The 72089-nt window shown below is 42.2% G+C and overlaps 1 protein-coding gene and 1 long non-coding RNA gene across 4 annotated transcripts; both read right to left on the bottom strand.

Annotated features, from left to right (window-relative positions):
* Positions 1–1144: 1144 nt before the first annotated feature.
* LOC146890339 (uncharacterized) lies at positions 1145–6335 on the bottom strand. Of its 2 annotated transcripts, none has more exons than XR_014998997.2 (3): positions 6247–6335; positions 4210–4346; positions 1145–1447 (listed from the first exon to the last, which is right to left on the bottom strand). It is a non-coding gene; the product is annotated as an uncharacterized LOC146890339 (long non-coding RNA). The 2 variants fall into 2 exon arrangements; XR_014998996.2 differs by lacking the exon at positions 6247–6335 and adding an exon at positions 6099–6240.
* Positions 6336–40028: 33693 nt separating this feature from the next.
* On the bottom strand, positions 40029–58387 carry Gypa (glycophorin A (MNS blood group)). 2 transcript variants are annotated; one of them, XM_048440108.3, is made up of 8 exons: positions 58246–58322; positions 56518–56598; positions 56122–56202; positions 50191–50265; positions 47235–47267; positions 45764–45849; positions 43844–43912; positions 40029–41332 (listed from the first exon to the last, which is right to left on the bottom strand). In XM_048440108.3, exons 1-8 carry the CDS (start codon positions 58280–58282, stop codon positions 41300–41302), a joined length of 495 nt encoding a protein of 164 aa, XP_048296065.3. In that variant the 5' UTR covers positions 58283–58322; the 3' UTR covers positions 40029–41299. The 2 variants fall into 2 exon arrangements, with proteins under 2 accessions (XP_048296065.3, XP_048296068.3); XM_048440111.3 differs by lacking the exon at positions 56518–56598 and having other exon boundaries at positions 58246–58387.
* Between the last annotated feature and the right edge of the window lie 13702 nt (positions 58388–72089).

Raw genomic sequence — 72089 nt, 5'->3', positions numbered from 1 at the left:
AATATATCCTCCTTGTGGGGGCTGTTCTCATTCAAACCAACACAATGTCCACGCCTCTCAGTGGCTCCACACAGATGGATCCACAGCAGAAGACGTTCATGGAAGCAGCTGAAACTGGCCAGCTCCCATTGCGCAGAAGCCTGGCAAGCATGAGCAGTATCATGTGGGTTAAATGAAAAGTTCAGGATGTATGGGTTTCTGTAAACTTTGACTACAAATTTATGGACACTTTATTTTTGACATTTCAAATTAGTTCCTCTTTGTGTGTATTTTCAAAATTGGTGTTGTTAGACCTGAGAAAGTGAGAAAACTGAAGGCTCCCGAAGGACTTATGCTTGCCTTGTAGGTCATCGCTAAAGTCCTGACTGCCTTGCCTCTAAGATCCATTGTTTATCCCACCATCATCTCTTCATGGATTTGTACATATGTATATATACATGCACATATATCAAATATATTAATTTTATACATTTCAATGCACATTATGTTTCTTTAAATGACAGTTATTAGCACATATACATCATAACTTGATCTGAAAATAAGAACATTTCGCAAGGGATCAGGCAAATATTTGAGATACCTATTATATCTTTAGTTAATATATTTTCTTTCTGAATGAGAAAAATAAAAATGTTTATTAATTTACGTCTTCCTCAAAGACAATGAACAAAAATCTGCTTCTATAAATATGGTGACTTACCCCCCTTTCGATAGATACATAATAATTGTTGTTTCAAATCTGTGTTTAAATTACTCGGCCATGTCATTAATACAGGTCAGTTCTTTACTTAAGGACATTGCTTATGAACACTGAAGCCTGGTAGACTGCTTTTAAAAAATCTACACTCCAGTTTCCTCCCCAGTAGTGGCCTCTCCATTTAGCCTCCTCCCTCCCTCCCTCTTTCCTTCTTTCTTTCCTAAGATTTATTTATGGGGCACGGTGGCACACACCTTTAATTTCAGCGCTGGGGAGGCAGAGATAGGCAGATATCTGAGTCTATAGAGTGAGTTCTAGGAAAATATAGTGCAACACAGAGAAATCTTGTTTTGAAAACCAAATCAAACCAAACCAAGCCAAGCCAAGCCAAACCAAACAACAACAAAACCCTATCTCCTCAAACAATAAACAAACAAACAAAAAAACCCATTTTTGTATTTTTATTTCATGGGTCTTTTGCCTGCATGTGGGTCTATGGACCACGTGCCTGAGGTACAGTGGAAGCCAGAAGAGAGCATCATATCTAACTTACAGATGGTTGTAAGTCATGTGTGTGCTGGGAACCAAACCTCTGGTAGCACAGCCAGTTCTCTTAATGGTTGAGCCATTTCTTCAGTCCTCTGAGGTTTAACTACACAATTGCTTTAGACAGGGAAAATTGCTGTATTCACTGAGGGAAGCAGTTCAGGAAGCCGCACAGATAGATGCCTTAGTCCTTCAGTAATTCTCCTTTAAAAAAAAAAAACAGACAGCAGTGTTGGCCCCTGGAGAGGTTCTCTCTGAGGGCCCTGATTACTCATCATTTGCTAAAGCCACCGCACACTTGAGCATTTAGTGTTTGACCCCTCAGCATCATTTGCCATATCCCACACTCCTTTTCTGGAAGCCTTTCATTCCAGTCATTCCTGCTCTGTCCTTTCCTTTCAAGTTGCTGGAGCCAGATTGTCTGGCTTTGAGTCTCGGTACTGTCATTACAATCTGTGTGACCTTGAGTAAATCACCAAACTTTCTTGGGATCTAGTTTATTTATATTAAAATGGAGATAAAATAGAACCTGAACCACAGAGCAGGGGTGAGGAGCCACCGAAGGCACATGCGTGAACAGTTTGACATTTCTGCACCCCAGCCAGGGAAAACTGGCTGAGTGAAGAACAAAAGTCCTATTTTTGTTGTCTGTCAATTTCATTAAGATGATCACTGAACATTTCTGTGAGCGTTTAAAAAACCTTGAATGTGTGAGGTTGATATAATTGGCCTTTCTACAGTTCAGCACTCAGGGTTACTTAGGCTTCGCATAGTTACACATCTCTGCATGAACCTACCTTCTCTGGCCAGAGATGAGAGCAACACAAACCTCTGCCCTACAATATACTCACTTGCTTTGTGTAATTCAATGTTTTTATATGTTCATAGAATGGTTCAATGGTTACCATAATGAGTTTTACAATGTTCTGCTGTGGGCTAATGCTTTTGTACACAGTAAAGATTTGTTACTCATGTTAGTTTAATAAAATGTTGATTGGCCAGTAGCCAGGTAGGAAGTATAGGTGGGTGTAACATGGAAGGCTGGGTTGTTGGGATATCTGTCTCACCCAGTACCCCACAACCGGCAAACCCCAAAGAAAATCACACAGAGGACTCAATAAAATTATAAACTGATTGGCCCTTAGCTCAGGCTACTTATTAGCTCTTATAACTTATGTTAGCCCATTATTCTTATTGGCCACATGGCTCAATACCTTTCTCAGCGGGGCAGCTTACACCTTACCTCTCCGGTGGGCTTACATCTTGCCTCTCTGGTGGTCTGGGCAAAACTGTGGAGGGAGCTTCCTACTTCCCAGAATACTCCTGTTCTCTTTAATCCACCTTTACTTCCTGTTTGGTTTTCCTGCCTATACTTCCTGCCTGGCCAATCAGCATTTATTTAAAATATAATTGACAGAATACAGACAATTCTCCCACACGAGGCAGGGCAACCAGACTAAGAGAATTCTGGGCAAAAGAAAGGCAGAGATGCAGTCACAACCCAGACACAGAGGAAAGAAGATGAAAATGTCTTACTGAGAAAAGGTACCAAGATACATGGCTAAACACAGATAAGAATTATGGGTTAATTTAAGATGTAAGAGTGAGTTCATAATAAGCTTGAGCTAATAGGCCAAACTGTTTATAATTTAATATTAGCCTCTTTTGTTTCTTTGGAACTGAACGGCTGTAGGACCAGGTGGGACAGAAGCTTCCAACTACAATGTTCTCATTATTTACAAGGAAACTATATACTCAGCTGTAGCCATTTCCGTTTCCTTCCCTTCCTTTCCCAGACCCAGCTGTCATTCTTTCTGTCTCTCTATAGTTGCAAATACTGGGCATTTTGTATCAGTGAATCAGATAACCTGTATTTTTTTTATATACCTTTATTTACTTTGTAAAAATGTTTCCAATGTCAACTCATGAAATAACATGTAGTCGTATTTCATTCTTCTTTAAAACCAAATTTTATTTTACTGGCTATTTCATTCACACACACGAACACAGGCCATGTGTGTGTGAGCTCAGAGGACAGCTGTGGTGCCCGTCATCTCCTTCTGCTTTGAGACGGCATCTCTTTGTTCCTGTCCACTGTGCACCAGGATGGCTGGGTGTCTTCCAGCCTCTGCTTGCTGTCTCCCTGCAACAGCACTGGGGGTCACAGGTGCGCCAACGACCGAGTTGCTCTTCTACATAAGGATTTGAACTTGTGCCCTCAGGCTTACCCAGCAAGTGCTCTTGCTCACTGAGCCATTGCCCCGCCTCTTTCTACTTTTTATTTAGGACTAATATTTCATTGTGTTGATTTACTACAGCTGGTAACTTTGTCATCAATTAATGGAGCAAAGGTTAGTTATGATGACGAACACTTTCATATGGCTATATTGTTTTGAGTTTCTCTTGAGTATGTATCTAAGGGTTTCTAGGTAACATGCCAACTCAATCATTTCCAAACTGATTTTCCAAAAGAAAGCAAGATTCTGCATTCTTGCTCCCACTTCTGAAGCATTTGTCTTAAAAATATTTTTGCCAATGCTTTTTCTCTGTCTTGATTATAGTTATTCTAGTGAGCACGTTATGTTATTTCTCTGCTGTTTTGATTTGCATTTCCCTGATGGTTGACAATATTGAATTCCTTTCTACATCCTTTCTGATAATTTGCACTTCGTCTTCGGAGAAATGTCTCTGAGTTTATCTAGTTTTTAGTGGGGTTATTCACCTTTTTATTTAATTATAATGGCTTCAGTTACATTTTTATTCTTAAGCCCAAAGACAAATATTTTGAGTCCATATTTCTTGTTTCAGCTTCATGGTTGCCCCAAAGCTTCCACAGATTCAGAAGACTCCTCCACGCCTGCTTGTCTTTCTGAGTTATTGCTTTGAAAGTTCCCACCATCTACTCTGGAACCCAAGTGTCATCTTTATATATAGATTTGTTTTATCTTTTACATTTAACTACTCACCATTGGCCATCTGTTGCTGATTCCACCTCTGAAAGCATTAAATTCCATCTCTGCTGCCAATGTGGTCCAGGCCATCATCAATAGGTTCCTGCAGTTTCTGAAACTTCCTCTTCAGAGGCCTATAAGAGCTATTCACTCTGTATTTGAGGATAGATGTTTTAAAACATAAATTTGGTCACATTGTTCACCGTTCAGTACTTTCCTTTTTCTTTGAGGATAGAATTCAGAGTCATGAATCCTACAGAGGTTAATTCCTAAAAATTATAATGATCAAGGATGAATTAGGTCAACTCAGTGTTCAGACCTTGTCACAGGAACCACCCTGAGAGAGTCTCCATCTCCAAACATCTCTGCAGGGTGATGGGCACAGCCATGCTTTACGTAGATGGGAGACACTGAAGACTCCTCAATATGGTAACCAGCTAAGACGACAGCATCTCACATGCAGCAACAGCCAAAGATTTGATGTCTGAAAAGATCTCATTGACATACAACTATTTATTAACATATAGCTTTGAATACGTAGAGTCACAAAGCACTGTTATAGCTTCTAAGATGCTCACATACACAGGGAAGTGCTGAGTGCATGGTAAATTTGTCGTCATATTAAGGATAAAAGAAAGGGATCAGGAGATTATAGAACCAGTCAAAAATTAAGGTTCTAAAGAATGAGAGGAATTTTAGTTTTAAATAAATTGAAATAAAGTTAACTTCTTTTGCTAAAAACATCATTATCCTCATGTACATAGTACACCAGTAATTTTAAAATCCAATAATCACCAAGGACTCTCTCTGTCAAAAGTTAGGCCTTCAGCTCCAAATTTTCAGAGCATTTATGAGGCTTCAAAGGTCCTTCCATGAATACACATGGATAGAGCCCAGATCTACAGAGAGGAGAGGGCTGTGATCAGAAATGACATAAAACAGTGATGTGTACATCTCATTAGCTGTTTAGCCTCACCTGCTGGCAAAAGGGTTATTTAAAAAATTAAAGTTTATGCAGCATATAAATTAAATAATACGTCCAGTAATGCAATTATGAATTGAACATACATATAATCTCAGAATTCAAGAGGATGAGAAAGGAGGATAACATGTTCAAAACCCTCAGGGGTCATACAGCAAGACATTGTTACAAAGCTAAACAAACTGAAGCACCATACAAATATTCGGTGTTCTGCACAGCTGTGTGCTGATCCATCACACACACACATTCATTGTCATGCACAGCTATGTGCTGACACAGCTTACACACACTCAGTGCCCTGCACAGCTGTGTGCTGATCCAGCATGCACACATTCATTGTCATGTACAGCTGTGTGTTTATCCATCATACACACACTCAGTGTCCTGCACAGCTGTGTGCTGATCCACCATACACACACTCAGTGTCCTGCACAGCTGTGTGCTGATCCACCATACACACACTCAGTGTCCTGCACAGCTGTGTGCTGATCCACCATACACACATTCAGTTCCCTGCACAGATGTGTGTTGATCCAGCATACATGTATTCAGTACCCTGCACAGCTGTGTGCTGATCCAGGACACACTCATTCAGTGCCCTGGACAGCCGTGTGCTGATCCAGCACACACACATTGCCTTGCACAGCTGTGTGCTGATTCACCATACACACTCTGTGCCATATACAGCCATGTTTGCTTGTTTCAGAAAGATTCACTACAATGAAAAAGAAAGTAGTCTAATGACAAAAGCATTAAGAATGTAAATTATAATTATTTGGGTTATGAGGAATATTTAAAATGTAATAAATCCCACACACCTCCAAGAGTCTATTGAGAATTTCAGATGGAAGATTATTTTGAACATCTTTTATTTACTCTGACAATTTCATCCGTGCATACAGTTTGTCATGATTATGCTTACCTGTAACTTCCTCTCTGCCGTGAGCACCTGACACATCCCTCTCTCCCCTATGACTTCACTTTCTCTCTGCCCTGAGCACCCGACAAATCCCCTTCACCTGTTAGCTTCACATTCTCACCGCCCTGAGCACCGATACACCCCCTCTCACCTTCATTTACTTTCTATTTTGTTTTCACAGCCCACTTCTTCCAGCTAGAGCTGCCTGGAATGTTGACGGATCTCTGCCTGGAATGCTGATCTTGTAGCCATGGCTGCTGAGGTCATGAGTGTGACAACCGTGTTGTCTGGAGGAAAGCCCTTCATAGCACTTCTCATATTCTAGCTCCGTGTTCTTTCTGTCTTCTCTTCCTTGGTGTTTCCTGAACCTTGGATGGTGGCAGCAGCTAGGAGACGTAGATGTAGGTGTCCCATTTAGGGATGAGCTCAACAGTCACTTGCTCTCAGCACGTTGACAAGTTATGAGTCTCTGCATTAGCTCTTGTCCATTGCAGAAAGCAGTTTCTCTAGCCAAGACTGAGACAGCACTAATCTACGGTGTAAACAGAAATATTTAGAAGGTGGTTTCACGACGTGAGCATTTAGTAAAACATTCGTAGGTTCCCCGCTAGGCCTAAGACCTCCCCATCCATGGACTTCTGACCAGCTTCATAGTGCTAGCTATGGATTCCCTCCCATGAAAGATTTTTAAAGATGTTTCAATTGATATACATAGAGAGAGCTAGGTATGCATTGAGATTTGATTTCAAATTTTGAAAGCACTGTAGCCTAATTAGTACACTTGTTTCTTAAATATTATTCTAAAATTAGAAATAATCATGACTAAAAAGACCAGATGGGCTTTTTTTGTTTTTGTTTTACAGATTTTCAAAATTGAACAATAGGCTGATTTGCTTACAGAAGAGAAAGGCCCGGTTCATGGTCCGCCCTGGCCGACTAAGTTTTTTTCTTGGATAAAAGATGTAACTGGGAACCAGCAAGACATCATTCATTAGCTTTGCCACGGTGGATTTAAATTACATCCTCAAGTGCTGCCAACTGCACTAAATTTGATGTCATTAAGGACACAGCATTAATTTGTCAAACTGCTTGGTCTGAGGGTAGTGAAAAATGGTGACAGCATTTTCCTGGCTTGAAGGGGAAACAGGAGGAGTTAAGGAACAAATGTCTCCCGCTAAACTCAGATAAAGATGAATTTGAAGGAATGTAGAATAGTAAACCTTGAATCACAGAGACAAAATCTGTGAAGTGAAATTTGGATATATTTGTAGACATGTTTGCTAGTTGGATTTCTATTATTATAGTACCTCAGAGACTTGATGGATTTGTGTACACATTAGTTGACTTTCTGTTAGTATAATATACCAGGAAGAAAATTACAAAGAGAACAGCTCATTTGGCTGATAATTTTGGAGTTTTCAATCCATGATTTTGACTGTGGTTTGGGACATCATTTGGGGTACATGTGTCAAGAAACTGAAGACTGAGGAACAGACCAAGAGCCTACTCAAGGGTGTGGCTCCAGTGACCCGAAGACTTCTCATAGATTCCATCATATCCTTCCCAGAATAAGATGGTAAAGCCCACTGCTATCTGAACAGTGGTTGCTCTACCCCCTTGTTCCTAAATTCCTGTGCTGAAGTCCAATCTCCTGAGGTGATGGTACTTAGAGGTGGGGTGTTTGGAAAATGATTAAATCATGAGGGCTTTGTCTCTATCAATGAGATGACTGGGAGCGCTTCCTTCCCACAGTGTGAGGCTGTACTAAGAAGGTATCATTTATAAATTAGGAAATGGATTCTCATTAGGTCCTAGATTTGCAGGACTTCGTGACCTGGTACTTCTCTTCCCCAGACTCGTGAAACTTCAGTTTTTGCTGTATATATGCCACACAATCTCTGGTATCTTGCTATAATATCTCTGCACTATTTATATTATTTTTATTGCTGTGACAAAATGCTCTTCAAAGACACTAAAGAAAAGGAGCGTTTATTTGGGCACACAGTCAGAGATACAGTCCACATGGTGCAGAAGGCCGGGTAGGGACAGTGTGATGTGGCAGGCTACATTCTGTCTGTCATCAAGAAACAAAGATGTATGCTTATTTATTTCTTTTTGTCCACTCTGGGTCCTCAGTGCATGGCATGGTGCCACCCAAGTTCAAGTTAGTCCTTCTTTCCTCAGTTAAACTTCTCTGTAAATGCTTTTTCCCCACCAAGACTTATCCAGTGGTGTGTTATCTGGGTGATAACAATGGATTGACACTGGATTGACTTTGGAAATCAACCACTGCAAGCCCAAGCAGACTAGACATTCATATTTTGCCCTGAAGGATTTACCTTTGGCCATCAACAGGATGTCTGTAAAACTACAACACATTTTCAGTCTATGAGTAAATTCAATAGGTACGTGTGTTACAAGTGTTTTGCTTTAAAAACTGATACATGCACATTTCTGTGTGTTCCAAGTGCTCCTGTAAGATCAGACATGTCAATCTTTAGCACTTCTACTTTAGTGAATGTGAAAAATAAAAACGCAAATTGTACACTCACTTCTTACTTCAATGCTTTGGGTAAATAGTGTTTATAATTATAAAATATCTTAAATTATACAAACCAAATCTTTCATGATAAATATTTAAAATATAATGAGATAAACTGAAAAGCTTTCCTCCAATGAACTGCATTGTATCTCTGTAAAAAGTCATCGACAGATATACATGCATGCATATATGCATATATATATATATATTCGTGACTATTGTGATGTTATGATATGTCAATCATAAATGTGTGTGTATGTTATAGAGTGTCATTTATTGCATTAGCAATATCCATGTGATCTTATGCCTATATTGCATTGTCTTGATTAAAGTAAATTAGTAGTAAATTAGGTTAGTGTACGGTCCTTGTATAACAAAATTATTCTGAAGGGTGTGCCTCTAACGACCTAAGATCTCCAACTAGTCCAAGCTTCTTAAAGTTTCATGGAAGCAGCTATATATCCATTATCAAAAACAACAGATAGCAACTTTAGCCTCCCTTGTATGTGTTTCGATGTGTGAACTAAACTTGAATGCAAAAATTATAATGGCTAAACTTCTAAAACAAAACTTTTGCTCTTTGCTCTCAAACAAGTTTAACCAATCAGGACTGCTTTTTGAGAAGAATTCGTGAATGAGGTGGGGTGGGGAGAACCAGTAGGGACTTTTCAGTAGGGACCAAGCAATGGGAGTCTGGGTAAGAAGCTGGGGGGGGATGGCTGGTGCATGGGAAGAGAACCCAATATATGCTGAGACATAGGAGGAGAGCATAGGAGCTGGGACGTGGACTCCTGAAGGCATCCAAATTAATGTGGCCAGTTCCTTTCCACACAGTGTTAGCATTCTGTGGAGCAATTTCTTTTCTGCCCTTTGTGTGTGTGTGTGGTTTCAAGATAGGGTTTCTCTACGTATCTTTGAAGCCTGTCCTCTGTAGACCAGAGTGGCCTTGAACTCATAGATGTCACCTGTCTCTGCCTCCTGAGTGCTGGGATTAAAGGCATATGCTACCACTGCCTGGCTGTGTAGCAATATCTTAAAACAATTATTTTGGCTCACAGTTTTCAAAGTCTTAGCTCATAATCAGTTGGTTGTTTAACATTTGTGCCTGTGGTGAGGCGGCACAGCATGGTGGGGAGTCCATGACAGAGCGAAACCATCAACTTCATGTCCAGGAAACAAAAGGGAGGAGGGGAAAGTGGTACTGGTCCCTTGTCTCCTTTAGAGATGCCTGAAATGACCTAAAGGCTCCTCACTAGGTCCCACCTCAAAGGACATCACCATCCCTCAGAGATCAAGCTTCCTGTGGAGCCCATGGGAATTTCTCACAAGCCTACACTGGCCAGGAAGAAGATTTTAACTACCAGGCCTGCTGACAGTTGTCAGTATTTCAAATGCAATGCAGAGAATAAATATCATGTGTTCTATAATAGTCAAAGCAAGTTTCCTAAAATCTTAGTAATTAGTGGAAACCAGAGCACTCAGTGTCACAACTCACCAGTCCTCTGTGAGTTTATTTCACTGTTCTCAGGACGTCACTGCTCAGAATCATGCTCAGAGGGTAAGCCATTATGCTATTCTTGGGAGACCTGCTGTCTTTTCACAGTTTCTTTCTTTTTTTTTTAAATATTTATTTATTTATTATGTATACAATATTCTGTCTATGTGTATGCCTGCAGGCCAGAAGAGGGCACCAGACTCCATTACAGTTGATTGTGAGCCACCATGTGGTTGCTGGGAATTGAACTCAGGACCTTTGGAAGAGCAGGCAATGCTCTTAACCTCTGAGCCATCTCTCCAGCCCCCTTCACAGTTTCTTAAAGTGTGGGTCTTAACTCTGTGGCTCGCATAACTGAATGTGGGGGTTATGAGAAACTAGACAGCACCGAAAGGCTTCTGAATGTATAACAAGCAAACTTTAATTAAAATAAAATGGGTGGGGGCTGGAGAGATGGCTCAGAGGTTAAGAGCACTGCCTGCTCTTCCAAATTCCAAAGGTCCTGAGTTCAATTCCCAGCAACCACATGGTGGCTCACAACCATCTGTAATGAGGGTCTGGCCTTAGGCATACATGCAGACAGAATATTGTATACTTAATAAATAAATAAACATGAAAAAATAAAATAAAATAAAATGGGTAATGAGCCCGGGCCCCCGACAGCTCTTGCTCGTATGGCCTTGCCCACCATCACCGTAGCTTGGTTTGAAGACACAGGCACCTTGTACTGCGCACGACCTCACGCCTTCTCGTCCATTGACAAGGGTAATGACCCTTTGACTTAATTGCTTCTTCAAGGTTTTCCTCTTATTAACTCCATAATGATGGTTAATTTCAGCATGAGTTTTGAAGGGGGCATTCAAATCATGGCAAAGAATCAATCTGGAAATACAGTGACCAGGGACATACTTCCTACCCACAGAGCCTATAGCCTCGTCAGGGGGACATGAGATAAACCTTCTGTCTGTTTGGAGTCGCCATCTCTGTTCTCTTTATTTTTTTAGTTTATTTATTGAGATAGGGCTTGCTATGTGTAGGCTGACTTTGAACTTGTGGTCTTCTGGCCCAGCCTCCTGAGTGTTGACAGTGTGAGCATTTGACACCATATCTGCTCTGACATTAAAGGAATTGAATGATAGACCAAACTCTATGAGATCTGCCCGACATTACAGCAGTTATCACAACTGTTGCCCCTCTCCCTGTTTCCATGGTTGGCTAGCGGGTGACATCCCATTTTCTGAAAGTCATTGTAGCACCCCTCAGTCACTGTTCTGTTAGAGTCCCTGTCACAGCTACGGCCAAACCATTGCCCTACTTCATGCTTTGGTGGCAGGTCTCTCTCTCTCTCTCTCTCTCTCTCTCTCTCTCTCTCTCTCTCTCTCTCTCTTTTCTCTTTTCCAGGACTCCAAACTCCTAGTTGTTTTTCCAAAGAAAAGCTAAGGATTGAAGAAGCTAAGTCTTCAAACTGAAGAACAATGACAACAGTAACAAGCTTTCTGTCTCAGGAGGTGAGCTCGTCTGTGGAGCAGGGGAACCACTCTACTTATGGATGAGCTTCCCTACAAAAGACCTCTTTTCCTTAAATGAAAACTCAATCCTCTCTCATGTCCAGATTAATATACAGCTCCATCAAGTGGTTTTAAAAGTACAGCATTTTCCTGTCTGCTCAGATAATGGCCAGTCAGGAAGGTGCCCAGTGGACGCCGTATGAGCGGGAATGGGGAGGAAGCTCCTGGGTGTGGTGGGGACAGAGGGATGGTGGCCTGGAGGACTTTCTGGATGCTGTGGAATGGATATCTGGTGGACAGACGAATGTGAGGTCTGACGAGGGTGCCTTGAGGGGACTGGGGAAGGAATACACGCTACCAGACTTGGGTACACCATACTCGAGAGATGCTGAGTGACAATCGAAATACTGATGCTAAGAAGCCAGCAGGCAGAAACCTCATTCAGAGGGAGAGGAAACTCAGACTGAAGTCTTCATTTGAAAACTGGACATAGTGGAAGAAGACAGGCCATAGAGAGAATGAAGGATCAGGGCAGGAGGTAGGAGAAGGTCACAGGAGGAAGGAGGGCTTCAGGAATCACAAGGGCAGACTGGCACCATAGCAGGAAGAAGATGGGAGAATCAGACTTCATTCACAGGATCTCCCACCCATGATGCCTGATATACGTCTCTGAAGTCGGTCACCTGTCTGTAGACCAGCCTTGTTTTTCTCTGCGGAGTTTGTAGCCATATGCCTACTGTGTTTCCTCTCTCTCCATCTGGAGAGGATTTCTCCACTGAAGAACTCTCCCAGCCAGCTTAGTCCCCTGTCCTTTTTTCTTGTTGCCCACCCTCCCCTCCCTGTGAGGAACTTAATGAGAAAAGACCAGTCGGAAATTAAAAAAAAAAAAAAAACAAAACCAAGTGTGTACTGGAGACCTGTTAAAAGCACGTTGCTAGGCATGGGCACATCATCTAAGCCCCAGCACTTGGGAGACTGACAGGTGAGTCACAAGTTGAAGTCAACCTGGGCTATCCAATGAAATCCTGACTTAATGAGGGAACCAAACATCACATGGCAGTGACTGTTTGCTCTAGAGTGTGCCCATCTTATGAAGGGAAGCAGCCACTCAGAGGCCATTTGGTCACTCTTGACCTTTGATCTTACCTTCAAATCCTCTCTGCACTCATTTTAACTTGTTTGCACCCCTAATGCCAGACCTCTGGACAGCCATGCTTCTCCGCTCCTTCTGCCCCAATGCCCCTTCCCTGTACCAGGCAGCTGCCTCTTTAAACACTTACATTCAAATGTTGCTCTTCAGAGAGGTTTTGTCAGACCCGCCTGGCTTTAATGTCAGCCAAGCCCTAGGAGTCCTTTCTTATTTCTCACCTTTATGCTTTTTTCTTGAATTTGTGAAGATCTAACATACTGTATGTCAGGGTAGTCTCACTATGTTCAGAACTAACACACTCGATGTCACGGTAGTCTCACTATGTGCAGAACTAACACACTGTATGTTGGGGTAGTCTCACTATGTGCAGATCTAACACACTGTATGTCAGGGTAGTCTCACTATGTGCAAATCTAACACACTCTATGTCGCTGTGGTCTCACTATGTGCAGCTCTAACACACTATGTCGCTGTGGTCTCACTATGTACAGATCTAGCACACTGTATGTCACCGTCTCACTAGAGACATGCGTTCGGTGTGCCCTTTCATTTCTACCCATTTCATTTCTGGCTCCCTGGAATCTATCAGAGTCCTTCAAACAAAACAGTATTAAAGTAAATATTTGTAGATAAGCAAGTGAATATATTGGCTACTGCTTGTCACCTCAAGAGAGACCTCCCTGCTGCTGGGTTTACAGATTCACTTTTTTAAAGACTATCTGATGAGCAGGGGGTTGGAGAGGGGGGCATGAGGAGTGTGGAAGATGGAGGTTCAGGAAGAATCAAGAGCGATTTAGGAGTTGGGGGCAGGTGGGAGGGTTTCTAAGCTGTGTTCCAGGGAGGTCAAAGTCCAGGGGATTGAATGGCAGGTGCTATGGGCTGTGAGACGGGACCGCATGCCCTCCGGTCAATGTGTATGCAATGATGCCTTTGTTTCCCCGAGATGCTGCAGTTTGAAGGGGTTGAGGGCATGGGCCCAGGAAAGTCCCTGCTGCAGCCTCCTTTCCACTCCTTTGGTTCTGTCGTTCCCTCTTATTTATGTTATTTTCCGGCAAATCCCAGACTTCTCTTTAAAATGTACCTGGCTCTGTCACTGCTTTCTGTTGGCTGCCAGGTGTATCAAGCAGGCCAAGTAGATAGTTGAGAGCAGACTGGAGCAAGCCAGATGCTGGGGTGGGTTCCTCACACACTGCCTGTGACTGGGCTGCAGCCGGCTTACCATCAGGGAGCCAAGGCAGGCATTTGGGTGGGAGGTGATCTTTGCAACTGTGGTGTAGGAAAAGCTTCCCTAAATTAGCATTCTAACCCACTTTAGCTGTTCCCACTCCTTTCTCTCCCTTCTCTGCAAACAGACTCAGTGCCCAGTCTTCCAGAAGTGTACCCGGAGACAAGCAAGCTGTTAAAATGAAAGTGAAAATTCTTCAGGCAGGCATTCCAAGGCTGTGTATTGGTTTAAAGACAAAACAGACAGAATTTGAGATGTCTGGGTGTAAGTGATGAAGTAACCAGTGCCCTTGGGTTCCCTTTCTCCAGGCATATATGAAGCAGGGCTTGATGGGTTTGCTTCCTTCTGCCTCAGTGATGGCCATGGAGTCCTGTGAAGTGATCCCTGGACCACTTATAAGACAAAAGTGGTACTTTACCAACCTAAGTTCCCCCACAGGACGTGCTTAGCTCTTTCACTTCCTAGAAGATGAGAAAAATGATGTGGCATTACTGCTCGAAGCTTGAGCTTCATTTTTCCTTAACAAAGGAATGAAAAGCCAATTCCTTCCAGAGCCACGAAAGAGGAAGCCGAGTTCACGTTCTCACAAAAACTGTAAGGCGCATTTGTTTCAGAATTCGATAGAAGATATGGGAAGACTCGCGGGGGAGAGGCAAGGAGGATGACTGTCCTGCAGTGGAAGGGGAGACCCGCGGCTTCATAGTGAGCAGAGGACGATTGCAAAGCATTTTAAGGAATGTTAAAAGCATGGTCAGACTCCTCTCTGCATTTACGTCATTCTCAGACTGTGATTTAGGACTTCGGGTCGTAGCCAGACAAACACCATTGACGGTAGTTGTGACACACATGGGAAGAACAAAGCCCTGAGTGAAAACCGTTCTGTGTGTGTGTGTGTATAAACGACCAATAAATCCAATAATTAATTGTATGTGTTCAAATTTTAGCTAAAACTTTGCAAAGAGTCAGTCTTTCACGTTTGTGGTTTAACAAGCCTCACAATCTACTTATGAGCAGGGCATTTATGATTCGTCCTTGGAGACCAGGGAGCTGAGCTCTGAGACGCTGAGTGCCCCAGACTAGTGGGTGGGGCCAAGTCATTGGACAGCGGTCATCTTCTCATTGGCCCTCACATCCCGTTCACCCACCCTCGGTTCAGCTTTTCTCATGTTGTGAATCATTTAAAGTCCTGGCTACTAAGCATAACTAAAATTAACCATCTTGGTGGCTTGTAAGCGCTAACTGTCCTCTCAGGTTGGTGCCGCCCTTCTCTAGACTGCCTTCCAATCTGAAACTGCATCTTCATTAAACACCTTCCGCCTCCCTTTCCTCCTCAGCTGCCAGCAGCCACTATTCCACTTCCTTGGAATACACCGTCTGTTCACTCATTTGCTGGCACCCTTCGGCTGTGTCTATGGTTTGACTATGGGTGTGTATTTCTCCTTGAGACCCTACTTCGAGCTCTTTCAGATAACTCAGAAATGAAACCAGTGGGTGGTTTGGCAACCCTGTATATAATATTTAAGATCCACCCTAGTGTTCTACAAGGACTGCCTCATTTTGAATCCCACCAGCAACATCCAGGATTTTCCAGTTCCTCTCTTGTTCCTATTTGCTGGTAGTTGTTATTTTTGTTTTTATGTGTTATTAGAATGTAGTTTCCCCACGTGTTTATTTTTGGTTCCCTACCATTTTTTATGCTGATCACCACCAGTCCAGCATCTCATTGCACACCTTTTTTGTTTGTTTGTTTGTCTTTTAGATGGGATTTCTCTGTAGTCCTAGTTTTCCTGGAACTCTCTATGTAGACCAGGCTGGCCTTGAACTCACAGCTTTCAGGAAGAAGAGTCAGGCAGGGATTAAAGGAGTGTCCCATGACATGGGCTGATCCCAGTATTCTGTGCATACTTTAAAACAAGTTAAAATTGGACTTCCGTGTTTAAAAACTATGCAAGCATTTCACACATGATATTCTTGGCAGTAGAACACCTCAGTGTTTTTAAACATGATAAAGAAAGTTTACACTCTGTATTATAAGAGAGACAGCCAGGCCTGCATTTCTGCTATCCTATCTCCCACAGGATGAAATCCTTTTGTTGTCTTGATTGGTTTTCCCTGTTTGATGAATGAAGGACTCCTGATTTTTTCTGTCTTGATGTTGTTCACTCTGAATCTCTTCCCTTCTTGTCTGAGTTTCCTAGTGTTTTGGGTGCAGTGTCTCCTCTACATTTCTTCTTTTGAAGCCATTCTCTAGTTTCTTCCTCACCCTCATCATGGTTCTCCCCCTCCTTCTTCTGCATGGTCTTCTCCTTCAGCGGCCCCATAATCATACTCATCTTTACCACCAGCAAGCGCACCTTCTTTCCTATGGATCTCTGCTGGCATTTCCGAGGCCGTCTCTCACGAGTCTCTTAGCATTTCTGAGGTGGCCTCTCATGAGTTTTCTGTTCTTTCTCTTCTTCCTCTACCCCATCCACAGCTGTTATGTGTTTCTCCCCATTCAGCATGGACCCTGAACCACGCTTCAGTCTTTTGGTCACAGATGATAGTACTATGAAGTCTCTCAGGGAAATTGTTACCTGCACAAACATTTTCAAAGTTGCCAGTGTTGCTTCAGCTGGACCGCGTCCCTAACCATTGCTCTGCTCTGCCATGCACAGTTCATTTTTTGCATCAGTCCCCAGCCCGACCATCTTAAAGATAACTGTGCTCATTACCCATTGCCATAGTCAACTTCAGCTGTCAACGCGACACACACTCAAAGTGACACGGGAAGAGGAAGCATCAGCTGAAGAAGTACCTTGAGAAGATTGGCCTGTGACCATGCCTGTAAGGCACTTTCTTAATTACTAATTAATGTGGGAGCGTCCAGCCTACTGTGGTCATGGTACCCCTAGGCAGGTGGGCCTGGGCTATCTAAGGAAGGTAGCTGAGCAAGCCAGAAGGAGCAAACCAGTGAGAAGTGTTCTGTGGCCTCTGCTTCAGTTTCGGGTTCCTTTAATGATGGCCTATAATCCATGAGCCAAATAAACCCTTCCCTCCCCACAAATTGTTTTTTTTTTTTGTCAGTGTTTTATTGTAATCACTGAAAAAAAAAAGCTATTATACCCCATGTTAACATGACAATCTTTATTGACCTTTCGTTCCCAACTGAAAATACAGTTCTGGAAACCCAAGGGGCTCATGCAAATTTCTATCAAGTCTTTCAGTCAATGGGGGCATTTGCTGAGGTAGGTGAGAAGAAAGACAAACATACAGTTCCCAGTGTAGCGAACAGCTATGTAGGATGACACTGCTTCATGGTGTGCTGGTTGACACTGGCGTAGGTATATATGCTTTACAAGTATGATGTCCCTTACCAATTCAGTATTAAACCATATACAATTGCATGAACTCACTTTCCGTTATAGTAGTATCGCGAGGAAAAGTCTTTTGGGAAGTGATGAAGTCATGAGCCGCACCCTTCCCATTGTGTGGGTTTCTGCATGTGAGTACATGCCTTCCCATGCCATAGCATGTATGTAGAGAGAAGAGGATGACCTTGGGTGTTTTCTTTTGTGTGTGTTTCTGCATGTGAGTGCATGCCTTCCCATGATGCAGCATGCATGTAGAGGCTAGAGGATGACCTTGGGTGTTTTGTGTGTGTGTTTTTGTGTGTACATATATGCCTTCCCATGACGCAGCATACATGTAGAGGGCAGAGGGTGACCTTGGGTATAGCTTGTTGCTCCTTGCCATTTGCTGCTGCACACACCAGGCTGGCTGACCCTAAGCTTTCAGGACTCTCCTGCCTTCACCTCCCATCTTACCACGGGAACACTGAAATTATAGACATGAGCTTTTATTTGGGCTCTGGGGATTTGAACTAAGTATAGCAAGCGTTTTACCCACCTATTTTCTAAACTGAAATTCTTTTTCATTTTATTATATTTATTTTATGTGTAGGAGGGCTTGTCTGTGCATGTACCTGGCACCTGGCAGAGGTCAGAAGAGCACACTGGACCCCTAGAACTGGAGTTATGGATGGTTGTGATCACCATGTGGGTGCTGGGAACTGAACCCAGGTCCTCTGCAAGAGCTGCTGACCAAACTCTCCAGACCCCCAAGTCAAACTCTTAACCTCAGTTATGATTCATTACCACAAACAAAAATATAGCAATATAATTCTAATGCAGATGCTTCCTTTTGCCGTCTTCTTCCTTCCCAGGTGCTTACCCCATTTGTGTGTCCCATATGACGTCCAGCATTATTGACTGTAGACATAAGCCCAGGCTCATTGTGAAGATTTTGTTTCACATCTTTCGTAGGGGACGCAGATTTAACCTCAGTTTCATGTGGTACACGCTGGCCTGTGGCTTGAAGAACATCTGGACTAAGAGCAGTTAATTCCTCAGCAGATCATTAGCCTGGGATGCACCTCCATCAGTCTTCATACAGTTCTGCTTTGTTTGGCAGCCACCCACTCAAATCATAGATGTGTTTTCAAAGGAAATGAGTTCTCTTGTTCTATGACTTTAAACCTCAGAGCAGCTTTATGGAGTTAGGGCATAGTCATCAAGGAGAGAGAAATGGCTGCAATATGGGTCCTGAGAATCAAACATTCGGGCTGGGTACTGTGTGCTCTGATTTGAGTGGGAGAGATGTGCTTCTGAAGGGCTTAATAAAACGTTATATTCACTGCTGGTGCCTCTTTCCATAACTGTTGAGTGTGGGAATGGGGTTAATGAAAGGATAAGTCTCCTAGAACTCCAATACAGCGTGGATGATATTGAAAACGTACAGTGTTCTGGCTTATAGTGGAGCTGTGAGGTTTAACTCTCGGAAATTGTATTTTAAGGTTGAAGCCTATCAGATGGTCTAGTTTCCTTACTTTACAAGTTAGACTAAATATTAGGAAAATAGAATTAAGAAGAGTCATTTCAGATAAAAGCTTGAATCTCTGCCCATAGAGATTGTTTATTTCAGCTGTAACATTCCTAAACTACACTTTGATTCCAACATTGTTATAAGGTTTTTTTTTCCCTGAATTTTTTCTGAAATACAGAAGGACCCTTATTGCCAAATAACACATTATTTCCTTTGCAGGAGCACTTTGGATTAGGAGTGGGCAAACCTCTGTGCTCTCCTGTACAATGTGAAGTTTTTACTGATGGGGCAACAAATGGTGGTTCATTTGACCCCTTTGAAGAAGATTCAGATTTAAAAGAAGTTAGAACCAAGACAAGTTGGCAGAAGTTACACAGTGAGAGGATGCTAGAGTTAAATGGGAGCGTGACTGTCAATTAGAAAGCCCAGATGGATGATGGGATGCAAGGCTGAGTTAGTTTGCTGATTATGGAAGCTCATGTCCAATCACATGGTCTCAACTCAGGCACAGGGTGCAGTGAGCTCTCTTCCTGGGAGTCTCCTTCAGTCACTGAACTCAGCCGTGGGTGTCTCAGGGCTTGAAGCTTGCAAGGTGAGTGATGGGTATATGAGCACTGCTGTTCTGTTAGCCTGGGTCACTGCTGTGTGGAGTGTAACATCTGTGTGTTAGCCTGGGTCACTACTGTGCCGTGTGTAACATCTGTGTGTGTTAACCTGGGTCACTACTGTGTGGTGTGTAACATCTCTGTGTTAACCTGGGTCACTGCTGTGTGGAGTGTAACATCTGTGTGTTAGCCTGGGTCACTGCTGTGTGGAGTGTAACATCTGTGTGTTAGCCTGGGTCACTGCTGTGCCGTGTGTAACATCTGTGTGTGTTAACCTGGGTCACTACTGTGTGGTGTGTAACATCTGTGTGCTAGCCTGGGTCACTACTGTGCAGCATGTAACATCTGTGTGTTAGCCTGGGTCACTACTGTGCCATGTGTAACATCTGTGTGGGTTAACCTGAGTCACTACTATGTGGTGTGTAACATCTCTGTGTTAGCCTGGGTCACTACTGTGCAGCATGTAACATTTGTGTGTTAGCCTGGGCCACTACTGTGCCATGTGTAATATCTCTGTGTGTTAACCTGGGTCACTACTGTGCCACGTGTAACATCTGTGTGTTAAACTGGGTCACTACTGTGCCACGTGTAACATCTGTGTGTTAAACTGGGTCACTACTGTGCCACGTATAACATCTGTGTGTTAAACTGGGTCACTACTGTGCCACGTGTAACATCTGTGTGTTAAACTGGGTCACTACTGTGCTGTGTGTAATATCTGTGTGTGTTAACCTGAGTCACTACTGTGTGGTGTGTAACATCTCTATGTTAACCTGGGTCACTACTGTACCGTGTGTAACATCTGTGTGTGTTAACCTGGGTCACTACTCTGTAGCATGTAACATCTGTGTGTGTCAATGAAAAGTTTGCAGGTTGAGTGATGGGCAAATATTTGAATATAAAAACAGTCAATTCACATGTGAATTTCTATGAATAAAAAAGAGCTCAGTTGCCATTTTTATTACATTTATATTTTTAAGGATAAGAATGCATTCTGGTTATCTACAAGTTCATTTTATTGACAGAATGGTTACTGTGATAAATAAGCAGAAGTTTGAAAATTCAAGCAGAAAGAATAAAAAAGAAAAGAAAGATTATTGCTCTCCGTCTTGTGCTTTTCGTCAGTGACCTCGTGTTCCCTTCCCTATGGCTTCTTCATCTAGACACTGTCTTCAGAAAGCTCAGAAAATGGTAGTTTGTATGAACAACCTGAGAACTAGAAGAAAAATGGAAAAAAGGGCAAACTAATTGGCATAGGCCTAGAGGATCACTGTAAGTATCTTCTACATTGTGAGAATTATGCTCTCATAGGGAAGCCGATTGCTATTCTTTGAACACTGATTCAGTAAGTCTTGGAGACAAATAAATGCAACATGCTTCATAGCTCTGGCCTTCAGGTGTAAACCACTGTGGGCATCGCACAGGAGAGAGAAAAGTACCAGGGCTTATTAATTATACAAGCGCCAGTCAAGTGTTTGTTGTTTTATGCTCAACAATTGCCCCACCGTACACCAGCAGCTCAGGAAAGCACAAGCTATGGATGCCCATTTTATAGAAAAGAGGACAGAAACTGAGGGGTAGGAAGGAACTCTGCTATGTGATATATATGGTTGCTATGAGCCCAATAGATGTGACATCTAGACAATTAGGAATTCCTGGGGGTGGCCTCTGTCTTGAAGTCCGGGTGCTGTGGTGGAGCATCCTTCACAGGGTGGAGGAACGGGTGGGGCGTAGAGTGGAGATTCTGCCATCTCCACAGTTTGTTTGAATTGTAAAGGAGAAGTGGATTTGGGGGAGGCACTGATGCTCCAGAGCTTCAGTTCCGGCAGCTTCTGTAGAAGCTGTTTTGAGGAGGGATTCCAGAAAACAGTCTAGAGAAGGCTTTCTCCCACTGGTGTGGAGAAGACATTGACACCAGCACCCTCAGCTACCCCATGTGATAGAAACGGAGGAATTCTCTGCATTCTGACCCTCCCCTCAAGTGATAAAGGGTGAAGCCAAATGTAGAAGATGAGACAGGCACGACGTAAGATTTCCCAGGTCTGTCCCCTGCTCACTGTCCACATCGCCTCCTCACCCCCTCGCTGCTCCCCTGGCAGCCTTGACTCACTGCAAACTTAACCAGGGCGCTGGCCCTGGGCTGCGTTATCCTCTGAAAGTGTCCTTCCTGGGACCGAGAGAAGTTTATTTCTGTTTGGTTTGTTGCTGGTAGGTTTTGATGTAATATTAAGGCCATGGATCAGCTGCAGTCACTACTTTCAAGAAAATATCAAGGAAACGCCTTCTTTCTTGCCAGGATGGTTTTCACACAGTGAAAAATGCAGTCTGCAAAGTTGTCATGAGAATGTGTGTCATCAGCACCTGGAACCATCTCATGAAAGGAGTGAAAATTATTGGGTCCCTAATTACAGAAGGTAAGAGCGGCTAGCTGTGAATGTAGAAACAGGAGCTTTACTAAAATCACTTCTGGGAAATGGTTTACATTTTCAGGAATTTTTTTTAAACTAAAAAACATGAAAGACTTAGTATAATTGAAAAGCCAGTCAGCTACCTTCAACCTAGTTTTGTAAGAAAAAAGAAATGAAATGTCCAAGTGATCAGAAAATGGTTACATAGGCGATCATACTGTAGTTAGTTATTTGCAGGAAAATGGCCTTGACGCCTACAAATGACACAGGGAAATTTGACTGACAGCTGACGTAGAAGAGTTCTCCCCACAATCCCAAACACACATGCTGTATACGATAGCAAGTCATAACACCAGAGACGTGAGCAGGCTGAGGGAGGGAAAGAGAAAGGAAGGGCTCTAAGCCTGGGTGGACTTGGGAAGATTGTTTTGCAGGACAGCCCCCCACAATCTTGGGTTAAAAATCTGCTGCTCAGGGGCTGGCAGAGGTGCGAGGCAGAAACTGTTCCGTGTCAAGCGCCCAACAAAGTTGACTTCCCTTGGCTTCTGTTGTTTTCCCTGACATCTGCCTTCTCTGTCACACATGATTCTTTGTCTCTGACTCTCCCTCTCCCCAATTTCTCTCTGTGCCTGCCTGTCTATCTGTCAATCTGTCCAAGTTTCTTTCAATAGAAATACCTGTTCTATTGGAGCAGGGACCCACTCAGCTCCAGATTCTCTTTACCTTGTCTGCCAGGGTCTTATCTCCAAGTTCAAAATACAAAATACAAAAAAAAAATAAAAGTAAAAAGGAAAAATGAGAAAGTAATTTGAACATTAAGAAAATTCCTTTCTATTGTTAAGCTGTCCTCAGTGTTTTGAAATTAGTCATTTTGACAGATGTAAGATGGCATCTCAGAGTCGTTTTGCTTTACTCTGGGAGTCCAGTAGTAGAGAGGGAGGAAGGATTACATGAACAGGGGTGGGGGTAGGGTCAAGATTATGATGGAGAAATCTACAGAGACAGTTGAAGCAAGCTTGTGGGTGCTCATGGACTCTAGACGGATGGCTATAGAAACTGCATTGGACTGAACTAGGTCCTCTGCATGTGGGCAACAGTTGTGTAGCTTGGTCTGCTTGAGGGCCCCTGGCAGTGGGACTAGCATCTATCCCTAGTGTATGAGCTGGCTTTCTGGAGCCCATTCCCTAGGGTGAGATGCCTTGCTCAGCTTTATTGCAGTGGGGAGGTGCTTGGTCCTGCCTCAACTTAATGTGTCAGGCTTCATTGATTCCCCATGGGAGGCAATACCCTTTGGGAGGAGTGGATGGTGGGTGGGGTAGGTTGTGGCGGAAGGTAGAGGGGGGAGTGGGAGAAGAGGTGGGAGGGGGAACCGTGGTTGGTATGTAAAATATAAAAACAAGAAAATTTGATTTTTTTTCCCTTTTTCTTTTTGCTTCTCCGAGACAGGGTTTCTCTGTGTTGATCTCAGAGTTCTTCCTGCCTCTGCCTCCCGAGTGCTGGGATTTAAGGTGTGTGCCACCACTGCCTGGCCCGAAAATTCTTTTTCCATCTTCTTCCTGCCTTGGTTGATGTTCCATTGCCATAGCAGAAAGCGTGTCAAAGCTCGTAATCAGGGAGTGAGGAGGTGCACTCCTCCTCTATATGGAGACGCCCTCCCTGTGCACCCATGTGGAAAGGGGGTAGATACAGCGAAGGCAGAAAGCTAGGCCTTCGGTACCATCACCCACCACATCATCTCCCTGCCTGGAGCTGATGCTGAGAGTAACCTAGACACAGTCTTCGGACTTCACCTTCAGGTGCCTCTGTGAGTGTCTGTTTATTCCATTTGCTAAGTAGAGGATCGACTCCTTCCATCCAAAGTCTAGGATGGAATTTCCAGTGAATTGTGGCACGAATAATAAAAACCCAGAGGCAGATATTGGGGTTTAACCTGAAAATCAGAAAAGCAAAACAGCTAAGCCACTAGAGAAGTCTTACCTCAACCAAGGCTGGGCAACTGCAGACTAAGCAGACAGAGCCTCTCTCTCCTCCCATTTTATATTCTCTCTAGTGCTGGGATTAAAGGGGTGACTTCCTGGTACTGGGATTCAAGGTGTGAGCCACCACCACCTGAATTTGTTTCTGCATTGATTTTGTGTAGCTCAAGGTGGCCTTGAACTCATAGAGATCCATCTACCTCTGTCTCCCAAATCCTGGGATTAAAGGTGTGGGCCACAGCTGCCTGGCCTCTGTTGCCCGAGTTTTGCCCGTCTGATCTTTAGGCAAGCTTTATTTATTAAAACATAAATAAAATATCACTATAGTGAATTAACTAACTATGTTGTCCTCAGCAGCAGCTTTCCAACAGTGAAGTATGAAAACCCTTGTTTCCTACCCCTTTAGTGGGACGTCCTTTGTGTGTCAGGCATAGTGTCCTGTATGGTGGTATGGTGAGTACTGTGTGCGTGTGTGTGTGTGTGTGTGTGTGTGTGCGTGTGTGCGTGTGTGTGTGTGATAGCTTGCCATATGGTGAGTAGCTACAGCCACAGTCTCAGGCATCAGTGGCTGGGTAAAGCTGTCGACATAAACAACTTTACTCCTAGGGTTCATCATTTCAGAGTTGAGCAGTGTCTCCTGCTGACCCCTCCATATTGATGGGGAGCTGGATGAAAACCAGGTGACTATATTCCCACTCTAACCCAGGGCATCTCCACTCCCAGCTCTTCCTCCGACCTTGAAGCAGCCAGAGCTTTGCTTTGAGACTCAACCCAAAACTGAATCAGTGACTTAATCCAGTGCTGTAAGTACTGATTCAGGCCTTAGCCCCTCAAGCAGTGGGCTAATTCCAGGGCAGCATCAGGACTTCCTGGTTTTGGAATCTTGTGTATTCTGTCACAGTAGTTGAAGGTTTAACCGGGTTATTTTGCACTCATTGCTTTTTTTAGCCACCTCAACGTGAAATGACTTGGATCCCTTTTGCCTACTCAGAGAAGACGCTGAAAAGACTCTAGGTTTTACCTTATTCCCATGTTTAGTGCTTATGTAGGCATTTAACTGCCCAGTATATGACTTTATAAAGATCATCCTTTCATAAATCAGGTAATTAAGTCAGAACAACTAAGAAACCTATTGATGGTGGCAAAGTTAATCAGTGAATCTTTTGCATTGAAATCCAGGAAGCTTGACTCCCACTGCATGACTTGGACTTGTCTTTATTCTGTCTCTGGCCATTTAAAATCCTTGGCACCAACCAACGATATAAAACCAGGAAATAAAAGCTCATCTCTAACTCAGCAGCAACCCTAAGATACTAGGGTTGGCACTTGGAGAAAAAGCCCCTGATCCTCATAGAGAAAATGATGAATCCTTACTAAATCACCAGAGATTGTCTGGTTCATGAATGTGAATCTTTATTAATCACCAGAGATCGTCCGTGTTCATGAGTGTAAATCTTTATTAAATCACCAGGATTGTTCATGAAAGGGAGTCAAGGACAATATTCTGCTCATCCAATGAAAATCAGTTTTCTAAATAAAAGGCCTCTGTGAATACACAAAAATGACCTTTGAAACTTCATGGACTTACTTAAATGTACATAAAACTAAAAAAAGGAAACATTTTATTTTATTTTATTGCTTTGTTTTGTTTTTCGAGACAGGATTTCTCTGTATATTTGGAGCCTGTCCTGGAACTAGCTCTTGTAGACCAGGCTGGCCTCGAACTCACAGAGATCCGCCTGCCTCTGCCTCCCGAGTACTGGGATTAAAGGCATGTGCCACCACCACCCATCAAAACATTTTAAAAGTAAGAAAAAGAATTAACTTGCTTTTGGATGTTTAATAATATAAAAATTTACAGTTATTGAAACTAGGTAACACTTTGGAGTGAACAAATTGATCAATGGTTCAGAGAAAAACTGAAATATACTCTATGCATATATGAATCAAAGACATTGAGCAAGTGACTATTCATATAGAGAAAATGTAACTATATGCCCTATATCATATAATAAAAATTATAGATAAGGCTTGAAATGGGAGGAAAAGAAAGCGGGGGAAGTAAGGGTAGGAAGGAAGGAAAGATGGATGCTGAAAATCAAAACCACAGAGGCTGGTGAGACGGCTCAGCCGGTGAAGGTGCTGGTTGCACAAGCCTGGAGACCAGAATTCAGTCCCCAGAGCCCACAGTGGAAAGAGAAAGCAAGACCTGAAAGGTGTCCTCTGAGATCCACAGGCTCAGTGGTGCATAGTCACTTACCAGTGGTGATACATAGGCACTCACCAGTGGTGGTACATAGGCACTCACCAGTGGTGGTACATAGGCACTCACCAGTGGTGGTTCATAGGCACCCACCAGTGGTGGTACACAGGCACTCACCAGTGGTGGTACATAGGCACTCACCAGTGGTGGTTCATAGGCACTCACCAGTGGTGGTACACAGGCACTCACCAGTGGTGGTACACAGGCACTCACCAGTGATGATGATGTAACAAATGAAAACACAGCTACAAAGTCACTGAAAACAGTGACCATGGACCCAGAAAGTATTAACACAACTTCCCGACACAAAGGAAAAGATTGATTTGCCTCCATCAAAATTTAAAATGTGTATATGTATGTATACACATACATACATATTTTGGATTTAAAACATAAAAACAAGAAAGCAAAATGGAACTACTTCACCTTAAGCAAACAATAGGCTGTTTTTATATCAGAGAGCCCTTATAGAATAGGAAAAATCAAGCAAAGGTTTTAAGTGGGCATACTGTCAAAAAAATTTCAAATAGTCGATACATGTAGAGCTGCAGTCAACCCTCTGACTGTGGAGAAATGCCACTTAAATTACAATGAGACTTTGCACAGACTTGATTTGCACAACTTACAGTTTGAAAACAGCAAGTGTTGGGGCTGGAGAGATGGCTCATTGGTTACGAGCAATTACTGCTCTTCCAGAGAATCTAAGGTCTCAGTACCCATACAAGCAACTTACAATCACCTGTAACTTCTGCTCCAGGGGGTCAAAGTCCCTCTTTCAACCTCCACACAGACACATGTAAAAAAGAATAAAAGTATAACTTGAAAAAATATCAAGTGTGCCTGGCGGTGGTGGCACATGCCTTTAATCCTTGGGAGGCAGAGACAGGTGAATGTCTGTAGGCAGAGGTTGCTTGTTTGTTTCCTGGATGCCCAGACCTGAAACAATCACACTGAAACTATATTAGTTAAAACATTGTTTGGTCAATGTTTCAGGCATATTTTGAGCTAGCTCTTATATCTTGAATTAAACCATTTCTAATTAATTGTGAATCACCACAAAGCTGAACCTACCAGCAAGGCTCTGGTTGGCAGCCGGCTTCTTTCTTCTTCGGCAGCGGCATGGCATCTCCCAGATTCTGCCTGCTCTTTTCCTCTATCTCTGCTTGAAATTCCTGCCTTGCTCTATCTGCCCCGTCATAGGCCCAAAGCAGGTTCTTTATTAACCAATAGTAATAAAACATATTCACAATATACAGAGGGGAATCCCACATCAAACATCTGAGTTTGAGGTCAGCCTGGTGTCCAGAGAGAGTTCCAGGACAGCTCAGGCTATGCATAGAAAACAACAACAACAACAAAAACCAATAACAACAACAACAAAAAGAAACTAAAAAACATATTGAGTGTTATGGAAATCAGTATGGCAGTTCTTCAGGAAGATGGGAATAAATCTACTTTTCTGATCTAGCTATACCACTTGGGCATATACTCAAAGGATGCTTCATCCTACCACAGAGACACTTGGTCAACTATGTTCACTGCTGATCTATTAATCATAGCCAGAAATTGAAAATAACCTAGAAGCCCCTCAGCAGAAGAGTGGATAAAGAAAAGTGTGGTACATGTACACAGTGGAATATTACTCAGTCATTAAAAATATGGAGTCATGAAATTTGGAAATAAGTAATGGATAGAACCAGAAAAAAATTACTCAGAAAGACAAATATAGTATATATCTGCTTCTGTGTAGATATTAGCTGTTATATTGATAACCAAGCAATCCCCAGAAACACAAAGGGTGGTTGTAGAATAAGGGACTAATGGGAGAGATTGCACTCCCTAGGTAGGGGAAATAAGACAGAAACTTATGGATTGATGGAGATGGGCTTGAACAGGAGGATCAAATGAAGAAAGGGGTGGAAGAGGGGAACCAAGTAGGGAATGCAGGAAGATAAAGCTAAAATAAAGGCCATTTGATGGGTAGTATGGAAACCTAATGCAGTAGAAGTTTCCTAAAATATATGCATATAAGAAGGAAATCTAAATGACATCACCAAAACATGTGGGAAACAGAAGCTTGATCAAGATCTGTGGGAAGACTGTACCCACAAAGTGTGAATGCAGTTCTTCTAAGATTCTAATTAGTTCTTGATAAGGCTCGGCCCTTGGGCTATCCTCTGGCTCCCCATCTCACTGTATGGTCTCTCCCAGACTCACTGCAAGAAGTGCAAGACAGCATTTGCCATAAGGTCTCCATGGGAACTGAGGTCTCCACTGGAACTGAGGTCTCCACTGGAACTAAGGTCTCCACTGAAACTGAGCTGATGTTGACTGAGTCCTTGAACCTCCAGCATTGGGCCAGGTGTGGGAATAGGGGTAACAAAACATGTTATGGAATATTATTTTAAGATGTGTTACATTTGTTCATGCTATGGAACATTTGTTTAAAGATGCAGAGATGCATTGTATTCTTTTATATTGTACTTGTTTAACTCTGTGAAGCTTTTTTACTTTGCCTGTCTAAAACACCTGATTGGTCTAATAAGAAGCTGAATGGCCAATAGCTAGGCAGGAGAGAGAAACAGGTGGCAGTGGCAGACAACGAGAATAAGTAGGAGAAATCTAGGCTTGAGAGAAGAACAGGAGAAGAGGAGGAGTGGAAAAAGGAGAAGAAGAGGACACCAGGGGCCAGCCACCCAGCCACACAGGCAGCCACAGAGTAAGAAGGAAAGATATACAGAATAAAGAGAGGTAAAAGACCCAGAGAGACAGAACATAGTTAAAGAGAAATGGAATAATTTAAGTTAAAAAAGTTGGCTAGAAATAAACCAAGCTAAGGGAAAACAAACAAACAAACAAACAAAAACAAAAAACAAACAAAACAAACAAAAAATACCCAAAACCAACTGCACCCTATTTTCTTTATTCTCAGCCACCTCAGGCATTTCATTACATCATCAGAAAATGGGCTAACACAATACTCATATCAATTGAACCTGCAATTTCGGTTCTGGATGTAAATGTCAATGCTATCATTATAGGGTGAGTGAGCTGGCTCATCAGGTAAGCCTCTTCCCGCTGAGGCTGATGACCTGACTTGAGCCCCCAGTCCCATACGCCTGTGTCTCTTCTGTCCCCCGCATGTCCCAGCTCCACATATTCCACCAAGTTGCTAAGTTCTCTTGACTCCGTGTCTGAGCTGGCACTTCCATGTCTCCTCACTCCTCTATTTACGGGCAACTGAGCCCATTTTAACTGCAAGTACCTTAGGGAGAAAACTAATTAATTCAAATATCTTAGGGAGAGTGAATGGCGCATACGACATCTTCTCTGCACATGAAAGCTAGCCAGCAGGCACAAAGCTCCCAGGTCCGCACCAGTTTGATTTCTCTATGTCTGTGACTCAAGTATGCTATGTCTTCAGGAATCCCGCCTTACCATCAAGTTCTGGAAGGTAACTGAGCGCAATGCCAGTAGCCTATAATGTTGGGGTCTACAGGACCTCACTGGCAAAAACTCCAAAAAGTAACCAATTCTTGGCATTGGGCTTTTCATTTATTAGCCTACATTATCTAGGGGTTGGTCTCCTGTGATGTGGTAACACCATTTTATCCTATCTGTCTGTCTGTCTATATCTATCTATCTATCTATCTATCTATCTATCTACCTATCTATCTGTCTGTCTGTCTGTCTGTCTGTCTGTCTGTCTGTCTATCTATCTTCTATCTCTATCTATCTATCTATCTATCTATCTATCTATCTATCTATCTTTCTATTTATCTATCTATCTACCTATCTTCTATCTATCTATCTTCTATCTATCTATCTATCTATCTATCTATCTATCTTCTATCTATCTATCTATCTTCTATCTATCTATCTATCTATCTATCTATCTATCTATCTATCTATCTATCTGTCTATCTTCTATCTATCTATCTATCTATCTATCTATCTATCTATCTATCTATCTTCTATATCTATCATCTATCTATCTATCTATCTATCTATCTATCTATCTATCTATCTTCTATATCTATCTATCTATCTATCTATCTATCTATCTATCTATCTATCTATCTATCTATCTATCTATCTATCTATCTTCTATATCTATCTATCTATCTATCTATCTATCTATCTATCTATCTATCTATCTATCTATCTATCTATCTATCTATCTATCTATCTTCTATATCTATCTATCTATCTATCTATCTATCTATCTATCTATCTATCTATCTATCTATCTATCTATCTTCTATATCTATCTATCTATCTATCTATCTATCTATCTATCTATCTATCTATCTATCTATCTATCTATCTATCTATCTATCTATCTATCTATCTATCTTCTATATCTATCTATCTATCTATCTATCTATCTATCTATCTATCTATCTATCTATCTATCTATCTATCTATCTATCTATCTATCCATCTATCTTCTATATCTATCTATCTATCTATCTATCTATCTATCTATCTATCTATCTATCTATCTATCTATCTATCTATCTTCTATCTATCCATCTATCTTCTATCTATCATCTATCTATCTATCTATCTATCTATCTATCTATCTATCTATCTATCTATCTACCTACCTATCTATCTAATCTACATTAGTCAGCCCTCCCTGTATTCTCTCCTCTTCCCTTTCCTCCCATCTCCCACCCCATTTAACTAACTCTTTCTCTTCCATTTTTGCAGTTCTTTATAGCACTGAATTATCTGATTTTTGTGTTTTTACAAAGATATGAGGTTGGGATGGCCCAACCCCAAGTCTATTGAAAGTTAAGTGAAGAAGCCTTCTGCTGGAAATGGGAATTGTAGCTAACAGTGCCCTCCCTGCCCCCAGCTTCCGTCACTGAGGACAGAACCCAGGGTCCCCCACATGCTAGGCAAGCTCTCTAGCAGCAAGCTATGTTTTGTATTATGTTTTATATTAGTCAGTATCTCAGTGCACAGGCTGGCCTTGAACTCGCTCTAATTCTCTCCTCTCTGATTCTTGAGATTATGGGTCTGCCTCATCAGGTCGTGCAGTGCTTATTAATTTTAGCCTGCTTACCTTTTGCCTCAGAGCCAGCCTGATGTAGGCTTTGGAGTTAGAAGGTTTTTGTTTGAAACCTTTCTTGCTGACCACTTGATCTTTGTTGGGCCAAAATTATCTCAGGACCTGTACCTCAAGGCCTGTAGGACAGAGAAAAGCCTGGCTCGAGTTTAAGGTATAGTCTCAAAGCTACCAAGGATGAGACAGCAAACTCTAGGCGAATGCCCCTCCAGTCAAAGGGAGGGCTTGGCTGTCTCTCATTGGCTGGAGGCACCCCTACATCACACCATGTCACTTAAGCTATATAAGCTGATGCTCACTGTAATAAACTGAGTTCCTGCTTTGATTTGACTCCCTATAGCATCTGATTGTCCTGCATTGTGGGTATTCATAATGGGCGGGTAGCACACTCACCTTTCCCTGGAGAATAAGGCTAAGGAAGCCTGGCAATCTTAATTTCTCCAGATTTCTGTTGGAACTACACCCTTTTCAGTCACTTAGAAAGTGGGAATCATAAATACAGCCCACCCTCACTGAGCAGCACGGTTTTATGAGACAATCTAAGCAATGAATCTAGCCTGGGGCTTGTTACCTGGGAAGGTATTTAATGGAAAACCACTTTTTGTGTATAAGGTTGCTGGTCTCACCTTAATGCGCAGTCTCAGGTCCCATCAAAGCTTCCATAGTTCCCTTTCTTTGGGACTGAGCATCTAATGAGAGGTATCTGAGAGCCAGTGGCTTTAGTACTGAGGTGAGATCTTTGTCAAGGTTGACAAACACCAGCCTTAGTTAAGGTCTCCATCCTGTGTGGTAGAAGCCCAGAGTTTCTTTCTCTGGCGCATCTCCAGTTTAGTGGCCCTGACCCACCTTTTCTATACCTTCCTCCTCCTGCCCTAGCTGGCTGGATAGACAATTTGTTATTTATTTTACTACATTTATTTTACTACATACAATAAAGCGTGTTCTAGACTCAGGCAGCCTTTCAGACTGAAGGTGGCTCAGTGTGCCCACGTGCACAGGTTGATAGCCTAAGAAAGCAGATGGGACACAAAGAGACAACCTGCTGCTTGGGAGACTAACAACCAAAGGTTACCAGGAATTCAAGACTGACGTGGGCACTAACTATGGTGAGACCCATCCTCCATATGCAACAAACATGACACCCACAAACACAGGACCCAGTAAACCAAAAATGGTCATTACATTCTATGGACACAGTTTGAAGAAGTAGCCTGTGACCGTCTGAGAAGGATTTGTCTGACCCAAATGAATATTGTGATTTGTTGTGCATGTAATGGGGGTGCCATCTGCTACGTACTGAGGCTGCTTGGGAACAAATTTATTGCTCACGTACGGAGGCTTCTTTGTCCCAAATTCGCTTTGACTCAGCACATTCTCACTGAGTTCTCACGTGAATCGCTCGATGAAATTATTCCTATTTCTCAAGGAAGGAAGCTAAGATTTCAGAGAGAACGTAATAGGCAAGGAGCACCTCAGCTCCCTGCACCCTGAGGATGGTGCCACACCATGACTGCCACACCGTGACTGTAGCGTGGATACAGATGTGCTTCTGCTAGCATCGGTTCGAGGTATTAAATTATAGCCTTTGTATGTAGATGGTCATTTTCCCCTAAGATTCTTCTTTGACAGCATATTTTTAAAAACTATTTTTCATATGCTTAAGGCATGTCACAGACTGAATGATGTGTCTTTCCCAAATTTCTATGACAAAGCTTTAATCCCAAATGTGGCTGGACTTGAAGATGGTCCCTTTAAGGAAATAAGTAAGACAGAAATAGGTGGTAAGAGTAGACTTCTAACCTGGAAGGACTAGGGTCTTCATAAGACACTCAGAACAAGCTTCTCCCTCTCCCTCCCCCTCCACATACTGTCTAAAGAACAGTGAGAAGGTGGTCACATGCAGCTAAGAAAATGTTCCCTCACTGCAAACCAAACCCTCTTGCTTAGGAACTTTTAATATGAAAATGCTTCTCTGAATTTCGCCCCCCATCTGTGGTCTGTTACTCGCTACGGCATCAGGCAGACCTGATAGGCTATCACGGGGATGCAGACATCGATATTCTCTTGTACACGCAATGGCGGTACTGACAAAGAGAAATCTGGATTTGCATAGGCTGCATGTAGGCTCTTTTAGGTGTGTAGGTAGGTGACTGCAGTCTCCTCCCCAGACAGTCATGCTTCAGGCAACGGCTAGTGCCTGACAAACCAACGCTGAGAAAGAGCAGGGTGCCTGGAATCCACACACCTGGGTTCAACTCAGTCACTTCAATGTTCAAAGCTTCGAGGTCTTTATTAGTAAAACTGGGCTAACTCTTCAGTGTCTTTACATGGTTGCCGTCCACATCGATCCAGATGAAACAGCACACGCAAAGCTCTGAAACCTAGGGTGAATGCTAGCTATTATCTTGAAGGTGGCTCTTGTAATTATAACAGTTATAGAATGTAGCGGATTTGTTGCCCTACGAGTGTTAACTTTAGTTGCTTCAGTCCGAGTTCTGCTGGGCACCTCCCTTCATGTAGTTGGCTTTTTGTTATACTCAATTATGATCACTAGTCTATATGTTGGATTTCTGGCAGACAGTAAAATCTAGGGTTCTGGCACATTGTAATCAATAGCCAGCCAACCAGAACATATAACTGCAAGTTCTAACTTTCCTTTCTTCAGTATCGATCATAGAAATCTAGTTAGCATTTCGAGTGCTCCAAGTATTGTTGTTACACCAGCAATTGAAGCAAAATGTCTGCCTACTGGGGCTGGTTAGTAATGCAACAGAAAATGTGCATCGCAGGTCAGGAGTCAACTGGCTAGAGGAACGCATGCCGTGATGACTGTGGCGAAAAGCAAAGCAGAGTCAGGCCGGGGTGTGCAGGCAGCAGGATCTGAGGTTTAGATGAAAATGGACAAATATTTCAAAATGCTCTGAGGAAGGAAGCAGGCTTGGCTGGAGGAAGATACTGAACTCTAAAAGAGATGCAGCTTGGCCTTGCTGTCCCACTGGAACCTAAAGATGGGTTTGGCCTGAAGAGATGCCTTGGGTTAGGAAGAGTGGCTGGTGTGTTAGATTCCTACAATGAAGAGAAACTGAATATAAGCTACCCCCTGGGAACTGTGCTGTGCCCTTGAGGTGGCTCTTAGGGACCAGTCTAGAATGGGTAACAGAAGTGAATTCCCAGCCAGGCGCACCATGTCAAATGGGAAGAACTGTTGGGAACAGGGAGGATTGCTCAGGGGAATCCCTGTCAAAAACATTTTTCAGAATACATTTAAAGAGCAAGGAGGGAAGCAGCATTTCTAGAAGGAGACTTTTACCTTCATCTAAAAGTTTCTCAAGTATGTGAGCCATGTGAAGCTCTCTGTGTCCGCCCTCTTCCTTCCCAGTCACGTCACGGTGGGTTGTCAATTAGGAACAATAAGAACAGCCTTCGCTCTTCAATAATCACTGTTAAGTTGGTTGACATTGGCCTCTAAAAGTCTAGGGAAGTCACCCTGCAAAACAAACAGGCATTCCAGTGGTAAACCAGCTGTGGAAGACGTTTTGTTTGGTTTTTCTCTTTTTTGAGGGATCTTATGTTTAAACCCAGGTAAAGCCAGCTGTGTGGAGTGAGGTGGCATTTCTGATGGGAGCTTGTGGTTTGAGTGTGGAAATGGGGAAACACCCAAGGGGCTGATGCTTCACACACAACACGGGAAACAACGACTCCGTTTCTCTCCCATAGGCTGAGTGTAGAAGCCTCTTCACTTCTCACAGCTGTCTTTTTTTCTTGCCTGCTCCATCCATGGCTGCTAAGATAACACGAGAGTCACTCAGTGAAGAGGCCATCTCACACACATTTGACTCCAGTGTTCATTAAATGCCAGTCCACTGTTATATTTGCACTGTTGGTCTGCGAACACCATTGGTCCATCAACAGCAATGTCAGCAGCAGGAAATCAGGAATGTTGGCAGCTCCCCCCTTCCCTCTGGGACCCCTTGACTCAGGCAAGGTGTAAAACATCCAAATGATACAGTGTGCTTTTAAAGTCAGATTGCTAAGCAGATCCCTCTATTGCTTTATTTTCTGTGTTCCCAGAAATTTTTTTCAAATGAAAATATGGCACCTAGAGACATATCTTCCTTCTCCTCTCTCCTTCTCTGACCTTCCCTCCTCCTCCTCTCCTCCCTACTTTCCTTCCCATACCCTCCCTACAACTGAGTGGAAATAAGACTCAGGACATTTAAATAAGCTCTGAGTTGTGGTTCATTCAGATGCTGATATCTTTTGAGTGTCTCACATCTGTTACTAATGACAACAAAGAGATGATTAAATATAAAATAAGTTGCTATTGTATCATTTAAAATTACTCCATCTCTCTCCCATATTTTCTTGTATTTCTGAGAAAAATTAGCTAGGAAAAGGTCTACTCCGATGCCACATTTGGGAAGCCCTCTCTTCTACTGTCTGCTCTTGCTTTTAAACACTTTTGATTCCAGGAAGAAAAACTCTTCGCAGTGCTCTGTTGAGGTTTCCTTTTTTCCTCACAACTAGAAACACCAGGCGGTTTCCACAATTACTCCTAGAAAGTGGGGGAAGAGTCGTCTCATTAAACGAAAGGAATCTCACAAGCCTGAGTTTATTTCCCGTTCTTGGAGTAGATATGCAAGTCTGGGGTCCATGACTTGCATATCTAAAGATACGTGAGAATGCAGTGAGCCACACAACCTGGGGAAAGGTTATAGCATCTTGGTCCTGTGCCACCATCCCCAAGCATATTGTTAGGACTCAGAGGAAGATGAGGTTTTAGCAGTTGGCCTGCAGATATGAAAAAGGTCTCAAAGCTTATGTGGTAGTTTTCTTTCCTATGGGCATTGGCCAGAGCATTTTTTTTTTTTTTAATCTCTACGTTCATTGCCTGTTTTCCATCTTGGGTTCTTGGTTATGCATATTAGCCAACTTTGTGCTTCCAGACTAAGTCCTGTCTGTCTCAGGGAATCTGAGTGGGGCCTAAAAATCACCCTGGCTGGAAAATGACTAGAGGCTTCCTTTCCAACAGCCACAGTTCCGGATACACCCGCCCACCATCTGCAGATGACGGCTTCCTGCTCTCTGCCCGTCTGCTGGCTGACTTTCCACACTCCGGTGACCCTGGCCACACTATCTTCTGGCAGCTTTCCCTCCCAGTCGCTCACTCTAGCTTCCCTGCTAACGACTTCCTCGCTCTCTTCTCTCCCCTTGAAGTGATTTCATTTCTTTTTCTGTCTTCCAGAGCTCATGTTCAGTTAGCCTTCAGTCTTTCCAAATCACATGCTGCTGCCTTCATTTTGCTTTTGTGTTGCTTATGTTTCAAAATGCTATTTATTAAGTTCATAATATCTATAAATGAGTTCTGTGTTGTACGTTTGCCTAAAGTCTGCTTCTTTACTGTATTTTGTTATTTTGGCTAATATCTAATTAGCATAACCTCTACTACTGTACTATAATTCCTAGACAGAAAAATCTATCATGCATTTTATTTCTGGCTATTAGTAGACACTTTTGTTTTCTAGCTAATGGATTTTCAACCTAGCAATATTGACATTTTAGGCTAAATAATTCTTTGTGGAGTAGGCTGTGGTGACTCCTGTCTTCTGACCTCTACTCACTGTGTGCCAATAGTGTGCCAATAGTGTGTCAATAGTGTGCCAATGCCTCTGTCATTTGTGACATGGCCAGACAATACCTCCATGATGGAGCAGGAACAATGTAGAATGTAGACATGTGTCAGAACCAGTTTTGGGATAAACTTCATGATGATTTTGTCTTGGAGACAGTGTAGCACAGAGGTCATCTGCTCAGACCTCTGGGTCAGGCTCTGTTGGAATGCTGAAGTTGCATATCAACCCATTTGGAAAGTTTCTTTGGCTCTTTGTGTCTCAGGTTTTTCACCGATGAAAATGGAGAATTGATATGCCCCAATATCTAAGAGTAGAGATACTTTGATGTGAAAAAATGTTTAGCACTTCTGTGCATTAGTAATACCAGAAAGAATTAGATTTATTTACATTAAGACTTATACTAAACTGATTACTTTTGATAGAGAGATATTATCTTTCAACTGAGAAGGCAAATGATTTACACATCAATTGGCAGTATTTGAAACCGTTACTCAACTACAATTTTATTCAGTTGAACAAATAATCTTCAGAGGATCCTATTTCACATAACACCACTTACTAGAGAAGAAAGTCAAGAGAATGCTCAAGGACAATCTATGAGTAACTTAAACTGAGGTTAAAACAGTGTGTTACAAGCTATGCATTGCTGACTGTAGGGCCCTGTCCCCCCTTACTCCCTGGGGTGTGTCTCTGAGGACAGTTCTGGCCATCCAGCTAAAGCTTCCTGCTAATTCTTGTGCTCACTCTGCTACTGGTGAATTAGCCTAGGGCTTTGTTTTATCTTTGGTATGGCAATTTCCCACCTGCCCGGGAGAATCACACGGTGCCAAGGTCCCTCTCCACTGTCTGTCGCTGCTCTCCGCCCCTGCCTGGGAAGATACCCACACAGCGCCAGTTCCCCTCGTTCTCCTGGCTGGGTGGGAATTCCTTTACTGGGGCAAAGGTATATTAACTTTGCAGAAAGCTAAATAAAGTGGCATTCGGTGATCTCTTGTCGAATGACCCAGGTCTCTTTGTGTGTGTGTGTCTTTTGTTCAATCCCCAGGCCCTTGCCCCAAGCTCGTGATCGGTACGGTATGGAAGGCGCGCAAACCTTACCGGGAGAGGGAGATGCAGAACCGGGTGCTTACAGCTGATGACAAAGGCATCTCTGAGAGCCTTACATTGAGACAAAATCCTAATTAACAACCTTCTTCGAGTGCTGTTTACCCACGGATGATGCTAACCCAGATTAAACTCTGGTCATTGCTTTGGAAAGAAGAACAAGTTTGAGAGACTATTTTCTTCTTCTGAAATGATTGGCTGGAACATGAAAACAAGTCAAAGAATTCTTGCAAGTGACAAATATATTCAAGGCTGTACTCAAAAGCATCATACCTCTTAATCGTCTCAAGTTTGACTCTCTAGCCCATCTATACTGACACATTGTTTAGGTGACAGGGCTGGAATTCTTGTCTCTAAGCTGTAAGCTGCTCTCATAGCCACTGGAACACATTGGACATGGAACTTGGTAAGAACTCAGAACTTTGGATAGCTCTTCTGGTCAGTTATAGGCTAATCCTATGTAGGCTATCCAAATGTGAAATGTGTCTTAGCAACTGTCTTGTTCATATTTCTTTCTAACTTTGAAAATGTTGACAGCTTCAATTCTTTAAAAATGTGACTAGGCATATTGTAGAATATTAAGAAACTAGAACAAAACGAAGGGAAAAGACCAAGATCAACCATAATCCGACAACCTAAGATTGACATTTAGCTCTGAAAACAGCACCCCCCACACACTGAGCTCTTAATGCAGAACTCATTGTCATCTTTCACATATTACTGTGTGTTTATTAACATCCTTTCTTATTTTTGGAACTTGCAGGTTGCATCATGATGCCATCATATCCCAAGGTTTCCAAAATACCTTATATTTTTACATATCCAAAGATGTCATCTTGGGTCATGATATACATTTGTGCAAAGGCTGAGGCTGAGCAGAGGTCTTCATTTTCCTGTCGATAAGGGAAGAGATGGAGCATGACCAGGGCCTGTTAGGCCTCCACTTTAGGTCAAGAGAGGCAAAGTATGCCCACCTGTGGGCAAGACAGAGCAGGTCGGTGTGTGAGAGGGCAGAGCAGGTGCTACACGTGGCAACACTGGGTCTTTGAGCTTACCTTTCCTTTGGGGGACCATGGATCTCCTGAAATCCTTCAGAGACTTCTGACCTGGTATACTCCAGAATGATCTAGTACCCTTGGGGTGATGGGTGCATTTGGAGATAAAGCCCTTCCCTGAATATTCTACCCTTTGCTGTCACTCTTGAAACCTTTAAACTGCTAACAGAAGACACATTGAATTCTAGAAGCTGGATGCGACTTTGCAGCCGCCAGCACATGACTTCCAGGGGAGCAGAACTGGGGACACGACACGCTAGCCCTTGTTTGACGCATACCGTGGGGTAGAATTCTTTATATCTTTTTCTTTGAGTAGCAACTGGATTTCAGGAAATTCTTTTGGAAGAATAGCTATTTGGCAGAATAAATGCCTAAAACACACGAGAAGGCCATGGGCACAGCACTGGATATTAACATCACTTGGTTTGCCACAGTCTTCTTCCCTGGCTCTTCACACTCCTTGTTCACATTCCGTCTCCTTCTCCCTCACTGGGACCCTCAGTTTCCATCTCTATAGGAAACACCAGCATCCGATAACAGGTTATCTAACCAGCTTCCCCGCCCTTGTTCACTTCAATTCCCGATTTTAAGAACTTCAGTTAGGGTCATGCATGGGGTTCTGATGTCTTCACAGGAAAGAGTTCTTTTTGTTTTTTGTCTCCCAATTTAATTCTAAAAACTACAAAAAGAAGAAAGGTCACTTCTTCACACAAACACTAAATTTCAGTGTGAAACCAATTGAGACACACAGAGAAACATCTCAAAGTTTGAGAAGGTTAAAGCAATTTGTGCTTTAATTATCCTCCGCATTCTGGCGCTTTGGTTGAGACAGAACATTACCTTAATCTCTCACTGTCTTTGACCAGTAAATTACTTTAGAGATAATGTTAGTTCAGGTCCTCTTTTAGTCTAATATTTTATATATTTTGAAATAAGTACATTTAAAATTACTTTGGCATTTGGGTCATCATTGAATTAAATAAATGCAATAATACTCTTAAATCTACTTAAAATATACATAAACAAAGATTCTCTTATTTCAATTTTTTTATTTTAAATAGGTGACAAGCATAAAACAATCTCCAACATGTACATGTAGTTATTTATTTAGTTATCATAAAGCAAGGGTAAAGCCATTTGAAATCTTATCAACTTGGAAATGGATCTTGGAAACAGGTCCTGTTTTTATATTGATTTTTAAAAACAATATTTTTATTAATTCTTTGAGAATTTCATATAATATATTTTGACATATTCATCTCTTATTCCCCCTCTGCCACTCCCAGATCCTCCTTACCTCCCATCCCCTCCCAAATTTATGTCCTCTTTTATAAAATCATTCATTATTTTAAGGCTTGCTATAAAGAAATGTCAGTGTCAAATATAGTCACAAAGTCCCTTAGTCACTCACATTTAGAAAGCTCTCTATTTGGTTTTCTGAAGTTTTGTCAACAAGGGAAGCTCTCACTGGGTGGATTCGAGAGTTTATTGGCTCACATTTGCACATACTGCTGTAGTTACTTTCTGGTTTCCACTGCAGGAAGGCTCTGTCGCCATTTTCCTCCTCAGGGCACGCTGGCTGCAGAAACATCTCTTTGCCACCTTTGTCTGCTCTCTGAAGGAGCCAGTCTAACACCGTCAGACCAATTACTTGGAATAATTCAAATGCAACTTGCTATTTAAAATAGGAGGTACTTTTGTGTTGTCTTACACATCTAATAACAGATGTGTATCCTTTTGTACATTTGCGTGTGGCATTTCTGAGTGTGAGCTTTTCTTAGTGTGGGAAAAGAGCCTACACCACTAACAGGGAACTGCGTGTTGCCCGTCTGGCAAGGAAGGAGAGGGGTAGCGGGGTAGGATTTGCTGGCCTTTTAATTATTTAAAAGAGGAAACTGGATTCAGTTGTTAGGATGATAAGGAAACTTGGATTTCATGGAGAATAACATAAGCCTTTCAATGATAACATTGTGAACAAAATATAACAGAATCGAAAAAGTCAGTCTTAATGGACAGCACATGAACTCAACTGGAATTTTGGAGCAAAGCTTTTAGTCAAGTGGTTACAAAAATTTTCACCAACCCAAAATCAAGCATACAAGGAAATGTGTTCTTCACCTTCAGTTACTAATGAACAGAGGTGCCCCTCCCACCCCACCCCCATCGTGAATTACTGAAGCTTACAATGGTGACATTTTCTCTTATATTGTACAACTCAGGAAGGTACGCAGTGTACTGATATGTCTGAGTCTTATACTACTTTTTCCATTGACTGCAGTCTCATGTTTCTCTGAGGTCTTTCAGACACTGGCATGCTCTTCTTGAATAACGCTCTGTGGAAGAATGGGGCAGGTACAAAACAGTCAAACAGGACACAGTTATATTTGCAACACCATGAGATCGTTGCATCAAATAGATGCCAGGATGCTGCATTCTTGGAGGAGTCTTTGAATATAATTGTTATAAAATAACCTTCGTTTAGCGATTTTGGAGGGTTTGTTTATTGGTTTGTTTATTTATTTTATTTTTTTAATTTTTTTTCAAAGTTTATTAAAATATAAAAGTTTCCATTTTCGCCCCTCCTCCCAACACCCTCCCACTCCCCCCACTCCCTCTCCTCTTCCCTCTCCATCCCTAAGAGCAGTCAGGGTTTCCTGCCCTGTGGGTAGTTCAAGTTCCTCCCCGCTCCCTCCAGGACCAGGAAGGTGAGTATCTAATCAGACTGGATCCCCAAAAATCCAGAATATGCAGAGGAAACAAGTCCCAGAGTCATTGTCAATGGCTTTTTAGAAAGACTTCAGGCCAGCCACATTCAGAGAATCCAGCCTCCTCCAGAGAATCTGGTTGGATCAAGCGCTCCTTCAGTCCCAGTCAACTGGCCTTGGTGAACTCTCATTAGATCAGTCGCCTTGTTTATTTTAGAAAGGCACAGGTTTTTTTTCTTTTGAAAATCTATTTTGGAAATCTCAGGTGAGAAACACACACAGTTCTGCTCCTCCCTTCCCCAGAGGTGAGAAACCACAGAAAGTGGGTAGAGGCGGGGCCTAGAGCCAAGGCAGTAACACAGTGAGTTGATTTGCATACACACAGTCAAGGCTCCCAGTTTGTGAGGTCTTTCTTAGGAAGAAAGCCCTTTAAGATGAACCTGCACGGAGCTTACTGCACATTCCTCTGACTGCTAGGAGGGAGGCCCAGGCAGCTCCCTGCTTGCATCCCACAGCCCTATCTACAGATTTACCTTCTTGACTGGAAGATCGGACTCAGGTTATGTCAGGTCTCAGAGGACATATAAAAGGGACAGAGAGAGCATCATCTGCCCTGATAGCATTTCCCAGTCTTTCTGTGTTTGACTGCTCAGGGCGGTATCTCAGATATTCCCAGTGAAATACAGGCTGGCAGGGTCACGTGAGGAAGCCACAACGGGCAGTTAGCTCCAAGTCACTTCCACAATTTCCCACCAAGCACAAGTCATGACCAAGTACAAGGAGGCTACAGCACTCTCTTCCTTGGTCACTCCTCAAGATGCCTGGTTTCTATGGAGACCACAGAGCATCCTGACCTTTTAGGATTTCAGCATCAGTTTGGAATGGTTTTTCGTAAAATAAGGACTAAAGCATTTTTAATAAATTTTGTGTTTTCTCACGTCTCTTAAGGGATGCATTTGAACTCTGGGACTCATTTCACTCACAAACATACCCTGAATATGAAAAATTAGCCTAAAATTTGGTTCACCTGTTATGAATGTTAATAATTATGGGAAAAGCTTCAGTTGATTTTGAGCATTCTAGCTCATTGTTCTTGACCGACTTCTCCCCCAACACATACTACTTAGGTTGGTGCTTCAGGCAAAGTTCCTTGAGAACTGTATGACGAAGCGATATCAAGGCTGCGTGAAGATACACTGTGGAGGGACCATTCAGCACCCAGACATGACGGATTGCTTCCTCACTGGTAATAGAGCCCCCTGCTCTCCTATCCCCATCTCTGGTGTTGGTAAAGTCTGCATTCTTTCCCACAGAGGGAATACAGGCACCTTGTTTCTAAGATGTAAAAATTTTCCGCTTTTGTTTTTCTGTTTAAGACAGGGTCTCTCTACATAGACCGGCTGTCCTAGAATTCACTATGTAGACTAGACTGGCCTTTACAGAGATTCACTTGCCTCTTCCTCCTGTGTGACTCTGCTTGGCTTATTTCCCACCTTTAAGGTTGCTAATAAATTTTCTTTAAAACAAACAGAGACCCTGGGGCAATATTCTTCTGAATGAACAAAACATCCCTGAAGTCTTGCATGTGTGCCCCAACTTGGCACCCGCATATGGAGGTGAAAGCAGAGGCCCAGACTTGCTGCAAGGGTACAAGGAGGTCATTTGGGAAAGGCATCTAAAGAGCTGACGCCAGCTAACATGCATGTGTGCTCCATTAGACTCTTGCTTCATAGCCCAGGCTATCCCTCCAGTCCACAATTATCCCTCCTCACCTTTCATGTGCTGGGGAAGTAAAGGGCAAGTTTCTCAAGGTTTTCCAGCTAAGGGGTGGGGTGTGGGTTTGGAAGCTGGCTGTCTCCATAACTAGAGCATAATACCCAAACCACTGTAGGGTCTCCCACATGTACTGATTTGCAGGTTGGGAACTAAGGAGTACACTAGATTCTTTTCTCTTTCATCTATAGAATTTAAAAAGCTCCCTAGGAGGGATTCCCTTTGATCTATGAGCAATTTTCACATTAAAAAGGAGTTAGCATTGGTGAATTCAGTTCGTTTCCTTCCATATGACTCAGAAAGATGGAATTCACTAATTCATTCCTTTCCCCAAACACAAAAGACAATAGAGATACTACCACTAACCTGTTCGATAGAACTTAGTGGCACATCTGTGTCTTCATCCTTGTAAGGTTGTATGTCAACTGAGCTTTTCTAGGAGCAAAACCCAAAAAAATATCACCACCATTTTTCAAATCAAAGACACCTTGAAAATAAAAATGCCTCAAATGAGAAAGCATTTTTCTACACTCCTTTACTTTGGGTTGAGTTATATAGTCTAATTCTACTGGGGAAAGTTCCTACTTCCTAAATACATATAAACATTGCTTTAAATTCTATTTTGCTTTGTTATGACAAGGCCTCACTGTGTAGCCCTGGCTGTTCTAGAATTCTCTCTGTAGAGCATGCTGGCCTCAAATTTATAGAGATCCACCTGCCTCTGCTCCCAAGTGTTGGGCTTAAAAGCATGGGCCACCATGCTCAGCTCATTAATTTAAATCTATATCTGCATTTCAGTTCAACAGAGGTCACACGATCCTGTAGATTGACTTTCCCATATTCTCTGCTCTAGCAAACAGTGAATGTGGAAATAAAAATCAAAATGGAGAGATTACGATTCCAGAGTCATGTTGCCCAAACCCAAATTCTTCTGTAGATAAAGAGAGTATAGTCTACGAATTTTGCCAACTGAACATTTCAGGGTTTGAACATTAGCTAAGATGGAATTTCATTTTCACATATTTTCTCAGAAAATGCCTTTTCTGCGATGTGTAGACTTCAGACAAAGGTGTCATCTCGTATCAGGCATACCTCATATAGCTTTCAAGCAGTCATAAATTAATATATAACTGAACTACTAATAAATAATGAAGTGTGTCACCTCTGTTGACAAAGTATTAGCTACAAAAGATACATTTACATCGAATAATGAGAATCGGTGATAGAACTGGCTGATTATGGGAGTTGTTTATAAAGTAGCTGAAGATTCAAGCAAAGAAACGGTGTAGATTTCCTGTCATTTTTAGTGTGATGGTCCTGCTACCATAGTGTGGTCACCACTCCAATTTCAGCAAAACAATACAGACAGATCGTGGTTACAGTGGAGCAGTCAGGGAAAGATTAAAAATGGAAGGTACTAAATGCCCAGCTGTCAATCTTACATGACTTGGTGCTCGGGATTTAGGACATAGCCTTACAGATCCGGTGACAGCACCATAAATGCTCACACAGAGTTTGGGTCTTAAATATCTCAGGTAGAGAACTGCATACCCTAGAAAGCTGTTGAATATGTATTTAACGAATTATAGAAATAATTCCTCAAAGAAATAGTGTTGTACATGTCTCTAAAAATTCACAGGGTGAAAATTGTGGTGTGAATTTTGAATGATTTATTTCAGAAACAGTGAGAACAGAACTAAGGAGAAGTGGGGCTGGAAGACTGCTTGGTGGTTAGGAGCAGTTAGGTACTGCTCTCGCAGAGGACACGGGTTCAGTTCCCAGAACAGTCAGTTCCAGGGGACCTGGTCACTTCCTGTCTCTTAGAGGCAATGCATAAACATGGCGTTCACAAACTCACACACACACACACACACACACACACACACACAATTACAATATAAATCTTAAAAGAGGAAATAAATAGAAGTTTTAGATGTATCTAAGTATGGCATATTGTCTTAAGTATTTTATTCGTAAATTAAATACAAGTAGAAATTTGACTAGCTCATCTATATACATCAACATATACTAAATTGTATTTGGCAAGAACTTTGTGCAACCTTTCAATGAGGACATGGTGAAGAGATTTATATTCGGGCGTTGCCTTAAATTTGGCAAATGCAAAACCAGCTCAGTTGAGGATTCCCTGTCTTTATGTGTCCAGTTAAAAAGGATGGAGTTCTACAAAATTTTGCCCCTCTTTGTGTTCAACTGTACTCAGAAGAATATGCCACCCAAACTTCTTCACACTGATACTTAAAGCAAAATGGACCACTGAACCCTTACCTTTGTTATTAGACTGATTAAGTAATAAATGAGAAGAATAGTTCCGACGATACCAGCGATCACCCCCAAAACAATGGCGATCGTCACTACGGGAGAGGAGAGGAAGTGAAAAGGCAGCTGTGTCATTTGAGAAACCGAACAGGGTGATATGACCTTGCCTGCGTTAATACTTCATAATTTTGCTCACATTTAATCTTCAAAAGCTTTGTATTTTAACAGTAACCTTGTGGGAACCTGAAACTTTATGCTTACTCGGCCACACAGAGGATTAACATTTAATCCCACCCCTGAGTTCTGATGCCAGCTAAGTTCAGTATTCTTAATACCAGACAAGAGTTATTGCAGGCATAATACCAGACAAGAGTTCGCTGATATTCGGCATTGACTGGGAAAATCCACAAACTCTCTGATGGTTTGAACATGATGAGAGAAAACGAGGTTCTCACGTATCGAAGGGTATAAAATGGATCATAGAATCACAGGTTTGGAAGAATCACAGCTTACAAATGAGGAAATCAAGTCAAACGAGACTGAGCTACCCAGTCAGACAATGGTAAAGCAGAACTGGTCATCTGTGTTCTAAGCATTGCCTTGTTATGGCCCACTTCCTACACGCTCATGGATACAATGACAAATACTTCTGTGAACTTTTGCAGATTGGGAACGAAGCAACTTAAAACTAGTAAGTTGGAGGGACTTCCCATTTGTCCAGACTTATAGTGCTGATCAAAGAAGCAAACAGGACTGAGGGCGAGACATACAGATAAAATACTCACTCATTTGGCCAACTTACGTCTTAAATACAATTACTTATATTATTAATAAATAAAATCATTAATTTTAAAAGAAAAAATAGCTTATAAAAGTGTAGCTTTTTCATCCACTTGTGTGCAGCCTCCTCCACCAATCAGCTGTAACCTGTGAGTGTGTGGCAAAGTTCTACAATCTCCTTTTCTCCCACACGAAATGTGATCATTGGTCAAGTAGTAAGGAAGAGCTGAAAACTGCAGGGTGGTGAAGGAGCACACTTGTGACCTATGGCAGTCCACAGCAGCTCCAGGGGCAGCAGACGTGACGTCAGTTGAAAGGGAGGTTATAAAAATCTGGTTGAAGGTAAATTAGGACTGAGACACGGATGGTCTTAATTTATTTTTGATATGATGCCAACTAATTAGTTGGAAGAGGAATACTCAGCTTTTTTTTTTATAAATGAAGAGACTTTTATCAAATGCCCATAGTTGGTTAAAAAAAAACTAGCAGAGAAAAACAAAAGACCCAATCATGTATTGCTACTTCCAAACTTAAAAAAAGTTCTTTCTTTAAAATCAGAAATATTTGCTTTTGTCACTGAACCTAATGACATATATTCTTCTCTTTTAACATGAACCCTTGTCATTTCTTAGGTATATGAAATGAAAATGTTACAATTTAAAAATGAAATGGTTGTCATTTCATTAACACAACAACATACCTGGCTCATTAAAAGGGTGTTGCATTCTCATTCCTGAAAAATAAAGTTTTCCGAGTAAGTCAGAATAATAAATAGAATATGTCTTTACAAAAAAGTTTTGAAATTAGAGGATTTTTTCTGTGGAATAATCCCTTCTGTACACTGTGAAAATGTGTGGCTCTCATTGTTAATAAGAAGCTGATTGGCTGATGGCTAGGAAGGATTTCAGGGCAGAGAGGATGTTGGGAGGAAGAAGGGCAGAGTCAGAGGAGTAGTGAGCCAGATGCAGAAGAAACAACAGGAGAAGTTCATAGATGAAATAAAGGAGCCTCTGGCAGCGCACAGATGAACAGAAGGGGTTAAACTGCAAGCTCTATCTAGTGTCAAGCCTAAGCTATCGGCCAACATTTATAATTAATATTAGTCTCTGTGTGGATATTTGGGGGTGACTGCCGAGAAGCAGAAAAGATCTGCCTATAGAGTTCCATTTTTTGTTTTGAGTTTATAATTGAATTGTATTTCTCCTTTCCCTTTTCTCCCTCCAAAATCTCCCACGGACCCTTCGTCACTGCCCTTCAAATTCATGATCTCTTTAAAAACAAACTGTTATTGCATGCACATATGTGTATGCATATACAAATATATTTGCAAATATCAACTGCTAAATGTTCAGTCTATATAATTCTGCAGGTGTACATGTTTTCAGTGAACCACAGGCAACTGAGGAATGCTGGGAATGGGAGGGATGGCCTTCCCTAGGGAAGAGCTCACCAATTGGTTGTCCAGGGCCAAAAGGATTTCTTATTCTTAAACCATTTTAGGGGGGGGTTATTGGTCACCTTCCAACCTTCCAAACGTTAAAGTGCTTGTGTTGGTTCTAATGCGTGTTTGAACACTTGGTTCTCCAGCTAGTGGAAGTCTCTGCGGAGGCTATGGGAGGCGCAGCCTAGAGGGAAGAAGCATACCGCTGGTGTCAGGCTGTGGAAGCTGCAGCCTTGCCTCCCTTCCTAGTGGCTCGCTCTGCTTTGTATTTGCAGCTGCAGGTGTGACTTCTCCATGCTCCCCTCCTCATGGACTCTCCCCTGGAATCACGAGCCAAGAGAGCTCTCCCATAAACTGCTTTTGGTCCTGGTCCTGTTTCAGCAGCAGAAAAGTACCTAACGCAGCGTATTAAGAAACATACCATTCTTACTTCTAGGAATTTCAGTGTGGACTTTTTCACTACCCAACAAATATTCATGGGTGAGAAGTTGCCAACAAGCTCCTTAACTGGCGGGGGAGGAGGGTAAGGAAAAGTCAGAAGGACAACTGATGACTTCCATCATGGAAACGGGAAAACGGTGAGACCAGAAGAGACGCCCAGCCAACACTCCACACAAATCCAGCCTAAGGAAGCTCACATGGCTGTCAATCTAGGTTTATGCCATGGCCAGCGTCTGAATCCCAATGCTTACTGTACCTCATTTGAACGTTTGGCAGTGGTTCCACCAGACTGCCCATCTGTTAAGGTTTCTGGCTGATTCCTCAAAGCCCTAACAGAATCAATCTTTCCCCACAAGTCCACACCATAGAATTTTTTCTCTGCTGCACTTTCACCCCTAAAGCCCTCACACCCCCACAGTTGGAGCCTCCTGTTTGTATTACCAACAATGTCTCGTGGGATATGGTATCACATGGCCAAAAATTTGGATATATTTTGCTGCTCTCCAGAGCTGAGAATTCTAGAGAGTGGCAAAACATATCCAAAAAATAGAGGTTCATCAAAGTTTGTTACCTCTGTCTTCAGGACTGAGCATCTATGCTTTGGAGTCAAACATAGGATGCCTTATATGCATTCTTAAGCAGGTTACATAATTTCTCCAGGCTTTACAGTTTTTTTTCAGAGAAAATGAGAATTAAAATCTTTATGTCTTTATGTTGTTAGATTCTAATTACTGATGTATGAAAATGCCCTACCACCTTAGCTGTCCTTTATAGAGTGTATGTCATGTAATGCTGTGTCTGCCATGGGCCCAACATGTTTTCCAGCTGACATTATCATGTTGGCTCCATGTTGAAGTTAAACATCAGTGAGACTGTCAGTTAGATCCATGAGCCCAAAAAGTAGTCTAAGCACTAGGCTTAATTTTTCTCCCTTGGTTTCTGAAATCCAGTGCTTCCATTCTTCTCCATAGATACTTCTCACTAATTCCAACTCACTTACAATTCTGAAGCCATTTGGAGTCTTTTCGAGACTCTGCTTTAAATGTGGAGTACCTTCTCTAAGTCCGTCCACAGAAGACCTTCTTCTACCTTTTTCCTTTCAGAAAACTAGACAGACGGACACACACACACACACACACACACACACACACACACACACAGAGACAGAGAGAGACAGAGAGACAGAGAGAGACAGAGAGACAGAGAAAGATAGATAGATAGATAGAGAGATCGCACAAGCAACTGGGCCATAGGCTCACCCTTATCTCAACACCCAACCGATCTTGTGGCTATCAGTTTGCAGGCATTGGGGTCTGGCTGGACCTGGGCCTGCACTCTGACTTAGCTCCTATTTAATCTGTGGAGAGACACTGTGGGGCAAGTATGACTGACTGGCTTCCTTTTAAAAGTAATGGCATGGAGGTCTCTCAAGGAAATGCGTTCAAGGTCTATAGGGAACAGGGTCAGCCCAGGTGAGCTAGTTAGTTTGATTTATACTCTGTAAGGTCTCCCTCCTGGGTTCTTTCGTTGATCCACCCTCCCACTTCCAGGTCAGATTTATCATTTGGGTACCTTCCTAGCTTCAGTTTCCTTGGTTCACAGTGTTGTTTCTATGAGCTACTCCAAGAGCGGAGCCCCTGAGCAGCAGGAGCCTGGCCCCTTAGCTTGCACTTTTCAGTCTTGGTCAGTTTCCCTACAGTCACCAGTTGGATCCCACTGAGGAAATCTCCATAACTATTCAGACTCCATGTGAGTAGGTGAAAACACAACAAACCTGGTGGAGCAATGGGGGCTTCAGGAGTGACAGCTGTTTCATTGAGGGCCATATTATGTGTTCTGGCGATAATACCTGTGCAAAACAGAAATCGAGAAAGGGCATAAACATGAAGTGACTGGGTGCTCCATAAAAAACTCAGCCAAAGGCAGTTTCACCCCATGCCCTTGGTGGCAGCTTCAGAACATCTGTGCAACAGAGACACAGAGACAGGGTGAGTGTGCCTTAGTTTTCTCAGCTCTGAAGTGACCACACCTCTGGTGGTGTCTCGCAGAAAGTCACCACCAGACTTAGACTGCATAGACATTTAGGTACAGAACCAACAGCATCACAGACGGTCTAGAATTTGAGACATCATTACAGGTTGGGGGAACTACCAGTGCTTTATAGTTCATGAGAAGAAAGGGGCGGAGAAGTGGATTGACAATGAGGAAAAGGCTACAGGGACCGGCAGGCACCACACAATGTGGGCCACTGTGAATGTGGACGTTGTCCTACACTGCCGTCTGATAGGGGACAACCATTGTCAGTAGCATGCAGGTGGAGGTGGGTCAAAGAGCGTGACTGGGGAGCTGCGTGAGGGCACCCCCTCCTTGTAGTCAAGAACACTCTGAATAAGCAGCCCCCTTGCATACAAGCCGCCCTCCTCCCAGGGAGTCCTTATCACTCCTGAGCATTGCCTTAGTGAAGACCTGGCGGTTTAAATTGATCTAGGGCAAAAGCAGGCAGAGACTGTATAGAAAGAAAGCATACTGAGGATCTTCCCGGGCTCTTGTCAAGACTGATGGGTGGAAGCTCAATTCATGCGACATTCATGTGTCATCAAATGCTGTTCTTTTGCTTTCCTAAGCACTTTAAAACATAAAGTCCATAAGCTGTAGATTGTACAAAATGCACAGGCTATGTACATTTTCTCAGCCCCATATTTGTCTAATCAGCATTTTTGGTTATGGAACCCAATTATGAGGGTTCTTAGATCCCCTGAGATGATTGCATCATGCAGAAGATAGTGTATGCCTACATTAATGACCCATAATGTTGCTGATATGTTTTCAGATGGATCTGCCTCACTGTCTCCTCCCTAAATACTTTACTGCCCCCAAACTGAGGGCATCAATAGCCTATGAGGCCCCTGGAGTTTATTCAAGGCCCATATAAGTCATTGGCCATTTGGCCCATGTACAACTTTGCCCATCTCATATAGGATCCAGTAAGACACAAAGGTGACCCCTGGAATAATGGACAATTAGGTATATGACTTCCCACATGTAACAGAGGAAAAGAACAAATAAACATGTATATAAGTCATACTTGCTACATATTTTCCATTTATCTGTTTATTTATTTACATATTTATATGTGTGTATGCTTGTTTGGGCAATGTACTACAGTGTATGTGTAGCAGTCAAAAGACAGCTTGTGGCAGTTGGTTATCTCATTCTCCTATCAAACGCAGAAAGTTAAGCTTGGCAGCAAGCACTATACTTAAAAATGATGAGGAGGGTTATTCTCATAATAGATACATTACAGAAAGACACTTAGGTAAATACGAGACATTGTAGCTCCTAAACATAGGAACATGGACTTGAACGGAAGAAGAAATTGGCATAAATATGACACTAAATTTTAACAGGTCTCTTCAGTTGTGCAGACCAAGAAAAAGAATCTGAAATACTCGCAGTCACAAATGATTACATTGTACTTGTGATTTGCTCATAAATAAACGAGCATATGCTTAGTCATCATGCCTGCTTATATTCCCACGGGAGGTCCCACTCAGTGTGTAGGCACGTTGTTCCATTGCCTGACAGAAGGCTTTTGGGATCTGCACCCAAAAGAGTAGTTCAGGAGGGAAGACCACAAAATGAAAGTCTGCAGCACTTTTTCTGGTAAGTTACAAATTGTAGTGTTGCTATTTATTGTCCTGGTGACCTCAAATCAATAGCTGTATCCGTCGTTTTGTATTTCTTATTTAATTTTTTCCATTTTAAGTATTGAATATAACCATGATGTAACTGGCCACATGAAAGAGTTGTTCTCAGACTACGAAATATAATCCATATTACAAGAGAGTAAGAAGTTAAGGTTGTCTCCTGGGTTTAGGGGTGCCGCCACTGCTGTGCTTACAGGGGAAGACAGACAGTAAACCTTCACTAAAGGCTTCATCTTATGAAAAAAGCAGAAGACACTCACAGGTGTGAGAGGAAGAGCCAAGCCTGGAATATCACTGCGTGGCAGAGAGCTACCACAGCGCATCCACTGAGCACCTAGACTGGGGTCGAGTTACCTAAAGGCAAACGAGTCCAGCTACAGACTTGGGGCACTTTGACCGGTTGTCTGCATCCTTTTACCCCTGTAAAATGAGATCAGGAACAGTGCACACATCATAGCATCACTGGCCACATTAAGTGAGTATTATGTACAGTGTTTTAACAGAATGGAAAAAAACTGATCCTGAAACACACAAGGAACGAAGAGATCCAAATAGGCAAAGCAGTGTTCAGAGACACAGTCTGAAGAGTCAAATTTCCCGAGTTCAAAATTCAAGATGAATAAAACAAAACAAAACAAAAAACAGACAAACAAATAAAAATTCCAGTGTTTGGAGTGTGGTGTTGCCCCAGGGATAGGCATAAAGATCAGTGGGAACTGAGGGTCTAGAAGTTAATTTATATCATCTGTGACTGACTGATTTTCAAAAGAGTGTGGAGGACAATCAATGAGAAAAGGTCATATTTTCAATAACTGCTGTATTCACATGCAAAAGGGTAAAGGGTCTTTTCTTATGTCACCTAAGAACATTAACTCAAGATTTATTGAAGATATATGTGTATATATAATATGTGTCTATACAATTGAACTATCATATAGAATATATATAGTATGTGTGTATACATTGAAAATATATAGAATGTGTGTGTGTGTGTGTGTGTGTATGTGTGTGTACATACACTGTACGTATAAAAGACTATTCCTGAAAAAAATGTAGAGATATATTTTATAACCTTGAATTAGGAAAAATGGTTCTTTGGATATAAAATCATAAACAAAAGCAATAAAATAAAAAATAGAGTTTATAAAATACATTAAAATGATGGTACCAAGGGCAAAAGGATGATCCCAGTAGGGAGGAGATATTTTCAAGCTATACGTCTGAGAAGACAACATCTAGAATATACAAAGAGTTTTTATGACTATACAACAGAAAGATTTAGACATTCCAAACATTTAAATAGACCTTCTCCTCCAAGGAATATATGACATGAACATGGGCAGCAACTGTGCTAAGAGCTGCTGGCCATCTTTAGTTACTAGGGTAATGCAAATCAGAAACCCCGTGAACTGCACGCCACACCGAGAGCATGGCTATGAGGCGGTCAGGCAAAGCAGTGTGGATTGGCATAGGACTTTCCATGTGGTGATCAACATGGAAAAGGTCATGGGTATACAAGCATCTCTCACCTTTAGAGACCTTCAGTAGTACCCTAGACCTTCAACACTGTGCATTAAATAGGCCTTCCTATTTAATTCTGCCCAACAGTTAGCCCAACTGTAGGCTAACACAAGTGCTCTGAACACACTTAGGAGAGCCTGGCCTAAGCTGGGAGCTTTAGTAGTTTAAGAGTATCAGGTTCATATTTTTCACTGTAGCATGTGGTCATTACCACATGACAAAGACCATCAGCAAATCAAAGGACGGAAATCACAGGTGTGAGCAAAGATCTAGAGAAACTGGAACCTTTACAGTCTAGGTGTACATATACATGCATATATATACATACATACATATATATACATGCACATATATACACACATGAATACATACATACACACAGTAAACAGTATAGGTCCTGTGGGGGAAAGTGTGGGGCCAACTCAGCAAACAAAAATGCAGAATCTGACTCCATAATTCTACCTCTGAATATTGAATTTTTTTGGGGCGTCTCCCCCAAAAAAGTCGCAAAAGAATAATCATAGCAGCCCAATTAACAAGAGCCCAGATGCACACATTTCTATTAAATCTCTACCAGCTGATGAGTGGATAATTTTAATGCATTTAATGGAATAACTTCCAACCACAAAAAGGAATGGATACTTCATGTTCCAATATGCACAGATATACATGCCATCCTAAGAGAAATAAGCCTCATGAATGCCACCTCTTGTATTAATCTATTTATTTGAAATATGAAAAACAAATCCATAGCAGAAGAAAGAGAGTTAGCAGTTGCCGTGGTACTGTGGGCACGGGAGAGAGACTGACTGCTAATCAACATAAGATGGCTCTTTGGAATAAGGGAAGATATTCTGAAGGCAGACAGTGGTGATGAATATACAGCACTCTGGGCAAACCAAACACTTAGGATGGCAAAAATGGTGAACATTATCCCAAGAATATTTTATGCTGGTAAAAAATGAAGCAACTTTTTTGGGGTGATGGAACATTGGTGGGGCATGAGGATACTACAGTGGAACTGTCTAGATTTGCACACCGACTTTGCCGCTCACTGACTAGAGGTAAGTTCTCAAAACATTTTAAACTCCTGTGCCTTTCATCTGCAGAGAACTTGTAGAGTAATAAGACAAGCACATGAAAGGTTTAGATTGGGGCTTGGTCAGGGTTCAGTAAGAACTCTTTACAGCGTCTCATTTTCTTGTAATGGACACACACGATATTTGAGTATATATCATACCCTCATTCAACCAGAAGCCATAGAAGCCCACCTATTTTTGAGATAGTTTCTGTGAAGTAGAAGCCTTACTTTGTGTCCGACTGCATGCCTTTGTAGCCTTGGACACAGAGTTCCAAGGGGTTCCTAACAGCACTGAGCATGCGTGATTGTTAGCTGCATGGAAACTGCTTGGAAATACTGACAAAGTGAGGTCCTGGGTGCTGGGGGCCCGGGATAGGAAAAAGGCCAAATGGACCTCAAAGTGATCTCACTTTCAGCCTGACCTGGAAGGTAGACAGCAAACAGAACCCCTTTGAATTATATCTACACACATTTCTAAGCACTAAATTTTCTTCCCCGAGGTGAGGAGTTGGTTTTCTGAATTCTGTCAGGTTCATTGCTTCAGTAGAACAGTGTCTTTGTTCTATACCACCTTAGAGGAAGCTCAGTCAGTTGCTGAATCTGAGCCTGATGTGAACACCTCAGGAGATGTCTGTGGAGGAGACAAGGGTTGGAACTCTTTTCTCAAATCTATGTCTGAGATGAGCATGGGGCAAGAAAATGGAAGGAAAGATGGGCAATGCTTTGGGGGCCATCCCCAGCTCTGAATTAGGCACTGGCCAGAGCAGCACCTCATTCTAGGGATATAAAAGAAGTCTTCAAGCAGTGTGGTGGCCTGAGGTCCTATTTATAGCAGTTTTTCTCATACTCTTAGTTACAGAAAGTGTGACTGTTTGGTACCCAGGAATGAATTCCCACCTCACAAAAGGAACAAACCTTCTGAAAACCAAAAATGAGAAGCTGCTACCCATGGTTCGCCTATGTGTTCACTCTGACTTCTTGCTCTTTCCCCCATGGTCTCCTCTGAGTGTCAGTTTCACCACAAACCTTTAAACAAATTTTAACAACCATAACACGGTGCACAGTATCGGGGTCTTCCTCCACTGACCTTAAAGCACTTCTGGCTAACACAGGCTTCCTAAGAAGCAGGGGTTGTGTTTATTCAGTTTGCTTTTCTAAATCCTTTAAACATTTCTTCGGTGCATGATATAATTGATTCTCTCTGCAGAAAACTTTCTGCTTAGTAAAAAGGCAAGGGAAAGAAATTCAGGAGACTACCCCCAGAGGGAGCCATGGGATGCTCTGGCCAATGCTTTAGTGCCAGTCCGCTGGACTCAGATGTTGCAGATGTGCCTTACTGGAGACTCAGATAAGAGGCAATGACTTGAAACCTATTATATAAAAACTCAGAACCTACCTGATACTGGCAATGATACTGAATGATCTTGGTAATGTACAGTTGAAGTTAACATGGGAATGGGCGATGGGCTATGAGAACCTATAACAAAAGACAGAGAAGTTAGTTAAAATGAGCCTCCCACAGCCCACAGGGAACTGACATCTCACCCCAGCTAAAATGGTAATTAAAAACACTTATTATTTTATTGTATAGGTGTATTTGCTTGCATCTTTATGTAGGTGTATGTGCACCTTTATGTACCTGGTGCCTGGGAGAGCCAGAAGTGGCACCAGCTCCCTTAGAACTAGAGTTACAGACAGTTGTGAGCTGCCATGTGCCTGCTGGGAACTCAGCGTTCACAAGAGCGAGAGCTCCTCACTGTGGAAATGTGGTCTACAAAAACATAGGTCCTACCCGACTCTGGCAACAGTGTCGAATGCTCTTCTTGGTGACCTAAAGTTAAAGGTGTAAGAAGGTCAGTTACAAGAGAATGGCCTGTGAAGAAAAGAAAGGGCAAGTTATTTAAAATGTGCTCTCCACAGCCTCGAGACAGCACAAAATCTGTCAGCTATTCATCTGGCAGCACACACAAAGAATTCCTGTACTTAGAAACACAAAGAAATCCTTAAAACTAGAGAAATGATCTGAACAGATACTTCTTGAAAAAAAAATCAAGGAGACCACAGGTGTGTGGAGGAGCTATCTCACTGCAGCACAGGTGTGTGGAGGAGCTATCATCTCACTCCAGCTGGGACAGCTATTCAAAAAAGAGTTATTTATTTTTAGTTTACGGGTATGAGAGTTTTCTAGCATGTCTGTTTGTGCACCTTGTGCTGGTGGAGGCCAAATGAGGCGTCAGATTCCCTAGGACTGGATCTTTAGACAGTTGTGAGCTGCCAGCCAGGTGGATGCTGGGAACTCAGGTCCTCTGTACGAGCTACAAGGGCTCTGAATCACGGAGCTAGCTTGCCAGGGTCACACTATAACCCTGACTGGCTTAAAATGTGCTGTGTAGACCAGACTGGCTTGACCTCACGGAGAGCTATCTGCCTATGGCCCTGAGTGTTGGGTTTAAAGGCATGTGCCATCCGTCATGCTAGCTGAAACAGGTACTCTTACAAAAAGAAAAAACTAACAAGTGTTGAGGACTGGGGGTAAACAAAACTCATAAAGATTTGGTAGTGACATGGATCCCTGCACGTCACTGGGAAATAGAAATATTTGGCTTAGATGAGGCCAAGGGAGGGACAATGATTTGCCTCAATGTTTTCGGACTTTTAGATTTGAACCCAGTTCTGCTGTTTTTTGCACCCGTAGTTTTAATTCCCGCCTCATCCCATCTGCTGGGGAGTCTGACTCTGCTGCATCCCACAGAAGGCTCTGCACAGCCTTTCTCAGGCCCAGTTCACAGTTAGGCCTATGGATAAAAGAGACTTCACGCAGCTGCCGGCTCCTCGTCCACCTTCTGGGCCCTTGTGCTTCTAACGCAGATTCACTGTGTTTGATAGAACATTGTTTAAAACATCCCCAGAAGGAGGCCAAAAGAAATAAGGTTCTTTTAAAAGAATTTAATAATACATGGACTTTATTTTAATGGACACACCAGTTTAGATTCACCGTGGCCATAGAGCACTTAAACCAATTAGAAAGCCTTTTTGTTCACAGTAACAGCTCCACAAAGAGAAACCCTTCATGGTTTCTGAGCTCACACTCACGCACAGCCTCTTTTCAGCAGGAGAAACTGCTTATATTACTTTTGAAAAAAAAAAAAAAAGACTACAACCCATCCTAACCTTCACTGCTAACGTTAGTTTGGAAGTAAGTTTCTTTATAGCCCAAACGAAGTAACGTGTTTATTTATATAAAGATAGTACTCATACTTGATACAATTTCTTTAATTCTGTCTAGTCTTAGAGTCGAAGCAAACTTCTCATACTAGGAGACTGTAATTCAGCCCCAAAGAGGGGGTTGCTTTGTGCCACTCTTGTTCCTAGCTCCCATGCCAGCCAAGTGCTAGAAAACCCACCCAGCAGACTGAAATTAATATACTACTTAATTCATTTGCTCAGTGAGGTAAGAAAACAAAAATGGGAACAATTTCAGGTTTCATAAACAAAACATCATCAAGTCGAAACTACTCACCTGCCGTGGTTGCCTCACTGGCCGTGCTCTCTTGCATGCTGGAAGTGTCGCTTAGCTAGGTCAGAAAGGCTAAACGTTATTCCCTGGCCCTGCCCTCTTGCCAGTATCTCTCAGGTCCACCTTCGCCAGGGGAGGGGGTGGGGCCCTATCAGTTGGTACACACTGGAGGGCATTTATATGATGCAAAATTATTTAGTGTCTGTTAATAAAGATAACCAGAGGGCTGCCTAACCGAGGCAGGACGTGTGTAATTAAAAAAATCTTCATTTCAAAGAATCTCCCGCTGAGTTAAGTTTACTTTATGTAAATGAAGTGGGCAAGGCGGGGTAGCTGCAGGAACCCCTCAGCTGGACAAAGAGATAAGCCGCCGCTGAGGTCCGGGTCGGTGCTAGACAGTTATAGACTACGAACGTGGAGGACCTTCTGGCTCATTAAGAACGTGACTTCTTGCGTATGAATTGAATGCCCTTGGGAACTGAAAAGCTTTCGAATTTGTGACAGTTTAAACAGTAATGAAAGAAACATGAGACAGGGGAAAACTTTCACGAAACTGGAATGCGAACTGAACTCCAGTGTTCACGTGGCTGTAGGAGCAGTTTCCTTTTAAATGCACTCAAATAACAAAAGTAAACAGTAGAAAGCAAAAGCCCAAGGCCCGCTGTAAAGCAGGTTAGGAGGAAAGGTGAGCACCAAGGAGATCCGTGCTAACAGGAAGCGGGACACGACCCGACCCGTACAAATCCCACTTGGGCTCAGGACTCAGGAGAGCAAAGATGCTTTGAAGGCAGCTCTTCCTCGGCTCTCAGGAGCCGAAGTGACCTTGAGCTAAAACAGAGTCCCATTCCTTCAGGTGTTCTTGTTGTCGTCCTGTCCTACCCAGACTAGAGAAATGCTAAACGTGGTGACTTCCCAGGGTGGAAGGTGGATGTCAGTGCAGAAATGGAGCCATATGGCGACATCTAGCGGCTGAACTGCATAATAGAAAAGAAATGTGAAAAATATAACCGGAAAAACATTACATTACACCTTCTTGGGTCTTCATAACTCAGGAGTATCATCAGACCCTGCCTATGACTTACAACACGCGCATGTGTCAGGTAAACACAACTGTCTTTTGAGTCAGTGTCTAAGAGTAAAACGCACGTGTTTGAGGTATTCAGTCCGACAGCACACTCTCCATCTGCAGTCACTTCATCTTTATCATTTCCTCCTACATGCTTTATCTGTAACTTAATGTTCTTTTTCCTAGCTTGTGAAGAAAGAAGTTTAATCATCAATTTGCATACTTTTTTCTTTTCAAATATTAATTTAATTTTACATTTTCATTAAGTAACATTTTATCTCTGCCAACACATTTCATTTTATGCTTTCATTACATCTCAATTCAAAATATTAATAAATTTCATTTATACAGTGACACATGAATTATTTAGAAGTATATTGACTGTCAAACATTTGGGATTTTTCTCTTTAATCTTGCTATTACCATTTATGTAGGAGCCCACTCCTACAAGGTCAGCTAGGGTTTCTGGATAGGGGATCCTCCAGGCCAAAGAAAAGTCAGAAGAAACAGAAGACCGTAGAGAATCGGGAGGTCTGTCTGGTCACGCCGAAACAGCCAAAGAGCCCAGAGTTTATTTCAGAACTTGCTTATAAACAAAAGCAGAACAAAGCACAGCACAGATGGTCAGTCAGTATCTAACCACAAGACCATTCCTGTCCTTGAGTGAGCAGCCTCCTCTCCAACATGTGCTCGCTGCTCGGAAGCAGCCTCACTTCTATCTTGATGATCCTGAGGTTTGTCGGTGTTGTGGGAGTAACTTCCGCTGCCTCAATCAATAGTCGCTGAAATACGAGCCCACAGTGCAGCGGGGAGCGACTTCCGCTCCGTCAGCCAATAGCTGCTGAAATACCAGCCCACTGGGGCGTGGTATATTTCTCTTTTAAAAAGAGAAGCATATCCGGAATAGGCCCTCTTGGTTCCGGCTCTTGGTTCCGGTGCTTGCTCCTGGCTCCTGCTCCCGGCTCCTGCGACTAGGCTCCCTTCCTGACGGTTTATGGTGTATGTAAGTTTTACCCCCCAAAATAAATAACCCCTTAAAACATAACTGGTGTGGGATTGATTCGCCGATTTGTCGTCAGCAGTATACACTCTACTAAATAGAGTGCTCTTTTCTCACGGGCTAAATCAGAAGTCTCTCACAGCCCTTAAGGTTATGAGAAAAATTAATGCAGGCAGGCTTGAGCTCAAATGACTTCTTTAAGTCAGAGATGACTCCATGGATCATGATGGAAACTGAGTCACATGTGGGCTCCCGCACATTTCTAAGCATATTTCATGGTCGCCTATGAATGTGCTCTGCATTTTAAAGAGTGAGATCACACTGCAGTTGTGTGCTGTGAAACTCGTGCTTCAGCATGGTTTCAGTTGGTAGATGGTCCAAGTGCAGTTGAACAGGATTGCGTTTTTTAATTTGTTGCTTATAAAACTTTGTACTGTCAAGAAAATATCCTGTGGGCAAAAAAACACTTTATACTGACTCATTTGGTTAATTATCTACTGATGCTTTTAGTATTTTTCTTTTGGATTTTATAAATTCATACTGTGATAGGACAAGGCAATGCAGAGGTTTCTCCATCTTGGATTCTTGCTGGGGCCATTTCAGGTTTAACTAGAATTTGATCTTCTTCATGGAGAATCCCATGGAAAATTATCCAAATCTATTCTAGAAACCCAAGTCCAGGATATTCTGGCTAACTTAGCTTCTGTTAGACTCCTTGCATGTGCAAAACCTCCCCCTGAAGCTGCAGAGCAAGATACCAGGATGTGATTTTTGCTTTCAAAAGCCCCTTGCTCTAAATGTTTGGAGCTACCCTTAGGTTCCAAATACCTGAGTGTAGTCACGACATACTGGAATCAAGACTCTGAGTTGTGTCTGAGTGATCATCTCCGATGGGCTCCTTGTAAAAACAATGGATTCTAAACATATACCCAGTCTTCCTTGGTTTGGAAAAGTCAATCATTTTCAGCACAGATGGCTTGTCTCAGTGAGCCTTTGAATACTTTAAGTCCAGCCCATTTCTCAGATTGCTGAATTCTTCCCTTACAAGGCAAGGAGACATTTTTCACATTCTACCTTTGTTTCCATGTTCCTTCAATCACCCCAAGACAGAGTCTGACCAAGAGGCAATGTTTAGCTTTATTTATTTATTTTTAAAAATTGTTTTCATTTTAATGATCTGAGTTAGTAACAAATATACAAAATTGTGTTTCGTATTTTCATACATGGTATAATGGACCAGTTGAAAATTCTGGACTACAAATGCAGGGTTCTTTCTTTTTTTTTGGTTTATTTTTTTTAATGCTTTATAAATAATACCATTCAAAATTTCCACTTCCTCCCCTCCTCCCATTTCTCTCCTGCTCCCCCACTCCTCCACCTCTCTCCCCCTCCAGTCCTAAGAGAGGGCAGGGTACCCTGCCCTGTGGGAAGTCCAAGGCCCTCCCACTTCCATCCAGGCTTAGGTAGGTGTGCATCCAAACAGACTACTAGGATCCCCCAAAGCCAGTCCATGCAGTAGAAACAAATCCCAGTGCCATTAGCATTGGCTTCTCAGTCTGCCCCAATTGTCAGCCACATTCAGAGTCCAGTTTGATCCCATGCTCATTCAGTCCCAGTCCAGCTGGCCTTGGTGAGCTCCCATTAGATCAGGCACACTGTCTTAGTGGGTGAACCAACCCCTCGTGGTCCTAACTTCCTTGCTCATATTCTCCCTCCTTCTGCTCTTCAACTGGACCTTGGGAGCTCAGTCCAGTGCTATGTGGGTCTCTGTCTCTATCTCCATCTGATGAAGGTTTTGTGGTTATATTCAAGATAGTCATCAGTCTGACTATGGGACAAGGCCAGTTCAGGCACCCTCTCCTCCACTGCCCAGGGTCCTAGCTGGGGACATCCCCATGGACACCCAGGAACCCCTCTAGAGCCAAGCCACTTGCCAATCCTAAAATGGCTCCCTTAATTAAGATATCTTCTTCCCTGCTCCCATATCTGCCCTTTGTCCATCTCAACCCTCCCACTCCCCCAAGCTCTCCCCAACCCTCCCCTTCTCCCTTCTGTCTTCCCCCTCCCCATCCCCCTACCCCGCTCCCACCCTCATGCTCCCAACTTTTGCCTGGTGATCTTGTCTGCTTCCAATTTCCAGGAGGATCTATATATGTTTTTGTTTGGGTTCACCTTATTACTTAACTTTTCTAGGATCGCGAACTATAGGGTCAATGTCCTTTGTTTACAGCTAGAATCCACTAAAGAGTGAGTACATACCACATTCGTATTTTTGGGTCTGTACTTCTCACTCAGGATAGTGTTGTCCATTTGCATGCAAAATTCAAGATGTCATTTTTTTTTAAATCGCTGAGTAATATTCTAATGTGTATATGTGCCACACTTTCTTTATCCATTCTTCCATTGAGGGGCATCTAGGTTGTTTCCAGACTGTGGCTATGACAAATAGTGCTGCAATGAACATAGTTGAAAAAATGCTTTTGTAGTATGATTGGGCATCTCTTGGGTACATTCCTCACCAACCCCACATCAGACAAAGGTCTGATCTCCAAAATATATAAAGAACTCAAAAAACTAGACATTAAAATTCTAAATAACCCAATTAAAAATGGGGTACTGAACTGAACAGACCATTCTCAACAGAAGAATTTCAAATGGCCAAAAGATACTTAGGGACGTGATCAACTTCCTTAGCGATCAGGGAAATGCAAATCAAAACAACTCTGAGATACCATCTTACACCTGTCAGAACTGCTAACATCAAAAACACCAATGATAATCTATGCTGGAGAGGATGTGGAGTGAGGAGAACACTCATCCATTGTTGGTGGGAATGCAAACTTGTGCAACCACTTTGGAAATCAGTGTGGCGGTTTCTCAGGAAATTGGGAGTCAGCCTACCTCAGAACCCAGCAAATGCAGATTTCTTTGTATCCTTAGGTTTAGTTGTTTTATGTTTTATGTCCCCTCAGTGGTCATTAGCTTTATCCGTCTCTCCCTGATTTCCTTTCCTCATGCCCTCTACTCTCTTCCTCCCCTCTTTGTCCTCAAGTTTCAGGCCCCCAATACATCCATAACTACCCATTCTAGTTCCTTTTCCTAACAAGATGTATCTACCTCCCCAACCTCAGTCCCTTGCTCTATACCCAACCTCTGTGGTTCTCTGGACTGCAGCTTGGTTCTCATTGACTTAACAGCTAACATCTACATAGAAGTGAACACACATCATATTTTTCTTTCTGGGTCTGAGATACCTTAAAGTAATACTTCATTGTATAAATATACTACATTTTCTTTATACATTCTTCTGCTGAGGAAAATCTAGGGTGGATCCAATTTCTGACTGTTACTAACAAAGCAGCAATGACCATGGTTGGGCAAGAATCTCTATGGTAAGATGCAGTGTCCTTTGGGTGTGTGACCAAGAATGGTCTATCTGGATCTTTAGGTAGATTGATTCTCATCTTTCTGAGGAGCAGCTATAGTAATTTCTATAATGTACACATTCGCACTCCTGCCAGCAATGGAAGAGGAGTCTGCTAATTCTACACCCTCACCTGAATGAGCTGTCACTTGTCTTATTGATCTTAGCCATTCTGACAGGTATAAGATGAAATCTCAAAGTAGTTTTAATTTGCTTTTTTAAATAACAATAGATGTTGAGCATTTCTTTAAGTGTTTCTCAGCCACTTGAGTCTCCTCTTTAGGAATTCTTTGTTTATATCTGTATCTCATTTTTTAATTTGGTTTGTTTTTTGATATTCAGTTTTTTGATTTTTGTTTTTTTTTAGTTCAGATATTAGTCCTTTATTGTATGTATAATTGATAAAATAAGTGTTTCTCATCCTGTAGGCTCTGCTTGGTCAGAATGATGATGTCCTTTGCCATACAGAAGCTTCTTAGTTTCATGAAGTCCCACTCACTAATGCTGTCCTTAGTGTCTGCACCATCAGATCAGAAAGTCTTTTCCTGAGCCAATGAGTTCAAGGTTATTCCCCACTTTCTCTTCTATCAGTGTATTTTGTTTTATGTTGAAGTCTTTGATCTATTTGGGGTTGAATTTTGTGTAGGTTTATAAATATGGATCTATTGGACATGCAGTATGGATTCTTGGATATGCAGCCATTTTTTGAAGATGCTGTATTTTTCCAGTGTATACGTCTGGCTTCTTTATCAAAAATCAGGCAACCACAGGTATGAAAATTTGTATCTGGGTCTTCAATTCAATTCCATTGATCAGCTTGTCTGCTTCTATGCCAATACCATGCTGGTTTTTTAATTACTACAATAGTGTAGTACAATTTGAAACTGAGGATGGTGATACCTCTCACAGTTCTTTTATTATCCAGGATTGTTTTAGCTTTCTCTCTCTCTCTCTCTCTCTCTCTCTCTCTCTCTTTCTCTCTCTCTGAAGTCTACTAGTTTTTGTGAGTTATTTTGTATTCATCTACTTGTTAAATGTGGCTATCAGCTGTAGGAGTCTCCCAGAAGAACTTTTTAGGGTCACTTATGTATACTATTATATCATCTGCAAATAAAGATAATTTTTCTTATTCCTTTCCAATTTGTATCCCCTTGATCTCCTTCAGTTGCCTTATTACTCTAGCTAGAACCTCAAGAACTATATTGAATAGATATGGACAGACTGGAGAGCCTTGTCTTGTTCCTGAATTTAGTGAGATTACTTTAAGTTTCTCTCCACCTAAGTTGTTGCCTGTGGGCTTGATGTAAACTGCCTTTATTATGTTGACATATGTCCCTTGTATCCCTAATCTCTCCTTTTATTATGAAGCAATGTTAGACTTTGCCAAAGGTCTTTTTTTGTATCCAATGTGATGATTATGTGGATTTTTGTTTTCAGTCTGTTAATATGATAGATTATGTATATTGATTACCTATGTAGAACCATCCTTGTATCTCTGAGATGAAGTCTACTTAATCATAGTGGATGATCTTTTTGATGTGTTCTTGGGTTTGATTTGCAAGTGTCTTATTGATAATTTTTTCATCTATGTTCATAATGGAAATTGGTCTATAATTTACTTGCTTTGTTGGGTTTTTATGTGGTTCAGTCAGTCATCAGAGTAACTGAGGTCTCATAAAATGAATTGAACAATGTTCCTTTTGTTTCTGTTTTGTGTAATAATTTGAGGAGTATTGGTATTAACTCTTCAATGAAAGTATGATAGAATTCTGAGCTAAAACCATGTGGCCTTGCACTGTTTTTGATTGGGAGATTTTAATGATTGTTTCTCTTTCACTAGAGGTTATAAGCCCATTTAAATTGCTCAATTTAATGACATTTTTTGTAGTAACAAAAAAGTTTTAAATATTAACTTCTGTAAAATGCATTCGTGGAAACATGAAGTAGGTAGGTTACAGTCACATGGGGGAATATATACCTTAGTCCTCAATTATATTTGATTCTAAACCCTTGGGCCAATGGAAACTGAGTGTTCGCTTGTGCATTCCCAGACGGTTTACCCAGTAGTCACAAAGGATGTTAGGTCACACATAGAGGTGGGTAATATATGGCTGTTTAGAGAGATAAAGACAGTGTGAGATAATTTTGGTCCCCAGCCTGTAACATTACAACTCTCCAAGATTAACTGGCCTTATAGAATATTTAACACATTTACTTCTTTTCTTGGAAACTTCAGTTCACGTCTTATATTGTGGTTTCCATAATTCCTGCTAAAAAGTTGGTCATTAGCCTCACTGTTTTTCCACCAAAGATACTGCATGCTTCTATTTTTTTTTTAATGTGCTGGTTTGGAATATGGTCATCTAGGAAGAGGGAACCCAGCTGATAAAAATGCCAATGTCAGATTGACCTGTAGACAAGTCTGTGGGGTATTCCCTCAACTTATGACTGATGTGGGAGGGACTAGCCCGCTTTGGGTGCTGCCACCCCTGGGAAGTTGGTCCTAGACTGTATGAAAGTAAGCTGAGTGAGCCATGGAGAACAAGGCAACAGGCAGATTTTTCTCCATAGTTCCTGGCTCTGCTCCTGCTTGAGTTCACGCCCTAATTTCCCTCAACGAAGGACTGTGATTGGGACGTGTAAGCCAAATAAACCCTTTCTCCCATAAGTTGCCTTTGGTCATGGTATTTATGACAGCAGCAGGAAGCAAACTATAGCAGACCCTGAGTATGCATACAGGTGTCTTGGAGGCCACAAGGCATAGGAGCCTCTGGGACTAAAGTTACAGGGGGTTGTGAACCACTTGATGTGGATGCTGCAAACCAAACCTGGGTGTTCTGTAAGCAAAACAGTGTTCTTAACCTCTGAGAAATGCCCCCAGCCTCTGTACTGTGTGGGCTTAGTTTCTTTTTGCTTTTAAGTTTCAGACTTTTGATTGCGATATGTCTGCGGGTAATTTTCTTTAAGGTTTGTTAGCTTCATAAATATGTATGTTAATATTTTAGCCATTTTTTTTAAATTGACATTTCAAATATTTCTAAGTATTGCCTTCCTCTCCCCGCTGGTATTTCAATTATGAGCAGTAGACTTTTAAGTGTGCTGAGGTGTTTTCCCCATGCTTTTCTTCTTTATGATGTTTCATTAACTACTAATGGCCACTAGTAAGTATATTTACTGTGTCAAGACTACTAGAAACCATGTAATGAATTCTTATATTCTAATACTGTGTTTTTTTGAACCCAGAATGCAATTTGGTCCTACAGTCTCTAGGTGAAAGTTGAGAATCTTTATTTCCATTTATTTTATGTATCTTCTATTCTTGTCTCTGGAGTTTACCACATAAAGTTACTTGAAGTCTTTATTGACTCTGTTATCTATATATTTGAAGTTTACCTTGTATTTTACTTATTCACTTTCATTATGGAGGAGTGTGCAGAGCCTCCCATTTGCCTTCTTAAGTGTGTCTTTGACTGTACAGATGATATTAAACACATTGCAGTGCTGTATGCTTTAGTGATCATGGTCACTTGCTGTATTTTTCCATTCTTTTGCATGACCAGTATATTTTCCTCACATGCAGACATCAGGATGCATTAAGGAAGTGACTCATTGCTTTACCCCGTCCCTTTCTCGTTAGTAGGATTTTCATTTGCTTTTCTTCTGTCATTCAGCCTCATCTGCCGCCTTCAAATTCAGTGTGTGGCCTGTGGGGAGCATAGGTCTGAGGTTGGGCCTCTCGCTCCCAATCTGACGCGCTAAGCCTGGTTACCCTTTAAACGGCAGTCAGTTTCCCTCCCATCCTGTGACCTCATTTCCGTAGCAATCCCCTGTGCAGTCTTCTTGTGTCCCATAAAAAGGATTATCAAACCTAGGTTCCCCTAGGGAAAGAGCTCTCCTTGTAACTATCTGTCTGTGTTTATGCGTATGTGTGTGCTACACACACACATGACACACACACACGACACACACACCAACATGGATCACATGACTATGGTACCAATAAAAGAACATTCCAGAAGATATTGGTACCCTCAGTGCTCCGATTTCAGAGGAGTAGTTTTATTATGTGTCAAAATGATCGATGGTGAATAGTTGACAGTCATTTTGAATGACAAATTTTTCTTAAAAAACAGTCCAAAGGGATCAGACACATGTCATTAAATAATTAAACTCTAGTTTCAATGCTTTCTGATGTAACTTTCTTCAGTGTAGTCTTGGGGAGGAGGTAGAAACTTGGCTTACTATAGCAACAAATGTAAGTGCACACGCTCAGGCCCTGAGATGCCAAAGATGGTGGGTTTACTTTCTAATTGCCATGGGGGTACTTAATTTTCTGTTTTCTGTTGACTCTATCACTCTTGCTTCTGACAAGGAAATTACATTGGTGAAAAGACATTGATTCCTGACCACGTTTACTTAATCTTGTGGGTGATATTTATCTGTCATCATGATTTCATGTACTATTCCCACGGCATGCGGTAGAGCGAAGCTTTGAACCCACGCAGCCTGTCGGTGGGGCCCATTACACCACATAAATGAAATCACTTAGCACACTCCAGAGCTGCAGGAAAAGGACAAGCGGCTTCTCTCTGGGAGCCCAAGGCAGTGATGGGCCATTCTGAGAAGTAACAGCCACTCACTGTGGCTGAAGGCAGATGGACAATGAGTGTCGTGGTATGAGATATGTTCCGCTTTATACCATGTCAGGACTGAGGGTCCATCTCACAGCAATGGAAAGTTACTGGTAATGTGGAGCAGGCTAGACCCATACAAGATGGAGTGGACATGTTATTAGAGGTGACATTGTTGGTAAGGAAAACGTAAGATGACCTTAGGGGGAGCTGAAAGGAGAGTGAAGGTCTGGGTGTCAGTTAAAGGAACATTTGTAGAGGTGACTGGACTGACCAGACAACTTTAGAGGTAATATTGAATGTCACGGTGTTTAACTGGATAAGGTTGGGTTCAATTTTTCCAGGTTGCATGAATGGTACTGACTACAGAGACAGGAGTTTAGGAAGCAAAGCACACTTGTAGAGAAAGACATGAATTTACTTCATGTTGAATTTGAGGTTTCTCTGAAGTACATTAGTGAAGGGTAAAGGAGGAAGATGGATTATTGCATTTGGTACTTAGGAGACTAAACTAGACTGGGCTAGACATGTGGGCATTGCCTACCACCAGCATGTGGTATGAACAAGGGTGCTCGCTACTTTCAAGTGAAAGATCCTAATTTCTAGGGTCCTGGGAAGGATCTCCCAGACTCAATAAACCACACCAATGGATGCAAACAGCAAGAGGATTCTTTATTGTCTAAAGCGCCAACGGGAGACTCAGTACTCCAGTGAGACTAAGCTCTCCTTGTATTTTTCCAGCCAGTATTTATAGGGTCTCAGGGTTACATAACGGGGAAGCACAGCAACAACAACATCATTGGTCAACTCAAGTTAAATTAACATATGGGGTGGATCAACATCAGGACAAAAACAAGTCTACAAAAACCAGTCTACAAAAACAGGTCTACAAAAACAAGTCTACAAAAACAAGTCTAAATTAAGCTAGTTTCAGTCAGTTTCTGCTCCCTTGGGCTTTGATACACAAAGGACTGGGTGTTTTTCTCAAGACTGCTTCTGCCACCCACGGATATCCTGTTTTCATCCTCTAGGCAGGAGCAGCCAGTCTTAAGACTGCTTCTGCCACCCACAGATATCCTGTTTTGCCCTGGCCTAGTTGATCAAAACATTTTAAGATGGAGACTAGGGTTGGGGTCTTTCACAAGGACAAGAGTTGTTTCCTCGCTGATAAACAAGGCTTAGCAGGTCTGTAAGCCTAACCATGGGAACTGAAGACATGGGATGGCCTTTGTAACAGCAACAAAGACATCTTTGGTTTCTGTAGCAGCCTTATACAAGTGTTCCATGCTCAGCACTTGTCTCTTATTCAGGACTACTTCTTCTTTAGTGAGGGATCCCCAGGAGTTACATACTTTATTAGGTGACCAATACTTCTGAGTTTGGCTACTCAGCACATACACGGGCATCCCATGCAACACGTGCCTGTTGTTCTCTGCGGGGAGCACAGAGGTGTGGGAGTCAGAAGTCACACCGTGATGCTGAGTGTGTTCTCAGATGTATGGCGACAGTAACCTCCTGCAGGGAACCTGCAGTTTTCTGCCCTTCTTGTTTTCTTGCTGCCTGTGACCCATGAGTAGCTTGCTGTCCTTCGGAAGTGGCCATTTTATTTAGCCAGTCATTTATTTATTTATTTATTCTAAGAAACTGTTGTGAAGTGGGTTTGGAATGCTTGAGACCAAAAGTATCTTCATTAGGACAAACTTTTTGTGTCTAATTAGAGAACCATTAACACAAGGAGGCTGGGCTCACTTGACCTGGGACCAACAAAGCTGGCATTGTCAGACTCCAGACTACAAATGAAGACCTTAGAGATGCCACTGGCTGAAGCTACAGAAGATAATTTGGCTTCCAATGACAAGAGAGGCCCTTTGTGTGTGGCTATCATGTAGAGATGTTGATTAAACTCCTAAATGCACTCCTTGGGCTTGCCTGAGTGAGCTGCGAGGCTGTGCCATCTCCGTCTCATCCACTCCGCTTCTGATCTATTTGCTTTTTTTTTTTTTATTGTTGGGTGTAGAGGGATTCGCTTACCTTTCAGTCTTAACAATATGCCAAGGGATAGCTTGCTTTTCTGTGCTTTGCTGCAGTCTCATTGCAGCAAGGGGTGGCTCAGCCAGAGCACCAGGGTTGTTGGATATTTTTCCCTTCATAGAATGTGATGGCACAAAGAGCTACTGACCTGGGTATAGGAAAGTGGAAAGAGGAAAGAGGAAAGAGAAGAGGCTACTGGGATAACTTTCTGTCTTCCTTTGGAAGATAAAGATCTCAGAATGAGAAATACTCAAAGAAGCCATTTCCGAATAAAAAAAATTTGTTACTAGTCTCCTAGTATTGAGACTCCCATAGATAATGCAATTTAATAAAAGGAGTCATACAATAACCATGAGGTGCTGCAGGCTTGAGCTGTCCACACACATATACACACACACATATGTACAATACATTAGAAACTTTCTTTGTTTACATAGTTAAATTTTTGACCCAGGAACTCTGTGTGTATATATCTGAATATCTGTATCATGACCCGTGTAAAGTTTTAAAGAATAAATAAGAAAACACTACACCATACAAAAGAAGTTCTCACTCATATGATACCTTATGGTCTGATTTATCTGTTTATATTTTGTTTGTTTGTTTAATGATACTGCAAAATATCCTGCCTCATGAAGAAATGAAACACACTGGAGCTCAGGAAAAAAACCCCACAAAATTTATGATTTTTAGGTACAAGCAGTTGACATACCACCTAGGGGAGAACAAAATTAATGTCCCCCACTGCCATTGTGCACCATCCAGTAAATAAAATCCACCGTGGTTGGAGGTAGACTCTCCCTTGAGTGATCAGGGTTGAAAGAGCAATCCTAGAGAAGCTAAATAAGAAGACGAACCTGATGAAGATTATTTAGCTATCCGCCAGGAGGTAGGAAATAGTCAAGAGTCCCAGGTAACCTTGGGTGGGTGCATGGGGGTGGGTGGGAGGGTTGTTGGAAGGGGAGAGGGTTAGAGAGAAGGGAGTAGAGGAGGAATGGAGAAAGCTCGGTTGACCGGGATGGGGGGAAGGGAGGAAGGATGAATATGGGATCAGGGAAGAATATATTTCAACTAAGGGAGTCATTTTAGGGTTTATAGGAAACTTGATTATATATGGGATCCCAGGTCCAAGGAGAGATCCCCAGATTGTTCTCTGGACAGAGGAGAGGGTGCCTGAACCGGCCTTGGCCCATAACCATACTGATGAATATTTTGCTTATCACCATAGATCCTTCATCTGGCGATGGATGGTGATACAGACGGAGACCCACATTGGAGCACCGGATTGAGCCCCCCAAGGTCCAAATGAGGAGCAGAAGGACGAAGAAAATGACGAAGGACTGCGAGGGATGCTATCACCCACTGATACAAGGGGTCGGATCTAATGAGAGTTTACCAAGGGCAGTTGGACTGCGACTGAACGAGCACGTGATCCAACCAGATTCTCTGAATGTGGCTGGCCCGGAGTCTTTCTGAGAAGCCATTGACAATAACACTGGGATTAGTTTCCTCTGCATATACTGGATTTTTGGGATCCAGTCTGTTTGGATACTCACCTTCCTGGACCTGGAGGGAGGGGGGACAAACTTGAACTTCCCACAGGGCTGGAAACCCTGACTGCCCTTAGGGACAAAGAGGGAGGAGGAGAGGGGGCGGGGAGTGGGAGGGTGTTGGGAAGAGGGGCGTAAATGGAAA

This window comes from Myodes glareolus, chromosome 22 (assembly GCF_982192425.1).
Source record: "Myodes glareolus chromosome 22, mMyoGla1.1, whole genome shotgun sequence".
NCBI lineage: Eukaryota > Metazoa > Chordata > Mammalia > Rodentia > Cricetidae > Myodes > Myodes glareolus.
The sequence above is the reverse complement of the archived record's forward strand: the minus strand, read 5'-3'. Positions and strand labels throughout refer to the sequence as shown.

Bases quoted from the DNA above. Each gene is read 5' to 3' on its own strand.
- Gypa (XM_048440108.3), bottom strand. From the start codon at position 58,282: ATGCAAGAGAGCACGGCCAGTGAGGCAACCACGGCAG. The intron at 45,850-47,234 runs GTATGTTGTTGT...CCTCTCCCGTAG, and splicing joins ACACCCTTTTAATGAGCCAG to TGACGATCGCCATTGTTTTG. The intron at 43,913-45,763 runs GTAAGGGTTCAG...TTTTGCTCCTAG, and splicing joins TAATCAGTCTAATAACAAAG to AAAAGCTCAGTTGACATACA.